Source organism: Lutra lutra, chromosome 4, assembly GCF_902655055.1.
Source record: "Lutra lutra chromosome 4, mLutLut1.2, whole genome shotgun sequence".
NCBI classification, from domain to species: domain Eukaryota; kingdom Metazoa; phylum Chordata; class Mammalia; order Carnivora; family Mustelidae; genus Lutra; species Lutra lutra.
Genome location: NC_062281.1, coordinates 31,586,790 through 31,658,878, shown reverse-complemented (window position 1 = coordinate 31,658,878; position 72,089 = coordinate 31,586,790). Strand labels below are relative to the sequence as shown.

Genomic DNA, 72,089 nt, shown 5'->3' with positions numbered 1-72,089 from the left:
TGAAAGCAAGGAACACATTTAAAAATAAAGATTATGAGCCTCACAGAAGGGACTGAGAAACAACCTCCCTTTACAGAGTGAGTTATACATGGGAAACTTCTCTTGATAATGAGAATTATTGCTACCTTCAAAAATCAACATTATTTCTCTTATAGTAGTAAAATAAACACTAACCCACAGTTTAACATCGCAAAGAAGCCATTTACTACTCCATCCCCAAATCCTGGTGTAACATTATTTAGTTGGTATTTTAGGGGTTTTAAAATAGGATCATATTGCAAAAAATTAAATGACGATGGAAAAATAAAAATAATATGTGTATTGAGTTTTTATTTTTAAAGTCCAGTGATAGGGACTTTTTGGGCTAAATTTAACATCGGCATCTGACATTTAATTCTAGTGTCTTCCTTTCAAAAGAATCGGTGAAAAATTTACCCTGCTCAAGGACAGTTAAAAGTTTGTAAAGAATTAAAATTGTAAGAAAGCCTTAATGCTAAGTTTCAGGCTATAAAAGACTATATGGTTAGCATAGTGGATTGTGGTACTGTGTGTTATTGAAATGTGCGATCGAAATTTGTGAAACAGACAACTAAAAAATAAGACATAGACTAATATAAATGCCCATGTTAACTTCACATCCTTAAGAGTGGACCATGTATCTTTGCCAAAGTGAAGATGCTTCTCTAAAAGATTTTGTGGCTCCCCTGTGACTTTTTTTTTTTGCTCCCTGCTGCTGCCACTATACCTAGGTCCACCACACCCCACCTGGAATTTCCAGCTTCCTCAGGGCTCTCCCTTCTGGTTTTCTTTCCCTTCCATTATGCCTTGGACACCTACTCCAGACTAATTTGAGTCTTGTTCTCATCAGGTCATTTCTCCCTCACAGATCTTCAATGGCTCCCTTTTTTCCTATTGGGTAGTTTCCAAGTTACCATTAGCTTTTAAAAGCTTTACATAACCAAGCAGAACATGACCTTTGGAATTGAATCTGACACTGTTCTGTTTCACATTTTTCCTCAGCTGGTGTAGGCTGTTCACTGTCTCTTGAAAGAGACATACTTGTTGCTTCTACAACATTTCTCTTAATTATCCCCTTATTAGAATTTTTGTCCTTCTCAATGTGTAGTACCTTTAATTCCAGGTACATTTCCAGCTCCCTTAATTTCCAGTCCTGTTCTATTCCCACCTCCTTTCTGATAATTTCACATGGCACTCACCTCTCCCCACAGGCATTCATTGCATTAAATCAATCTCTCGTCTTTAATGATGTTTTTTGGCATAGCTTTTTGCTTTCCTAGTGCACTATAGTGTAGTCATAAGGCTGTCATTTAGCTATTTTTGTCTGCAGACTCCTTTAGGGCAGACACTGAATATTTTAGCTTTTAGAATACTGTATGTAGAACAACTCATTGATTTTGGATCTGAATCATTACTAGCTGTGCCGGGGCCATTATATAAACTCCTTCAGCCTCAGTTTGCCCAGCTCTAAGAATAGAATTGTAGTGAGTATAGGGACACCCATGGGAACACTTAGTGCTCAATAAAGTTCTTTCACACTTGTCCTAGGCACAATACCCTTGCTCAATAATTATTTCCCAAGTGCACCAAAGAAACATTCACATTAGTTGAAACCCTTCTCTTAATTATTAACTTAAAGATGTATCAAAACCCAAATCCAAAAGATTTGAAAGCTGTATGGTTCTCCATGGAAAATCGTTTATGGATGGCAGTTCCTGAAGCGTTTTACCAGCATCAGCTATATTCTGGACTCAATTTCATGTAAACAAGATGAGCTTACCAAAAGCAAAATCCTGGAACATGCCAGTCATGGGGATGCTAACAAAGCTGCCTCGAAGCCAGCCCTGTTGAAGGATTCTGGAAGACAGATGGCAGCACAATTCCAACGCAACAGCTCCTGTATTCCTCTCGGAAGCTGGCTATGCAGCAAAGGCTGGGAAACGTAGTAATACAATAGGAAAAAACTAAGATGAGATATTTGGAAAGTAAGTGCAATGAAGATAGAAGAATCCATATTTAACGCTTTGGGCCTGTCCAGTCCATGAAGCAATAAGGAGGAGCCCAAACCACATTAGACTGTTAACAACAACAAAACCGGCACGAACATTACAATAATAAAGATTCATGTAGAAAGTCATAAAGAAAGTTGGAAGGCTTAAAATCACTCACATATGTGAAAATACCAAAATAAATGTATCATATTTAGGAATACATATGTGTAAGAGTATGTAACCAAAGAACATTGAAGTTATTCATCAGTAATAACTTTCATGCAAATAAATTTATGCTCTATCCTTAATTTGTCCAGGAAATGATTAAAAGAATGTGAGCTTGTACTGTGGATACACGTTTGAATAATATTAAGAAATCTGTTTTGGTCACAGAGATTTCATGTCAGAGAATATAATCCATTGCTTAAAAAAGAAAAAAAGAAGAAAAAGTAAGGAAAGGGATGTGTTTACCAGGGTGCTTAGTCCAAGTGTCATTTCTCTTCCTTTAAAAAAAATAATGGAACTGTTTCTAACATGTTTTCAAAATATTTATAGATCAGGAGTGACTCCTCTTTAGAATGCTTGAGAAATGCTCAAAAGGTGTTAATCATTACTGTGGATAGATGTCATCACATTACTATTGGTAAATAATGTACCTAATTTATTTAAAGTTGTAATTCTTTTGAAGGATTGAAAAAGCCAGAAAGGATTTTGATGAGGTGAAATGCTTAGGGTTCAACATTCTGGGTAAGTTTTTATCATTTTTTTTCAACTCACGACTCACTTTCTGTCTGTACCTGAGAAGGATCAGCAGTACACAATGAGCAGCCCATGCTTACATTCTAATGCCCAAGCAAAGATAAATCGTATGAACATTTGTTTCTTTTTTTCCCTAGTAAGTTTAAATAATAATTTTCAGACTTCATTTTAGAACCAGAAGGCCATGGCAAATCAGTTAAATGGCTTGGCCATTCTCCGAGCAAGAATCAGCTAGATCAGCACGACGTAGTGTTGAAAACACAGCTGATGGATAACCGAGCGATTCTTCTTTTCAGCTGGCTGTCTAGACCTCACTGGGGAGGCAGGAACAAAGATGTAGACAGGAGCCTCAACTTGGCTTTTTGCTATCTGCGAGTGTAGTGGTGTGGCCGGAGTGTGGCTGGGGCTCTACTGCACTGGCCCATAAACCAGGGGCAGGGATATTTAGATGTTCTACTTGCTCTTGAATCTGGCCTTCCCTACTCTTACTACTGGATTGGAAGAGATGGACATCCCACCATTTCTCTTCAGAAAGAACTCTTGTGGGTAGGTGAGTTTTGCTTTTTGCTTTTCACATTTTTTTTTCTTGCTCTGTAATAGCAACTTAGAGGACCTAATGATAATGTCATTTCTATCACCTTAAATTCCATCACGGTGAGTGGAAAGTGGATAGGGAAGAAAGGTTAAGCCTTGTGTTTAGTCCAGCCTTTGCCTAAAGGACATTTGTTGGACAGGAAGTTTTATTTAAGTTGACAGATGGTTAACTGGGAATCACGACACACTGTAGTCTATCGTCGTCAGCACGCTACTTTAGTTGCCTGTGGTTTCTCGTTTGTGTTTTAAAGAATTAGCACTTTATAATGTGCTCTGAGGTATTTGGTTATAAATACAAACTAATAAATTCCTAAAAAAGAACTGCCTTTAACTAAGGGAATTTATAAACCAAAAGAACAATGAAAGAGATGTCAGATCTTCCCCAGAGACCCAAGACGTACATGGGAAGGCAATGGGTTCTGAAAATATTTTCTTATCCTAAAAATAGACATATGTATATTTATATGTAGATACATATACATGTTATACGCACATATTCCAACACATTTCATTAGATAAAAGGGAGGTCAGTTTTTACTTATACCTTTAAGATATTTAAATACTTCTGCCTATCTCATTAAAGAAGTCCCTAGTTACTTAACCTTCTTGTTCCAGGATCTTTATACCTTTCAAAAAAGCCAGAAATCAAGACTGAACAAGCCAAAGACTCCAGTGAAGAGTAAGAGAAACTCTTAAGAGCTCAGTGAATGACAGAAGATGCAATAAGAGCTTAGCCCTAGTGTCCAGAGGAGAGAATCAGCATGTGGTCAAAGCCAAACCCTACTGGTGCTAAGTCAAAGTTGTTTAGAAAAAAATGTACTTTTAAAGGAAAGGAAGGAAGGGAAGGGAAGAAGGACGGAAGGAAGGAGGGAGGAAAGAAAGGGAAAGAAAGAAGCCAGATGCTCCAGTTGTGTGTGTTGGGCAACAAAAGCAGTGGGTGGTCAGATGGGGATTAGCAGAAGTCACGTGGATTGAGTAAAGTGCAGAAATGTATCAGTGAACAGATTTGTAGGCAGATGCCTTAACTTCTCTGAATCCCAGCTTCTTCATTAGTAAAATTGGGATCCTAACAGGATCTACCTAATAGAATTATTACATTATTTATAAAGCTATTCATGTAACAAATGAAAAGGGTGTCTAAATCGTATTTACTGAGTTCTTCCTGTTAGCTCTATGGCATGAAGTTTTCAAAAATCAGTGTCTCTCATGATATTGCTTGCCTACCCACCTTTCTATGGTTTATGTTGGCATTACTTGTTGGTGTATTTGATTTTAATTATACTCTTCCTCTGTAACGTGCTGTTTTTCCAGTGTTGAGTCCAAAGATGGTGTATGGAATTATGAATGAATTAGTAGCCAAGGAAGCTGAGATTTTTAAAGGATGATGTATTCTTAGTGGGGAAATAAAGTTTAATATTAACACAAGTATCAAATTAGTCAGACAAGATACTGGCTCATTTGAAAATACATCAAATATATAATATATTACTGGAATACACATACTACCATGAACCAAAAGGGCATCAGTTCTGCCTACAGGATTCCTATTCTGTTCCTCTGTGATCCCATATAGCTAATCTGTTGTGTGTGGGGAATTTTCAGGGAAGGATTTCTGTGGATGGAGGAGCCTCTACTTTCCATCTGGTACTATGGCTTTTATTTATTTTTTATTTTTTATTTACTTTTAAAAAGATTTATTTATTTGACAGACAGAAATGACAAGTAGGAAGAGAGGCAGGCAGAGAGAGAGGAGGAAGCAGGCTCCCTGCTGAGCAGAGAGCCCGATTTGGGGCTTGATCCCAGGACCCTGAGATCATGACCTGAGCCAAAGGCAGAGGCTTTAACCCACTGAGCCACATAGGCACCCTGTACTATGGCTTTTAAAGCAGGAGTCTGCCTCGTGATCTAGACCCCTGGTAAGTAGATAGGTAAGAAGAAGGGGAAAAAAATAACAAAACCAAAGAAAGAAACAAAAAATTCACTTCTTCACCTAACAGCCATTTGTTGATTTATTCTTCTAATTATTAGCTAGCTTTAAATTGAAGTCCTTTGTGAGTGTTTAAGGATTTGTTAAAACAATAAAAAATCAGTAATGTAAAATAACTAATATTTGGACAAATCCTCTCTTTATTTGGGTAGTATATTATTAAGTTCCCAAACATTAAAAAAAAGAAAGATACCTACAAAAGGTCAACAGTGCTCTAATTTTTAAAATTCTATAAGTTCTATAAATATTTATGAAAAGGAATAAAGGTGGAGATAAACATAATCAGTTTTTAAAAATCTTGAGAAGCAGGCATGAAAAATGACAAAAGGAATTAAGACATCCAGAGTAGATGCAGAAACATTCAGAAAAGCATTGCATTTTAGGAGATTGATTCACTAGATACATTTCTCCTTACACTGTCCCCAGGTGAAGGGGCTTTAGGCAAACTAGACTGACATAAATAAACAGAGGTCTACCTGATCCAACAAGAGTGGGGTCATGTCACACCACAGGCCAAAGATTTTCCAGGTTTGTCATCCTGGCTCTGAACTTGGCTCATGGGGTATCTGAATTGTGAGTGTGGCAAGATGAAGTTGAAATGAATGATCCTCCAAGAACATGCATTACCATGTCTGGGACGAACTTCACATAAACATAATTGGTACTTGGGTCTTCTTAAAGAAGAGGTTCCCTGTTCTACTTGAGGTCCTTAGTAGCAGTTCATTCACAGAACCTAAAAGGTGGAGAAAGGGAACTTTGTAACATCTGGAGTTTTGCTGAAAACCACAGAACCTTTGGCAATCTTAGTCGAGGCCGCCTGTGTTGATGAATGACTGGAACAAGTCATGCCCGGGAACTCCACTGCTTGGATGGGAAGCTACCTGGGGTTAGCTTAAAAATGGTGATGACTGAGCTCTATGCAGACTGCGGATTTCTGCAGAAGGTCTGGACAGTATATTAGAATAATCATCCAAATAATAGTAATTCTAACACTCCTAGGACAGGAATTCATGAAGTACACCATTCGTTAACTAATGGGACACAGCATTACACGTGGCTTATAGGCTTTGTGAGTTTGAACTGGCGTAGAGGCAACACCCCAAGAAGTCTGTAGGTACCCCAGAGAAGCCAGCTCTTTGCAGGCACAGGATTCTCTAATATAGGTAAACCAACCTGTGTATTAATACACTGCATCCGAGGAAAACTCTTGGGCCGGGAGTTCCCGTTTTTTATTTTTTACACTAAATCAATCGCAAAATAGCAGTTGTGATGTGAGGTCTAGTTTTCACCTTCCTAACTGGAAAAGTCTTTTTGGTGTGTCCTATTGTGGGCAACACATAGGGATTTCCTACCCCTAGTAAGGGGGAGAGTGAAACTGCAACCCAACTGGTCAGAAATAGAAAAGCTTCAAAAGCGTTCTGTCAGAAAGCAGAGTAAGTAGAGGTAGGCCTCCCTTGCCTCAGCATTGTGTTCAGTGACACTTTTGCGTACCGAACTTTTCATTGTTTTGCATGGTTCTGTTGTATAAAGCCAAGAAACAGTTCAGCATGCATAAGTTTCCATTAACATAATACCACGCTCATCAAGCACTACTGTTAGTTACTCCAGAACATACTGGGTCACAGGTAGCTGACAAGAGAATTTGTTCTTTAAACTGGAATGTGTTTGAGAGTGAAAGGGGACCTTATTATTATTATCCCATGGGACAACAGGCATACTCAGGATTGCCCAAGGCAAAAATAGGGTCACTGTGATGTTAGGTTTGTAACCAGGCAAGACCAAGGACAAATGGGAAAGAAGAGGTAACTGACAGCATCAGTGGTATCAACACTGTGGGACACAAGGTGTGCTCTTAAGATGATTATTTAGCTGGAGTGTTAGCCTGTCACATTGCTAGCTCTGTGACATCTATCATATCGTGGGTCCAACGGCAGGTCTTGACTTGCCCCGTGTCATACTGGCAGCTCAGCATGCTCAGGCTTGGCAAGAGTCTGAGGGTTAATGGAAGTTAAGCCTGAGCTTGACCATTCTCCCCAATACTGGTAGGATATGGTATTTACCAGTGACGGGTATAATGCAAAAATGGATTTGCATTTCTAGTAACACATAGTTTGACTAATTAGCATGTTTGGAATATGATAGACAATAAATATGCAGAAATGAAATATAATGTGTTGCTACACAACTTCCTTGACAAACGGTCATCCACAATGGTATCTATGACAAAAAAACATACAGTTTCATAGTCAATTTTATTACTCCCCAACTCTAGTTGTTATATATTCTTTCTTAGATTACATTGATCTGAAGTCTTTCTGTACTTCCTACACTTTTCTGTCTCTGAAATAATAAAGGACAAATTTCTTTCCTTTCTTGGTACTCTTACCTTACCCCCTGGACACTTACTTCTCTCTGTTAAAATAAAGTCCCCGTTGCTTCAACCATTCATTATATGGTTTGTTCCTAGCTACTGAGAAGAAAAGTATGTTAGAAATAGCTTGAGAAAATGTGTGAAATTCTCTTGTTTAGTGTCAGAATTAAAGATAAGTCACTGTTTGTTTTCTATATGATATAGAGCATTAACATCTTGATTCATGAGCTGTACTTATTGGGGATGATAAATTTTAGTGCCCTGTTCTGTTAGCTATTATCTTTGCGTTGTCTCATTTATCACTTTTTAATCTACTTTGTGAACAGTCAGATCTGTCACTAGAACCTCAAGAAACTGTTAAATAAAACTGTTTTCTAAGAAAATATAGTGGCTCTGTCATTGTAGAGCTATTTTGTTTTAAAAAGTTGGTTTACAATATCTCTGTACCATCTCCTGCCTTTAATTCGTCGTTGCTTCCACGTTGCTAAGCTAGGCTTCAGTGGACGTATTGATTCTTTTAATCAGTCATTATTTCCAAAGATTTTTTTTTTTTTTTTTGAGTTTGCCCTCTATGCATGATGTAATAAGCACGGGGTGTTATATAAGACTGATGAATCACTGACCTCTGTCTCTGAAACCAATAATACTTTCATTATGTTAATTAATTGAATTTAAATTTTAAAAAAGAGTATGCCCTATCTATGCATACTTGGCATCCATGTTGCCAAGTTTCTGGTGAGTAAATACAGTTGTTGTAAGTCTGGATACATTAAAAGAACTGTGCATGTGTGTAATCTGCAGACGTGGTGATGAGGGAACTAATGAGGAACTTAAGTTTGTTAGGCCACAGTAGAGGGGACATAGGACGTTTATAAAGTGTCTCAAGGGTTAAAAAGCATTTGTGTTGGGGCGCCTGGGTGGCTCAGTAGGTTAAAGCCTCTGCCTTCCACTCAGGTCATGATCCCAGGGTCCTGGGATCCAGCCCTGCATCAGGTTCTCTGCTCAGTAGGGAGCCTGCTTCCCTGTCTCTCTCTGCCTGCCTCTCTGCCTACTTGTGATCTCTGTCTGTCAAATAAAAAAAAAAAAAAGAAAAAGAAAAAAAACTTAAAAAAAAAAAAAAAGAAGCATTTGTGTTGATTTTATTTTATGTGGTCCTAACAGAAATGTGGAAGTTGTTAAAGGAAGAAAACTCTCAGAGCTATCTGTGCTCTGAAGATGCTTTCCAGAGGAGATGGCTACTTTTTGAAATGCAAAGTGATGTGCCCACGCAGAGAAAACCCTGTCCAGTGGCCTGGGCGGACGGAGGGAGTGTGTGTCGAACGCACAGCCCTGGAGGCCGCTTCGTCCCGTGGCCGATCTGCAGAATGAGCTTTGTGACTTTTGCTCTTGACGGTTTATTCTCTGCTTCCAGTTCTGAAGCAGTGAATTTTCTGTGAAAATGACGTGGGTGTTCACAGCAGGAATCTTAGCAGGTATTCTGCAACCAGGGGTAACAGAGAAATCGTTTGTAGATTTAGGTTATTTGAGGATTAGATGTTTGTCAATTGGGAATCTGAAAAGAATCAAAATTATAGAAAAAAAATATTTTCCAGAGGCAGCATTTCTTGGGTATTTCTCCCCAAACGCTTTAGCTGTAGACCTGTCAATTTTTAAATTACTCGGGTTTTTACATGTTTAGCTCTAAGACAATAAAGAACTTGAATTTGCCCCTGGGCCCGTTGTTGGGCTCTAATTACAGGAATTAGGTGAATACCAACCAGCTCAGTCACAGTGGCTCCAGAACGTTTTAAGGGGCTGTGTTTGCCCAGTGTATGGCCTCATGTGCAAAACAGGAGACTGCTTACACAAATAGAAGCGTGCACGTGCAAATTCCCTTTTGTGTTGAGAGCCGCTATTTTGCACAGATAATTATCAGGCTGCATTCCCACTAAATATGGTGTCTGCCTTAAATTGGGGGCTTAATTGTGAAAATTGATCCTTTGAAGACATGAAACTCTTTGAAGGTTTCTTTCCTGACTGCAAAATTTTATGGGTTTTGTCTATAAATTGAGTTGTGCAGAATGACCGGACTGATAAATTCTATAGACTGAGGTCCAGTGGTGTTACATTACCCATTTTCTCCTAGAATACCGTCTCTGGCACAAGGACCCATGGGCCATGGGTTGATGATGACATTTACTTTCCAGGAATTCAGGTCTCTGCTTTTGGAAATTTTCCCTCTCATTTGGATAATCTCTCATTGCCAATAATGAGAGCAGCAGAGGAATTAAAAACATGTTTCTATCTATGAGGGTAAACTATGTCACGAAGTAGTCCTGATTATTATCTGGAAATGAAGGCAGTATTTAACATTAATGGATGATTATATTGGTGTGAAATGCTTGAGCACTGGGGAGAAATGGCTCTAAAAAATCCAAGGTTTATACTTGCTGTATATATCATTTCTGAAGGAGAAAATGGCTGACAGAGCTAATATTAGTCCCCAGATCTTTCCACGGTGCAGGATTAAAATTTAATTTGACATGTAGATGCAGACAAGTGGAGTTTGCACCTTTTAAAATCTTTGTTCAGAATCTTTAATTGGCGGGCTTCTATGGCTATTTTTTATTTCCTTCTCTGCTCTGCTGATCCTAAAAGCGATAGTACAAAGCTGGCTGGGAAAATTAAATTTAAAAATAAAGAAATAAGCATGTGACTGTGTGACCAGCAGGCAAGGTAGCCTCGTTTGTGGTTTGCACTCTAAATCAGGGCTGTTGCTGTTAGCTACTCTGTAACTTTGCCTCAAACATTTCCACAAAGAACCTTCCTCATTGCCACATGCCAAGCCACGGGATGGGCTGTGGTATGGCCTAGAAGCCCACATCTGTGCCATGTTATGAAGGTGGATCACAACTGTGGTTTTGAAACACTGTCTTTAATATATTTTGCGTGTGAATTGACGCAACCCTTCTGGAGGGAAATTCAGCTGTATCCACTCAAAGACTTAAAAAATGCCTACACTCCATGACTCAGCAGTTTAATTTCCTAGAATTTATCGGAAGGAAGAAAAAAAAATCAGTGATGTACCTTAAGATGTATAAATATAGTTGTTCTTCAGAATGTTATGTATAATTAAAATTTTGAAAGTTATTTATGTTGTGCAATGAAAGATTGCTCATATAAATTTCATTGAATAAAGGGTATGGAGCCATTAAAAAAAGATGTGATACAGTTATACAGGTGTCAGGAAATGTTTATGATTGTCTAAAAATGGAAAAAGTAGTTTTGTTCACTTTAAACTACTTTTTGTAAAAACAGAGGTAAATACAAAATAACGAACATTAGCATATTATATAATTTGTGTATGTATAATGTTATTGACTACTGTCATCATACATTATTATCATTGTTAACCTTGGACTTGTGTGTGTGTGTTTTAGTAGTTTTTAAAAAACTAATAATGATCATATATTAATAGTATTATGTTCAGGTAGATAATTGTTCTATTTTTTTTTCCCTCTCATATAGACTTTCCAAAAGTAGCCATGTTTTATGGAGAACACAATAGAATTTCCAAAGGCAGTGATGTATTATGTCTTGGGAACATACAAGCAATGAGTGGGCTTTCAATTAAAAAAAACTCTGTTATTACTAACGTACCCTCTTACCCGACTTCTCCCTTCCTGTGTGCGATAAAAATGGCCGCAGTTGTCCACTCTTTTCCAAACCTTACTGAACTGCACTACAACAGTGTCTGCTCCCCCTCACTGCCGCAGAGCTTGAAATAAACAATGCCCCTGCACCCAGGGCACACAGAATACTCTAACCACCAAGGGGGTATGCTTTAGGAGGCTGCTTCTGTCATATTAGAAGCTGAGAAAGGATTGAAAAAATATTAAATAGTAGAAAAAAGATTGATGGGATAAGGGAATTGGGACCGACAAGTTCAACTTCCAGGTAACTGGTTTGGGCAACTGGAATTGTAGTGCCATTATCCAAAATGGGAGAAACTGGTTTGGGCAACTGGAATTGTAGTGCCATTATCCAAAATGGGAGAATGGAAAGGAGCAGGGATGGATAAAGAAGAAAATGTACCAGATTCTGAACACTTGTAGTATGAACAAAATCACATTGTCATTTGCAAATAAATGTGCAGGACTGTGATTATTGCCAAAGGGCACTGATACAGTTTAATTGAGAAATATTTCCTATGAACATTCTTCAAAAAAATTAAAGGAACCCTTCTTGCCCCTTCTTTGGAATGGAGGTGCCTTGAGATAGCGACACTGCCAGCATCACTGAGCGGCAGCACCACACCCTCTCACGGATGCATGCACCGGCCACCACGCACCGTGTAGGAAGACTGTGATGGGCTGGGTGTGGCTTCCACCCAGGGGAGCTCTCAGTGCAGAAGGTGAGAACAAGGATTATAATGCAATATGGTCAGTGCAGTAAGTGACAGATGTACTTTAAACTGCCAGCTCAGAAGAGGGAATACTTACTCTTTGGTCCTTGAAGTTCTATTTAAGCTTTAAAACCAGGGTGATGCTTGATTTGGATCTTGGAGATTGAGTAGGCACGGAAATTGTAAGTTCTTACAAATTATGAGTACCTACAAATTATAAGTGGTAACAAGTGGCAATGGAGACCCATCATTTAGGGTTTTGTTAGGCCAACACAAAGGACAAATTTAGTTCAAATGAACCACTGTAAAACGTTTTTTTGAATTCCACATATATGGCCTATCCCCGACATGCCATCTAAGAAACACCAAACGTGTCTCAGCTGGGAGGAATGACATACCTTTACTATCAAAGAAGTGAGACCCGTCCAAGTGGCAGACCTGCTTGTAAGGCCTAAGCAGAACAAGAACTGACAGAAGTGGGAGAAATGAACCTTCAATTATTCCACCAATTCATCGTAACTCTCAGTTTAGATGAATGTTTCTCAATCTTATTTTCATGCCCTTTATCCTGCCAAGAAGCCTTGTTGACATTTTTCCTAATTGCCTCTTCTTTTCCACATGAAATTTATTTTTTTTTAAGATTTTATTTATTTATTTCGCAGACAGAGATCACAAGTAGACAGAGAGGCAGGCAGAGACAGAGAGAGGGGGAAGCAGGCTCCCCGCTGAGCAGAGAGCCCGATGTGGGGCTCGATCCCAGGACCCTGGGATCACGAGAGGAGCCAAAGGCAGAGACTTAACCCACTGAGCCACCCAGGCACCCTCCACATGAAATTTAAATACCACAGATGTACTTCATCTTTTTACACACAGCCAAAACTACTGTAACATCTAAGCTTTATTTCATGCTACAGGAACCGATTATTGTCCCATTGGAGTTCAGAATGCCCCCACTGCTTATGTGGGCTTTAGGAGAGGATGTTAGCACAAAATGTTATGTCTCCTAGACTGCTTGGCAGCCAACATTATTTTATTTTATTTTATTTTTAAAAATCTGTTTGTTTATTTTAGAGGGAGAGGGAGGGGCAGAAGGAGAGGGAGAGACAGAATCTCAAACAGACTCCCCCGCTAAGTGCAGAACCTGACTCAGGGCTTGATCCCATGACCCTGAGATATCACGACATGAGCCCGAACCTCGAGTCAGACGCTCAACGAAGCCAGCCAAATGTCCCGGCCAACATTTTAAGAGGGGGCTATTTACATGCCTCAGGTACACAAATCACAGAACATGCAATTGACTGACATCAAACCTTTTAGTGTGACCTCAAGCAACCATTCAAAGCAGAAGTTTTGTTCAGGTATGAAACCATTCTCAATTTCTGAAGTGTAGTTCTCTGGTGAAGATTATCACTGCCTTTTATTTCTCAGATTTTCTGACAGCATATCATTTTGCTTTCACAGTGTCATGGGTAATAATTTAAAAAATAGAGAGCAAAAACTCTTCAAATGGACAGATCTCTTTCTTTTTGGGCCGTAAATTTCCTCTGGCTAACCTCAACTATACAAAATCACAGCAACGAGCAGTTAGAGCAGTTTCAAAGAACACACACACACTCACAAACTAAAAAAGAGGCATAATTTTATTTGGCAAACACAAGCTGTGGACAGAATTGTTATGTAAAGTGTAATGTTTCAGAAAATAGCATACCCACAACTATGCATCATAGAGGCTGCTTGCAAAAGAAAGTAGAGTTTGGTGAAAAGAGGGAGGAGGAAGCATCCCCAGGAAGATAAAAAGGACAACTTCCAGGTTGCAAAACTTAAAGGGGAAGGCATTTGGAAGGGAGATGGATTGAGGACTTGAAGTGACATGTTTAGGATCTGAGGAGCAAAGGGCTTTAGATAATTCCCTAGGATACCCAGCAGACACACTAGGGGACTCAACAAGATGCAGATGGAGCCATGAGCTCCAGAAGATGGATGTTCTGGAAATTGAAGCATGGACATCAGAAAAGCACGCAGGATACCAGAGAAAGACTTCCCCAGATTCTACCAGGTAGTTTGACCCCCTGCCCCAGAATTTTGTAGCATTAGGCAAAAGATTTGGCCAGTTCCATTCATCAACCACTGAAATGACATGTTATTCAAGTCATTTGTTAAAAACTATAAAAAGTATTTAAAATATTTTAAAATAAAAATACTGTAGGTATTTTCCCAGGAGCAATAGAAATTGGCATGAACAGTCGAGTAGCAATAGATCTAGGTCACATTGCCATCCGTGGCAATGTTTACATAAAAACAGTTCAGGTCAGAACAGCCCGAGATTGGTCCATGAGCAAAATGTGCCTCAGAGCTCTTCCTCCACTTTCATTTTCCTCTTCACCTGCGGGTCCTGCTATGTTTCCCTTCTGCCCTCAGACACCTGCCCTCTTCTCTTCTAGATGGCAAAAGAATTCTTATCTCAGACATCCCGAGGTTGCTGATTTATAAACTTTCTATGGGGCTTAAAGTTCACAAACTGCTGGCCCAAAAGTATGACAGATGTGCACAAATAAAATGTTCCATGGGAAAGTAATGTTGGAGAATCTGGGATCAACAAACTTAGACAGGCTTACCAACATGCTAACAAGCGCTTCTTCAAAAAAAGACAGAGTATAGGCAGCTTCCTAATGGATATTGGAAGGTAGTTCTAGACATGTGAAAATGCAACACTGTATTTTATCTTCACACTAACTACAAACCATATTTGTCAATTGTAAATTTCCCCTTGAGGTTGGTAACAGTAATAACTCTTGGTGAGCAAAGATAATTCTTTGGGATCTGAATTAATATTCAACTTACTAAATTTGACAAATTTTAAAAACTTAGCTTTCTTTTAACTTTTTAATTCAACCTATGGTTCTTGACCTTTTCTCACTATGTCAACTATTAACAATATGAAAATAAAATCACTTTTCCCTGCATCGAAATAGGGATCAATGAACTCAAACTGAACAAACGAAATCTCCTTAAGCCATCAATGATATTTAATCACATTCCTTTAAGTATTTTAGCTGAATTTATAAATTTAATAATTTGATTTGCTTAAGTGATTCAAATACATGACAGGGTACACTTATGTATACCTCGAGTTGCAAAACCTCTCTAAACCCTTACAGCTAACATTTATATTAAGTGCTAACTCTATGCCAGATACTGTTCTAAGCTTTCCACATATAGAAATTTATTTAATCCTCAATCAATCCCATAAAAGAGCTATTCTGATTTCTACTTTAAGGTCAAGGAATGTTGAGGTATTGAAGCGATGAGTAACTTGTTCAGAGTCACACAGATAAGTGGCAGAGCCCTAATTAATTTAAGACATTAACCTCTCGGTGTAATAAATCACATTCTCTCAGGCATTCCAATAAGTCTCAACTAACTTATATTCTCTAGTAACTTGCACTTAAAAATTACAAAACTGATTATGTCAGATTCTCTTCAACACACATGTACCTTAAATGATGAACACACATTATGAGGAATTTAACAATCTTTTTCTACTAAGGATTGAGTTTGATTTTTTTTTTTAATTTCTATGCCCTCCTAGAGTTTAAAAGTCTCAAAGAACAGTTACCTTGTCAGACACACTGAGGTTATCCATACACTCAGGACCACAGTATAGTTACTTCTCAGTTAGAAACCAGAACCTAGAACATGGAGACCGGGAGAAAAAGCTTCCAGATAATCCTCCTAGAAACATAGTTAGAGTGTTGGATCATTTGTTTTAGTAGTGCCCATGGGGCATTGTGTTCAACCACAATGTAATCTACTTCTGAAATTATAACTACTTCTTCTGGTGTGTGTGTGTGTGTGTGTGTGTGTGTGTGTGTGTGTGTGTGTGTGCGCGCGCGCGCGTGCGTGTGCGCGCTCATGCGCGCATGCACAAAGGACACTTAATTGGATTCTTGTGCCCTTTTTACTGTCTTGTTGCATTCTGTACCATTTTCATGTTTTCTTTCTGGCAACAACTCTCTAGTCCTCCTAGTGATAAATTATTATCAGCAATCTGCATATAAGGAAGCTGAGATCTGGGAACTAAATTGCTTTCCCAGAGTCCAGCAGTGGGCAGAGAGCAGATCTGAGCTACGAGCCCATGTCTCTAGCAGAGTCCACCACGTGTTTATTGCCTCAAAACTGGTTCCTTGTCTGCCTGTTGTGGTTACTCAGGCCGAACTTCCCAACAGCCACTCCACAGCTCTGTATCTCATGTTGAAGTGATTTTCTCTCAACGTCTTTCCTCTGTCTGTGCTTTTGAAAATATTAGCAGTTACTGTTGGGTCCTACATTATCTCATCAGTGAACCAAAAAGTACTCACTGGGTTCCTGTCAGAGGTTGAGCATGGCTCCAGCACTAGGGATATTACAAGAATAAAACAATTTCTTCTGTAAGAAGGGTTAGAGTTGTTCAAACAGGTCCCCCACTCCTGTATTTGTCAGGTTTGTTTTTTCTCCAAGGAACAAAAATCCAACTTCAATTAAATTGGAAGCAAATGGATTAATTTGTGTAACGGAAAACTCTCTGAGCAGAGAGCCAAGCCTTCAGTGTGGCTGGGTCAGAGCCCCACAGGACGTCATAAAGTCTGTCACTCTTGCTCCGACAGTCTGTTTCCACATGTTCTCTGTCTCTATGTCTCAATTTGCTATGTTATGGGTTTTTCCCTGATTTTTCCTGCTGCTGACTACTTCGTGTGGCAAATGAAAATAGCTACAAATCCCCTCATTTGCATTTTCCTTTCATCTGGTGATTTAAGAAGAAACAAGAACATCTCCTCCAAAGCTCTGGGAGAAGAAATCTTGGGAAGAACATTAATTGACCCAGTTTGCGCCACATGCACATGTCTGAATGAATCATGGCAACCAAGGGCATGGAGAGGCGTGGGCCACAAGCCCTGGGGTGGAAACTCTCCCATGTAAGTCACTTGGAAGGGTGAGGGGTGGTTATTTAAAGGAAGGATGGTGGGTAGACAAACTTCCTGGATTACATGTGTATTTTTTCCCCTCTACCTATCTGTTAACTTGGACAAAGTTCTTCTTTAGGAGGTCCCTCTCTCCTTCCCTTCTTTAGTAGATACTGTGTGGCTATTATGTGCTAGTTATTATAAAGAGACAAAAAGAACACATAAGTTTCTAGGAAGCTTACTGTACTAGCAAGGCAGATAGACAACAAATGACTATTAATTTCAACTGTGATAAATTTAAGAAGCAGAAGTACAAGATGTTCACACAGTGTATCGTGAGAAAGTAGTCTGGCCTACAAAGTTAGAGAAAGCTCTCCCGAGGAAAGTATAATTGAGATATTTATTGGCATCTAAATGAAAAAGAATAGTTAACTGGAAAAAATAAAAGAGGAATGAAGATCATGCCAGGGGGAGGGAGAGTGGTAAAGACCCTGAGGTGGGCGGGAATGGTAATTAGACAACTAAGAGGCTGGTCTGACTGGGCTGCATTGCGCATGCAGGAGAGAAACAAGAGATGAAGCTGGGGGGTGAGTGGAGACAGACAAGGAGCCACATCATTCAAGGTCTTGAAAAATCATGGCAAAGTCTGATTTAGAGGGACGATGCTCCATGACTTCACTTATTGAGGTTGGTAACCCAAAGGGATAAAATTAGTAGTAGGAATTCCGGCCTTTAGACATGTGCCCAGCGAAGACAACAACACGTCAGAATATTTGAGGGCACCTGGGTCTTATACACTTTCATCAGTTACTCCATGTAGGTGGCAGCTGGCCCTGCCCAGGAGTATGGTCAGACCAGAAAGAGAGTCACTGCTGAGTGATTCTGCCATCTGACTTCCTCAGCCCAGAGCACATTCAATTTAGTTCATAAGGACGAATGACTCTGGTGAGTATTTTAAAACTCTCCTGAAATAGAAAGGCTGTCCTGCTTTTGAATTGTGAAAAATATAAAAATGCCTAGAACTATGTTCATTCAGCCCTCCATCTTCAATGCTTTGCCAAGTTAACATCTACTCATCATTGAGTAGCATAAGCTCAACTATCACTTCCTTTGAGAGTCTTCCCTGATGCCCGGTCTGGATCAAAATCTATCTGCTACATACTCTTAACCATGGTTCTCTTGCATGATCCTTATAGTTACTAATGACATTTCGTGTGATGCCATGTGAGGTTGTAATAATCACTCATCCCGTCAGATTATAAGTACCACGTGTGACTGTATCCTCCAGTGTGTGGTCCCATGCTAAGCGTATGGTAGGTTTTCAATAACTATTCACAAATAAGTGAATAATCTCAATTTTTCTGATTTGTATATAATCTTCCAGATTTAGATTTGAATCTGGTGATAGTCTAAGAATGTGCTTGGTCTCCAGTTGACTTGCTCATCATGGGCTCTCAGTAGTACTTGCTGGAAGGAATTAAATGAAAAATAGATCAAGGCTGTTTTCAGAATGCCTGAGCCATGTAACTTTCTACATATAATTTGATTAAGAGATCAAAAGCACAGTAGAACGATCCAAGTACTCTTCTTTTGAATTCCTCTCTTTGTAGAGTCACACATTCATGACCTTTGTTCTTGTCTCTGAATCCCTCTATCAGAAAAATGCCTATTGCTGTAACCCCGCAGGGGGACGAGGCACAAGGAAGAGTCTTGGACAGAACCTCTGAGCCAAATAGCAACTTCATCTCATTTGGCAAATACCGTGATATTCATGACATTCTATGACTCAGCTCTTGTCTGTAAAGACCTTTTTAGACATTTTTATTTATTAAGTGTTCAGTGTTTAAACGCTTGTCAATGGAAGAGTATTAAGTGTGTGTGTGCTAGCACACACGTGCATGTGCGTACACACACACACACACACACACACACATCTCATTTGCTGAAAATGTCTCTCAATTTTAGTTCCTGTACCTAACCATAACCCTGATGATTTTATGTTGTCCTTTAACTTTCAGTTTCCTCCCGAATAAACAACATGTCCAGGCCTCCAGCAGTGGCTGGTTAGAACCACTCTGTGCCATGAGCAGTGAAATGTCAGTGATACAAAAATATTCATGGCATTTGGACTTGTAACTGTTGTACAATTCTAGAAGGGGAATCTTGAAGATGAGTTGACATAGCTCCATCAGCAAACATCCCACCGGATGTTTTCTTAAACATTCTGAACAAAGTTCAACTGCCCTTTGGGAGAGAACACACGTTTCTTCCTAATTTATAATTTTTGGAATGATACCAACCAAAAAAAAAAAATCTGAAGAGTTCATTAGAGGAAAAAACGTCCAAATGTAATAATACATGACTTGCCCATTATTCCACAGAATCACGTAGTTCTTTTTAAGTATCTCAGCAGTCAATTAGTACCATTCCTTTGAGGAAACACTAGACCCATTTTGTAGTCATTGTGGAAGAAACAGGAAAGCTTTACTCTTCTGAAGTTAAGAAACTTCCTGGATGAAGGTTAACTTCTTAGAGAATGTGTTAAAGTTTCAGATCATGAAAAAAAAAAACAAAACCCCAAACCTCAGATTATGCTTAAGAAGCAATGTAATGCATTGCAAATTTTAACTTTGCACAACAGCAGAATTCAAAGTGATCTACATAAACTTTTATTTTTTTCAAATACAAGTTGTCTTATGTGTTTTTTTTAAATGATGAAGGACCTAATGACTTAGAAAACCTGTAATATTCATATAACACAGTGTGGAAAATATTTATGCCTCATTTAATTACTTTTGCAAATTTATCTTATTTTTTTTCTTTAGGTCAGTGCAGACCAGAAATGAAGTAATTGACTTTATTAATAGTCGTATTAATAGTGAAGGAAAATTCCTTTTGCTTTATAATCTCATCAATTTATTGTTTTTGCAAACAATGTTAGTGTGAAATTTTTTTAGTGAAATTATTTCACTATTTTTTTAGTGAACTTATTTCACTATTAGCAAATTTGAGTACTTTTTCACATTTCTATTGGTCATCAATGTTTCTAGTGAAATATCTGTCCACGACTTTCCTTGTTTCCTGTCTTTTCCTTATATACTGGTGGAAGTATTTATAGCTTGTATAGAGTCTTGTTTAAGAAATTCTTTGCTAAATACAGCTTATAAAATTGTTCTTATAGATATTTTCCAAAAGTTTTAAAGTTTTGTCTTTCAGATTTCAATCCTGATTTAATATGTTTGGAATTGTTTGTAAATTGGGAGGTAAAGATCCATATCTATTTTTCCCATATAGATATTTAAGTACAATGTACCGACGAATAGTCTTTCCTTTTCCCATTTGTCTGCAATGTATCTCTGTCCTGTATTCGTTTCCATGGATTTTGTGTCATTTTCGAGCCCTCTATTTGATTTAATTAGAAAATGTGTTCAGTGTTCTACTATCACGTTGTCTCATTCACTATAGCTTTAAAAATTTTTTGACATTTAATAAGTCATTTCCCTCTAGCTAATTCCTCAGGAATGTTTTTGTTCTTCTTGGCCCTTTTCATATAAATGTAATATTCATCAAAGAAAACTCCTATTGAATTTTAATTCTATTCACACAAATTTATAGATCAAATAGAATTGAAATTAAATTCTATAAGCTCTTGTGTCCTATACATAACCATGTTATATCTTTCCATTTATGTAGGCCTTCCTAAAAAACATTTTTAAAAGTTTGACAAATGTCTCCAAAACAGTCTTTGAGATCATTTACTAGATTTATTCCTATGTGCTTTATATTTTCAGTTGCTATTGCAAGTATTTTTTTTTCTTTTTTAAAACAATTCTTGTCTAAAATTTTCTTTCTGGTGTAAAGAACTACAATGGACTCCTGTAATAATTATTTATCCATCTGCTAAAATCTCCAATTAATTCTAATAATAATTTATCCACTTAGAATTCTGGGTTTTGAGAATCTGAAAGAAAATACTATCATTTATTCCTTTCAAATCCTTATACATTTAATTTGTTTTATTTTCTTGTGTAGTCCATATGATCTTTCTTTGTTAATAAAAAGATATCTTTTCTTGGTTTTGTTTGGTTGTAATGTGAACCAAAATATCAAGGCTATGAAATGGTATTTGGAAGAAAAATTTCAATCATGGATCAAAGTTATTAAATTGTTGTAGGGTTACTCAGGTTTCTTTTTTAATATTTTATATTTTATGACAATTTTGGTATTTTTTAAATCTAGGAATTTATTTCAGCTAAATTTTCAATATTTTGACTAAAAGTTTTTATAATATCTTTTATGTCTTTGCTTCATCTCTAACTACGCCACCTCTAATTTATTATTATAAAATAATGACCAGTTTTAAGTACTTTATATTTTTAAATATTATTTCTTCTTTGACATATAAGTATTAATATTTTAAAAGTTTATTTTCTTTTTTATGATTTCTAAAGCTGGATTTGGATAACTATGTCTGTATTTAAAGATCTTTGAAATTTGTTTTGAAATGCTATATGGGGTTGTAAATTATATAGATACCTAAAATGTAGTAATTATATATCATTCTTGCTAAAATATATATACTTTATTTATGTTGGCAAAGAATATGTATTTGCAATAGTTGGATCCAGTATTCTGCATATGTCTATTAAATCAGTCCTATTAAGTATGTTCAAATCTGTTACAGCCTTAGCAAAGACTTGTATATGCTACTATACCAATATTGAGAATTATTTAAATGTCCAATATTTACAGTGATTTGTCAATTTCTTAGGTAGATATGTCAATACTTTCTCTTTCTAGATCTCTTTATATTTGTAAAGTTTCATAAGTGCATTAATTTAGATCTGTTATGTCACCCTTAAAATTAAATATTTACCATTATGTGATGACTTTCCTTATCAGTAATATTGCTTTTTGCTTTGAAATTGATTTTCTGTGTTATTAATATAGCTAAAGTAGCCTTGTTTTGATTTACAGTAACACAGCATATATTTTTTAATCTTTTGTTTTTTGTAAATAATACAAAATCAGATTTCATTATTCAGTCTAACAATCTTTGATTTTCAAGAAGAAATCGTTTCACTGACATATGTCATATGTGATATATTTGGATTAACTTCTATCATCATATATTCTATCTGCCATCTTCTACTCTTATTTTTTTCTTACCTTTTTTTAATTAATATTTTCTTCTTCCACCATTTTATATTTTCTCCGAAGTTTGGAGATATAAATGTCATATCTTTACAGGCTAACCAGATTTTGGCATAGTCAAGTATTGTCTCTGGCAAGGACACCTATGCATTAATTCATTGAACAAGCCCTCTGTCTCCTGTTTTGCTCTCAGCAGCAGTGAGAAGGGTCTCTCTCTTGTAGTACAGGCTTCCCAAGTGCAAGTTCCAGAATGGTGATGTGTGTATTTTATGTTCCAATGTGGTGGTTAGAAGGAGCAAAAGCCTCTTATATTCTATGGCTGTTGAAAATGAATTTGAACACATCAAAAACACCATCACAGATGGTGTTGGGTAAGCCACCAGTGGAAAACTGTAATATTTCTTGATAAATTTTGGTTCAAAATCTATTGGCTCAGAATGAAGTCAGGAAACCAGATCTAGATGAGCAGAAAAGGAGTGTCAGGTTCAGCTGATGACATTTTCCTAACCCTTCCTTGAGCAAGTCATGCATGTGTGTTAGTGAGGAGCTCATACTTTTGAAAGAAATCTGTATTTGTGCTGGTTGAGCAAATAATAGTTCACTCTACACCTGCTCAGCTTAATGGAGACTTTCAGTGCTTTCTTCACTGTATTGTGCTCTAGGGTTAGAAACCTGGGCTTCAGGATTTGATTGTTGATGTGTGCATCCATTTAAGATATTCCTACACTTGTCTCATCTGTTTCTGGCAGAACTCAGCAAGAAAACTAGGCTCTAAATTCTAAAAGGAAAGCAATGCAAGAGCCAGCTTTAAATGTTCTTTGGAGATTTTTAAAAAAGACATTTATATTTAATTTTCTGTATTGGTAAAATACACATTTCAAATGTAAATGGGGACATGGTTAAAATCATCACTATTTACTGGGATTTTAGTTTATTTTTATATAAACTTTAGAACATGCCCTGGGGTAGTATCTAGTCCTATCACAATATACTTGACTGTAATTATCTAATTTAATGGGTGCCTAAAAAATAAAAGCTAAACCAATATCCTCCAATACACAATGATTAAGTCATTTTTATACTTAACTCATATTTCTTTCTTTTTGGGGGTATACTTGTAGACAACATATAGCTGTTTTGGTTTTTTAAGTATAGTTGACACACAATGTTATACTAGTTTCAGTTGTACAGCTTAGTTATTTGACAATTCTATATATCATGCTATGTTCACCACAAGAATAGAGGTCATCTGTCCCGTTACATCATTTTTACAATATCATTGACTGTATTCCTTATGGTCTGCTTTTTATTGCCATAACTTACTCATTCCATAACTGGAGGCCGACATCTCCCACACCCTACCTCCCTCCTTTCTGGGAAGAGACCATCAGTTTGGTCTCTGTATTTATCTTTCTAATTCTGCTTTCTCTTTATTAATTTTTTAGATTCTATTTGTGAGTGGAATCATATGGTATTTGTCTTTCTCAATCTTGCTTATTTCACTTAGCATAATACCCTTCAGGTCCATCCATGTTGTCTCAAATGACCTGGTCTCATCTATTTTTATGGCTGTGTAATATTCCATTGTGTATATACCCCACAATTTCCTTATCAATTCAGCTGTTGATGGATACTTAGGTTGCTTCCATGTCTTGGCTATTATAAATAATGCTGCAGTAATCATAGGGGTGCATATGTCTTTTCAAGTTAGTGTTTTTGTTTCCCCTGGGTAAATACTCAATAGTAGAATTACTGGATCATATGGTATTTCCATTTTTAATTTTTTGAGGAAACTCCATGCTGTTTTCCACAGTGGCTGTACAATTTATGTTCACCAATAGTGCATGAAAGTTCATTTTTATCCACATCCTTGCCAACACTTGCTGTTTCTTGTCTTCTCGATTTTAACCACTGTGACACATGTGAGGCGATACTTCATTGTGGCTTTGATTTGCATTTCTCTAATGGTTAGTGATAATTGAGCATCTTCTCATGTGTCTGTTGACCATCTGTAGGCCTTTGGAAAAATGTCTTTTTAGGTCCTCTGTGCCCTTTTTAATCAGATTTTTTGTTTTTTGTTTTTGTTTTTGTGTTGACTTGTATAAGTTCTTTATGTATGTTGGGTATTAACTTCTTATTGGATATATTATTTGCAAATATCTTCTCCTATCAGTAGCTTGCCTTTCTGTCTTGTTGATGGTTTCCTTTGCTGTGCAAAGGCTTAATGTTATTTCTTTATCATCTAATATACAAATTTACAGGCTGATGATCTTTAAGATGGATATTTTAAAACTCACCCTCTGAAAACAGCATTGGAAAATTAACATATGCATGCTATTTAATACTCTCTAAAATTATTGGGGTTACTATCCTCAAATATCATTTTTGTCATGTCTCATTTGAACTTCTGAAGTTTAAGTCCATCCAATGTCCATAAAAGTATAAGCATAGGCTTTTAGACTTGAGTCTTTAACTGGCAAATGATCTAAATCATGTAAAACAGTGTTTCTTGATATGTGAGCTATGGAATAATAGTATCTAGGAATATTCATGCATGTTAATTACTCACAAAAATTTCAGTTTTTACATAACTTGGGGAAATTCTGGATTAAACATATCTAAACAGGATTCTTCATTGAAATGCTATATTATGCTAAAATGTTCCATGGCTCTAGATAGCATTCAGGCAATATTTTATTCAGTCCCTACTGTGTGCCAGGAATATCACCATGTTTTGCTTAAAGAGATGTCAACAAATCTGGCATGGTTTCTGTCCTCATAGAATTTTTAGAGTAATGGGAAGAGAGAGATTAAACAAATAAAGACATAAGTATGTAGATTGCAATAAATTATGTTGTGCCACAAAGAGAAAGAATAAGATGTCATAAGAGTGAATGAGTACGAATTTAATTGGAAGACAGATTAAGAAAGACCTCTAATAAGAAGTGAGATTCAAGCTGAAGCTAAAAGAAGTAAAAATTAGTCAGATAAAGAGGGGCATTTCAGGCAGAGTGAACAGCAAGCAAATCCAAAGCCTTGAGACAAAAGAAAGTTTGCTGCCTGAGAGGAAGAAATGGCCAATGTGGTTAGGGTAGAGTAAGCAAGAGGTCCAAGACGAAGCAAAAGAAATAACAAAAGGTAAATTCATACAGAATTTACAGGCCATAGAAAAGATGATTTTAAGTAAAAAGGATTTTGATGAGGGTACTACTTTAAAATAGTATTTTCCTGAAGAAAAATATAGTACTACATTCACCTTTCCCCAACAGTATTTGACCATAGAAACATTTTGATGAGATATTTCCTGGGAGCAGTATCTTTGGAAAACACACGGATAATACTTTTACAAATTTCACTCTTAATCAAGGATTGTGTGCTCAGATTGTAAGTGTCACTAAACAATAGAAGAGACTTTACCAGTTCAGATATATTTATCACTATCAGAAACATTTAGTATCAGAAACATCAGTATCGGAAACATCTAGCCACCAACCTGGATGGATTTGGGGCTCAAATGTTAATAGGACTCAGTTTCTTTTCATCTATCAGTCCTTCCTGTCCCTCTTTTTGGTTTCATTCGGAGGCCCCATAAAAATGATCTCAGAAGCTGTAGGATTTTCCACTGTGGTGGCAAAATGGGTGACATCTCCTTAAATGCATCCAGATCATGAGCCAGTGGAAAAGGAGCCCTTTTCACGACATTCCCTGGATATCCACTGCTTCTTGCTACATCTCCCTGATGTACCCAGCTGGGAACCAGTCACCAAAGGAACCATAGTAATAGGATATGTTGAACAGTTTAGGTCTAGGTAATCTGCAGCCTTGACTGTTCAGATTGCAGACGTAACTCTAGGATGTATACTACTGGAGGGAGTGATGCTGGGGAGGTAAAGAGCAAAACTCCAGTAAAGGCTTTTTTTTAAATTTTTTTAAGTTACTGTTAATTTATGTGGATAAATTCATGTTTGAAGTAATCATGTTGTTTCTTGTTAAAAGTATAAAAAGGCAATACAATCAAGTTTCTAAAAGACCGTGAAAACAATGTGCTATTTGTTGGTTCTGGGTGGTTATAGAAAGTAGAAAAATTATGGAATAATGAAATAGGATACTTCTGCTATTACTACCACTAACAATTCACCTCTGTGACTTTCTTTCTTTTTCTTTTTTTTGGGGGGTGTCCTCCTTATTTACATGAAAATTATTCTACCTAGAAAAGTGAATCACTATATAATGTTATATATTTCATTTAAATTATTGTCTGAGGCCATTCCATTGTGTGCTTTTTTTTTTAAGATTTTATTTATTTATTTGATAGACAGCTATCACACGTAGGCAGAGAGGCAGGCAGAGGGGGAGGGGAAGAAGATTCCCCGCTGAGCAGAGAGCCCTATGTGAGGCTCGATCCCAGGACCCTGAGATCATGACCTGAGCCAAAGGCAGAGGCTTTAACCCACTGAGCCACCCAGGCACCCTCCACAATGTGCTTCTAAATACTATACCTTTCACTATAAGCACCTTCTTGCATGTGTGTGCATACATACACACACATACGCATACTGTATATATGTGTGTATGTATAATATACAAACCTTTACAAAAATATAAATCTTGAGATTATAAAGGATGATTTTATGGTTAGATTCTCTAATCAAAATGTTCTCTAGAGAACTTTTAAGATAGTAATAACTATTGGAATTTATAAGAGGCAGTCCAACTTCTGAGCATGTAAAATAAATTTTAGGAGTATAAAAGGGAAAAAATGCTCTTCTCTGAGAAGATAATATGGCCTAAGTGATCAAAATAGACTGAGATAAACTGTGGAGCCTGCATAAAAACTACAGGTCAGGGAAAAGCTATGACCCTTACAACATCAACTAGCAACATATTTTTAGTCTTACAGATGGTGGTTAACACTTCTGGTCATTTATACTTTGTTCCTCATTTTATGACTGTTGTCTAAAAATAACTGGGGCTCTAACAGGGCAGAGAGTGTCAGAGAGGACTTTGTGGATAAAATGAGACTTTAGGGGATATTTTTAAAAGGGGGGTGTTGGAAGAGCAAGGTAGAGAATCCTAATAGAAAGTCAAAAAGAGAGGAAGTGTTTGGCAAATGGAATCCAATTGTTCTCACTTCGATAATAGGTCCTGTTTCCCTCAAATCCCAAGAATTATCCCAGAGCAAATTCTTAAGGATTTCCAGATTGTTAGACAACCAAGGACAGATTGTATTTTCTGATTTTATTCTGGATATTTGTGTCCCTCTTAATTCCCCTCTCATCCTGGAGAAAGAATAGAACTAGATTTGCCTTTAGAAGTGAAGAGAAAAGCAAGTATGCTTTTTAAAAATTAGTTCTTTTGAATTAGGCACCTAAATAAGCAGTTTCAAAGCCGGTGGGTTTTAAGCATAAATATTATATAAATGTACTTTCATACTTAGAAGCTATTGAGTATTAAAATTTTATATAATATATTCATCATTTATCCTGTGACATTTCTTTTTTTGGTTCATGTACTTTTGTAAAAGTCCAAATTTACAAGAGTTTATCCCTAAAATCTAAAATATGCAAAAATTTTAGATTTAGGATTCTAAAGTATCTTTAGACTTTATAAGTAAAGGGATTGATAAACAACTGATTGTCACATGGTTCCATGAAGTAAATAAAGCATCTTTGCAAATTCTATAAGAATTATTTTATTAATGTAACTGCTGCAATTACTTCCTTCCCTATACAAAATCCCATGCATAATGTTCTGGCAATATAATGCAGTGCTTTTAAGAATTAATATATATTAATTCAAGCCACACATATAAATAATGGTCTATTTTCTGAATGAGTCCTGAAAAAATTAAGTATTATGCCATGTTTATTATTTTTTTCAAATGATAGATTCTTGGGGAGCTGGCTGGGTTAATCGGCAAAGCATGCCATTCTTGATCTCAGGGAGTTCAAGCCCCATGTTGGGAGTAGAGATCATTTAAAATTTAAAAGTTCCAGTCTCCGTGCTCCGTGTGGGGCGGGGTGGGGGGGGGTCTGTTTGTGTTTCTTTTTCTTCCTCTTCCTCTGCCCCTCCCCCCTGTCTAAAATAAATAATTCTTTAAAAAAATTTAAAAATTCAAATGATGGAGTCTAGCATTCATATATATGAAAGAATACTAACATTTATATATGTTTAACTAAGATTAAATTAGTGTAAAAATGTTTTTGTTTTGTTTTTAAATTTTTAAAGATTTTTATTTATTTGATAGAGAGGACAAGCATCAGCAGGGGAAGGGCAGAGGGATAAGCAGACTCCCCGTTGAGGGGGGGAAACTTGATGTGGGACTCTACCCAGAACCCTGACTGAGATCACCACCTGAGCCAAAGTCAGAGGCTTAACTGACTGAGCCACCCAGGTGTCCATAAAAATGTTTTAAAACAGATACCAGCATATTAAAGCTTTGTCAATGCAGTATATTATAAATCATCAGATATTATTAAACTCCCATTAATGCTAAATTTTGAAAGAATTTTCCAGTTAGATTAATAACCATGAAGCTAGTTGTTTAGAAACATGGCTTATATTTTTTTAGCTTTATTGAGGTATACTTGACAAATGGGCATGTATATGTTTAAGATACACAAATTGCTGTTTTGATACATGTGTGCATTATGAAATTAACACTACACTCAAACTAATTAGCATATCAATTACCTCACATACTTACTATTTTCTTCCTTTCTTCAGTGGTGTGAACATGTAAGATCTATTTTCTTGGCAAATTTTAAGTATATGATAGAGTTATTGTTAATTATGGTCATCATGTGGTATCTTTGCTTCTAGATTCCACATAAAAGTGAGCTCACTCCTTTGAAATGACGGAAAGCACACACTTCAATTTGTTATTGTTTTTCCTCATACTGAAATAAAGCACTGAAGCTCAAAATAGAGGTGAGAATGAAGTTTGGCTTCTCCTGGTGCTATGCGCCCCCATCTCACAAGCCTGCCTGGATGTTTGAGGTGCCAGGGCCCTCCCTGCCAACTCGAAGAGGACTACTGTTTCCCGGGCTCCCAACACAATGCTGGCTCCTTGTTTTTATACTCCTGGTCTGGGGGGTGAGGGGGGGACAGGGAAGGGGAGTGGACTGTCCCAAGAGATCCATTCTGTCGGGAAAGGAGAGCTGAGTTGCCAGGTGGGAGGGGAGAACTGGCAAGGAGATCTTCATGGCAAACCAGGAATGGGGCGTTCTTGACTATTCTCTTCCCTGGTGTGTCATGATCCAGGGAATGAAAAGAAATTTGACCCTGGATTAGTCCCCTCCTTGGATTTTCCTTCCACCATGTTCTCACGCACTAGGACCAGCTGCCCATTCTGAGTTCAGAGCAGCCTCTTCAACCATTACTGACCTAACCTGACTTGTCAGGAAACCCATCCCGCCCCAACCTCCAGATCGGGCCTGGCTGCTCTATTCTGTACCAAGTACTGGAGAATAGTGTCAAGTTCTTAGTAGCCCTGGTAGCTCCTAGATTCCCATCTTCTCCCTTCGGAGGTCAAACCAACTCTTCATCTATAGCCACAACATGCATTTGCAGCAACACAGTGAGATGTGACTGATGGGCTTTGAACCTGGTTGGCCTGGGAAAGCAGTAGGGGGCGGATAGAGCTGTCTTTCCTTCTGTCTCCATCTGTCCCTACCCTTTACATGCCCCACCCTACTCCCACCAAAAAGTAAAAAAATCAGGATGTTTTTCACTGTCCATTGCTTTGTGTTTTAATAAACAATTTGCAGTGAAAAAAAATGATCTCACTCTGTCTTTCTCTGACTTTTCACTTACCACAATGCCCTCAGAATCCATCTATGTTGTTACAAGTGCCACATTATCTTTTTTTTTTTAAGATTTTGTTTATTTATTTGACACAGAGAGAGGGAAATCACAAGTAGGGAGAACAGCAGGCAGGGAGAGAGGGGGAAGCAGGCTTCCTGCTGAGCAGAGAGCCTGATGTGGGTCTCGATCCTGGTACCCTGCGAGCATGACCCGAGCCAAAGGCAGAAACTTAACCCATTGAGCCACCCAGGCACCCCACAAGTGCCACATTATCTTATTAAAACAAACAAACTAGGAGAGGATTATATCAGATTATATTAGCTTTCTAGCTGATTTATATAATGGCTACCTTCGCATTAAAGTAGAACTCAAGAATTCCAATTTTTTTCTCTTAATTTATGTAACAATGTGGGTAGCCCAAAACACAGGTCATGGGCTAGAACATTACGTTTAGCTCATATATAGGTAAGACAGAAAAGATATATCCTTGTCCAGTTTACCTTCCCTACATTTTAAGATTTTACATGGCATGTTCTATTCAGTTCTCTTCACAATTTCTGTGAGCTCCTGGGCCTGGGTTCTAATCTGTATCAGTCACAACGTAACTGATTCCTCCTCCTTTCAGTAAACATACCTTCTGTACACATGGAAATGGACTTAGCTTCCTATGATCCAGATCCCAGAGTCCTCAAGCTGGAGCTATGTTAGTGCCAAATCAAAGGAAACTCAGCAAAAGTAGAAATAGTGAACTTTACTTTCATGATTGCCACCTCCCATCTAGTCTCCAAATGCACTAAATAGTGCTATCTTATCACCAAAAACCACAAAAACCCAAACCTAATTATTATAATTTCTAAGTGCTGATTTTTTTTTCCCTCTTCAACATCTACATTGTTCATTCCTTCCTCTCCATTTTTGCCGTGTTCTCCCGTAATATCTTTCAAAAGTGTCCTCTTAATGGGATACTTAGCTTCTTAATATATGTACTAATAATAAGGAACTTATGAAGGAAAATGAATAACAAAGATAAATTATTAAAATCTATAATTATAATCTCTTTCAGGTAGCAGTGTTGTCCCTAAGCTGAAAGCAAGTGAAAATCACAGTCATGTGCAGCAGCTACTTTTTCTGAAGTCAGATACCATCAGCAAGGTCTAACTAAGGTTGGAAAAGGCAGTTACTCTTATTGAAGAGTGCCCAGACCCAGACACAACTGTATCTTGTAGAGAAAGAACTGGATCATGAATGGTGAAGGTGAACAAGAATATCTAGCTTTGTTTAGGAAGAAGGTAAGTCTTTAAATCTAGAGACCTGGTCCTGATTTATTAATTTGCCATGTGATGTTAGCTAAGGTCTTCACTTATCTGGGCTTCAGTTTTATTCATTTTTAATGTGTGTGTGTGTGTGTGTGTGTGTGTGATATTTCTGTTTTCTAAATTCACTCCTAAGTGCTAATTCTATAATCCATTAGGGTGAAGAGAGATAAAGGCACACGGATCAGATGAACACTTTTGAGAACCTACAAGCTGTGTCAGTGGCAGTTGCTGTGGTGCTAAAATAAGTGAAGCAGAAGGGTTCTATGCCTGGGAATCAAATGGCATCAATAACAATGGCAACCAGGATCGCCAAGAAATGATTCAGGGAGAAGGGAGCTTTCTCTCCCAAATATACATATCTCAATGTGAGAAGAGAGGTGGACAGAGTTGGAGAAACTAGAATTGCTCCTTCCTACCACTAACCTCTCCCATCAACAGATTGTAGCAAGGAGTAAACGTCCTCAGTTACTGGACCAGCTGTGGACTCACTGGTCAAAGTGGACGAGCACAGTTTTTCCTCAGAGATTTGGATATGGCAAGTAAAAAGAAAGCAATTTTCCCCTCTTTAATGGCTAACCCTGTAACGTTTGGGAGATGTTAATGGGCATAATTTCCACCATAGGGCCAAGATAAGGGGAATCCACTAGAGAGGAAGAGAAAAGGATCAAGTGGAGGTTCAGAAAGGTGAAGATGAGAGACAAGGAGAGTCCTGCTGGCTGTGAAGTTCCCCTTCCAGTTCCTGAGACCTCACAGCATTCTTGTCCTGGGATTCTATGAGACACTCCAGTGTTTTTTTGACTTACTATTAATGAATTGTTTTTTTCCTTAAATTAATCTGAATGAGTTCTGACTCTTACCAGCTGATGGGAGCTGGAGTCAAATATATGTTTGACTGTAAGTTAAAGCTTTTAATACTTTCTGTGACTATTGGGGTATTTTTGTTGATGAATTGTTAGATAATAGGTATTAAACATAGATTATTTTCTTTAATGTCCCTTTTGGAGTAGGCAATAATATCCCTTTTGTAGAGATGAATAAACGGAAGTTTACAAGATTTTTCTAATTCACCCTGAGTCGGACAGCTATTAAGTGGCAAGAATGTTTTCAAACAGCCTTCCATGAGCTGGATTTCAACTTCAATCAGTTTAACCGCAGGTTCTTGCCTTTAACCACTATTTCATAAGATTAGGTAAGATACGAGCTGCTACTGGGAAATCTGAGATAGAGAAAATGTACCAAATACTAACTTTCCTAAACTTTCTAATTTCCCAGAAAAGGAAATCAATATGGTTCTGAGTCAGGAATGGAGATATGAGAAGAAAGTGGTCAGTGTTTAGGGAAGCTTGGTATCAAAGTTTATCTTGTATGTCAGATTCTGTAATTCTAAAAATTGGAGTCTTCATGGAATTGTTAAGGAAAGGAAATTATGTAAGAGTTAGTCATTTAGAAGTGAAGCCTGTGCATCACTGGCTAGTATTTACCAGTGCCAGAGGTCAAAAACTACCACTTCAAGCATTAGTGGATTCCCCCTCAATGAATTTCTCCCAGGCTGTAGGACCTTATAACTTTTTTCAAGTCCAGCAATGTTGCCTTCATAAGTACTTTTAATCACAAACATTCAGTTGGCCACAAACACATTCCTGTCCAATTCCCTCATCTGTGTCTTCTAAAGAGTGAACTGAACTGTTAACTTCTTTTAAACAAACGGAATAGTTGAAATGTCTGACTGCTTCCTATCAGTATAAAAATATGAATTTGTACAACATCTGCAACTCATTTCAGCTGGATTAAGCTTTACCCAAAGAAGGACAAAAAAAAAATGTTGTCTGTAACAAGGGAAGACTAATGTTCTCAATGGAAAGAAATGAATATACTCACAGATTTTAATGTTGGTTAACATAAATATGGCTTTAAAGATTAAATGAGAAACATCCTTTCTTTTATGATTAATCATATTTCCAGATGATCAGTAGTGTCCAGTCATAAAGACTGTAACATTGTTAAGGAGTAGGATTTGAAGTATAATACAAAAATCAATAGCAATAACTATAAAATAGTTGATCAAACTTTATAAAATGTCATGCTGCTTCATAAGGAATGGTAAAAATGTGCCTTTGAGGGTTTTTTTCATTGAAAGCCTTTGCAATCTTTCTCCATGAATGAACTAATCAGTATCTTTTCAACTAACCAAAGTTATATAACAATATTAAATAGATATAAAAAATTTTATAAGTACCTATAACCCACCACTGCAAATCAACAACTCTCTCAAGCGTGCGTGGTGCTGAAGCAGATAAGGGAGTGAGGCTAGACCTCTCAGGGCTAATACATGGGCTGAGTCATGGATTCCATGGTCAATACTTCTTTTTTTAAATTCATACCTGGGCATTCTCAGCCCACTAGAGACAATCAGTTTCTTAATAACCAATCAGTTTATCAAATCATTCAATAAGCCATTCAGGAAGCATGGCACAGAGGATGAGAGAAATGAATCAAGAACCTTACTTAGCTCTCCCACTTGGGCATATGGTTTAGCCATCATGGGTCTTAACTTCTTGGTTGGTCAAATGGAAGAAATACTAATTCCAACCTTATAGGATTGTTATGAAAATAGGAAAAAATAATTAGAAAATCCTTAGGGCGGTGCCTGGTATTTTAGTAGCACTATGTAATTGCTGGATATAAAAATGAAATCCATCAGTTTGTGCCAGAAATATTTATTGTGTGCCTACCAAAGGTCAGGCACTGTGGGGTGCTCAAGATTGACAAGGTACCTGCCTCCATGGAATTTACATTCTAGATGGAGAAGGGAGACAATAAAAATGTAAGCAACTAAATAGATAAGATCATTTCAGATACTGATAATTTTCACACAACACACACACACACACACACACACACTAAACTGGGTGATAAAAGGAGTAGATTGGAGATGGAGAGATGGGGAACAGGTTTGATCGGAGAAACTTTCTCTAATATTTGAGGACTAAAGGAAGGGATAAGAAGGAGGAAGCCATGTGGAGCAAAGAGAAGAGAGCCAGAAGGATGAGGGAGAATAACCTAGTGTGTGCAGAGTTTTGACAGAGAAGAAGGGTGAGAACACAGTAAGAAGTTGGAGGGCCAGTGAAGGAGCTAATGATATGTGACCTAGAAGGTCATGCGAAGGAGTTTTGATTTTATTTTTAATTTTAAAGAGAATTTATTTCCATTATGATTCTTTTGGTTACAAGTGAAGAAATTTCACTTATTTCACAACATTCAGAAAAAAATGTTGCCTATAATCAAAACATATCCAAGAGATAAATCCGATCCATGCAGAACTGGATCATCCAGACCTTCAATAATGACTTCAGGAGGGTTTGTGTTTCTCCATACCAACACAGTTTTCAATAACTAATGATAATACCTCAAAATAACTCATTGTTCTGGATTGTCAGGAACTCATTTTGGAACCAATTACTTTGACTCTGATCTGCTGTGCCTGGGTGAATTGCCCACCTCTAGGGTCAGAGGGTGGGGTCAGTCTCACAGGAGCAATAGAGAGAGAATGGAGATGAGGGCTTTTCCATAGGACAATTATGTGCTTCTAGCAGAGCCAAAGTGTGATGGATTCTGGGCAGGTAAACACAGAAGACCACTATCAGATATTTGACTGACATCCATTGAAATGTATTTCACCTCCATACTTCTTTATGTTTTGGCATCTATCTCCACTAGCATCTGTGGAGAAGGCAACTTTCCATCTGTCGTTGCAGGCAGGGGTCCATGCAGACTCCATCTTTTGGCTCCTAAGAGAAGTTGATCTTCTCTGGGATATTTCTGCATCCTTCTTGAGGACCAGAAAGACTTTCTGTTTCTCTTCAATACACAAAAACTTGGGGAAGGCACAACCAGACCTTCTGCCTAGACACTGTAGTGCTGTCTGTAGTGCTGACCACCCCTGGTGTGAGGATCACAGGTTTCCTGCCTCCTTAGGCTCCCCTCAGAGCCTGGGAACATATAATCTATCTTGTGATCCTACTAAATCCCTTTTGGAATTGAGACAATATGAAGAAGATGGCATGAGATGCTCCTTCAGAGAAGTATCCAACCTGTGTTCCACTGCTCTTTTGCAGGCTCTTCTTTTTCTGCCTCAGCTCTGACTTTTAAAAAGCAACTTTAAGGTTGCTTTAAACCCTAAATTGGCTTATATGCATTCTTCTGAACTCTGTTGGTTATATACGCCAATTTGAATTTCATTAAGAAAAAACAAGGCTTCTGGAATACAAAAATCCTTTATCATATCCTGTACCTTTTGCTCAGCATTTTTAAAAATTTTGTTTTGTTTTTTGAGAATTGACTTTTGCTGTTGAGTGTGACGTCCCTTTCCCAAGGCAGTGACCCTAATCCATATAGGCAGATGTCTAAATGTCTCTCTATTGATAAAACACTGTGTGCTCCAATTCCATTGTCAATCTTCCCGGGAGAATGATGGATGTAAATGAACAGGGTTGGTGTTTCTGAACCCTGTTTTCCAGGTGACCACTTACCTTGTTTATATCTCTTCCTAAGACAGAATTTCCAGGAGCTCTTCCAATAAACAATATAAAATTCAGTTTTTGACTGTAATCAACAAAAATGTACTGTGGCTATTTTAAGCAAAAGGGTTTACTTGGATCACATCTGGGGCTCAACAGATGGAATGGCATACAGCAGGAATTTAGGCAGCTTGGTCACCCCTAGGAATTTAGCCAGCTTGGTCACCCTTATTCCTTAGTGGGAAAGAATAACCTCTGGCCCTAACTCATATCCTTGCAACCTTTACTCAGGTACAGGAGAGAGCTTCTCATTGGCCTGGCTTAGATCACATTCTACCCACTGCATGCACAGGGGCATGGAAAAAGGTTCACTGCTCCCCATTACTCGATAATAGAAAGCAGAAGCTATTTTCCCACCAAGACTATACACAATGGGGAAAGGAAAACTCCTAGAATGGAAATCAAGGTGGGGTTAGGAATAAGCAAAACTCCTGGGCAGGAAATATGACTTGGCCCATTGCCACAATTCCATGATTCTATATTTTATAAAGAATATTGTCTAGGGCTGGAGATATCATTAAGTTACTATTAGAGAATACTATTATAGCCTGTTTGTAAAGATTAAAAAAGCAATCCCCATCCAAAGCCTTCCATTAATAAAGAACTTTTTAGACTATGTATTTCATTCCTCTTCCTATGCAAAGCACGCTTTGAAAATGTATAGTTTTGTGTAGATCTAAACTGCAGTTCCGGGGGCGCCTGGGTGGCTCAGTGGGTTAAGCCGCTGCCTTCGGCTCAGGTCATGATCCCAGGTCCTGGGTTCGAGCCCCGCGTCGGGCTTTCTGCTCAGTGGGGAGCCTGCTTCCTCCTCTCTCTCTGCCTGCCTCTCTGCCTACTTGTGATTTCTCTCTGTCAAATAAATAAATAAAATCTTTAAAAAAATAAAAATAAAAAAAATAAACTGCAGTTCCGTGTCAACTTGTGCACAAATGCATTTCCATTAAATCTGGACAGCCTACACCCAATGGTGAGGAACATGTAGAAGTCTGTTTCCCTAACTTTAAAGATTTCTTTAACAGAAGATCCCTTTAAATCTTAATTGGATATAGACCAACAAATTCATTCAGTCAGCTCAGTAACTACTAGATGGATATGTCATTAGATTGGCTGCATGTTTCTTGACGGGATTCAAGTTGTTTGGTTTCTTGTGTTTCAAGTTATATGGCTTTTAAAAATTTTAAAAAAGAATAGTTATGATTATAATCTTCAGTAATTATTGAATACTATCTTCTAGGAACTTCACTCAGCACTTTAAATGTGGTTTCATTTAATCGTGATGACCACCTTATGAGGTTATATATTGTTATGTTTTGAGATATGTATTGTCATTGTTATTATCATGCCATTTAATAGGTCTCATAAACAGCTTATAAGCAGTGGGCCAAGACTTCCAATCCAAGTATGCTTTCTCAAGAGCCCATTAGGCATTGTAATCCTGAAAGTGATGAAGTGGACTGTGTATTTGGGCAAAGGAGGCTTTATCAAATTTAGTTTTGTAACCAGAATGCAAACTCATGAGACGGATGATTGCACTCCAATATGTATTGAGTTGTTTTGTTGGAAGAAGGATTTTTGCAGTAAGTTCACCAAGACACTCTTACTATATCATTCAGCTTTAAACTTTCTTCACAGCGCTTCTCCAATTTGAAGAGAGTTGAAGAGAGCAAGGACTTAGAGTCTATTTTTACAGCTATTTTCAGGGCATGTTAAAAGACTGACCCAGGGGCACCTGGGTGGCTCAGTGGGTTAAATCCTCTGCCTTCAGCTCGGGTCATGATCCCGGGGTCCTGGGATCGAGCCCCACATCGGGCTCTCTGCTCAGTGGGGAGCCTGCTTCCTCCTCTTTCTCTCTGCCTGCCTCTCTGCCTACTTGTGATCTCTGTCAAATAAATAAAATCTTAAAAAAAAAAAAAAAGACTGACCCATGACAAATGCTCAGTGAATATTCATTGGATGTTGAAGTTGCACATTGAATCTCAGCCATAACGATGATCACTGCGTCAGATATCCAGATGCAATAAAAATAGGACCATGGTCCTCTGGGCAATGTAATCTGTTTTCCAAGTTATTTCCTTTCTGTGTTTATTTGTATGTTTATGGGCACTGTATATATGTATGTGTTCGTGTGTGTGTGCTTGTGTACTAATGGAGGTTTAATGAACTTCTGTGTCTGTGGGGAATACTCAGAGTATTTCCTCCAGCCTTAGTAGCATGAATCTGCAATGTGCCACAGACAAATACCTAAAGCCCCAATTGCCTTTGAAAATGATTTAAAAGGACAACATATAAAGGTAATTAAAAAATATGAGCCCTCGATCTGGTGGCCTCAGTTAAAAATCTCTATAAGCTCTAATTTTCTAATTATTTACTATATTCTTTTTTATGTTTCTTATAGAAATATTAGAATTTCCTTTGATTACAGTAAGCTTTGTGTCATTTTCTGTCTATTGTGCTGGTTAGGTTCTTCAGCTGAAGGTTGCATAGAAGTGGCAATAGCTAGAATCTTTGCCCTGTTCTTGATTTTAAAGGGAATGTTTTAAAATAAATTACAACTGTTACTGTATATTCTTGCTAGATGTTCATTACTAATTGTGCCTATTATTTATTTAATTCTTCTCAGCTCCAAGTTACACTTTATTGCCTGCCCTGTGAAAATGAGATGGGCCTTTTAAATATTTTGCCTTTGGCAGCTGGCATGAGTTAAACTTTGACAGTACAGGGCAATAGAAAGATACTGCAGGAGGTTCTCCTTCTTTCCTATCTCCTTCAGCAGCTGCTATGAAATCTTTCATTTTCTCTCCCTGTGCCTTAGGTCCCCATCATCTTAAATTTGGGTTATAACAAAGACTTTGGCCTTACCCAAATTGTTTCTGCCCTCAGCACATAGCTATTCAAGTTAACGTTCTAAAACATCGGCTTCAGATAGTTTGTCTCTTTTCTTACAGGATGATATTCCTGAAATTTTACCAAAGTCAAATACATGCAAACCACCAATAGAATTATGGACTATAAGGAAAATCTCTTCCTGGAAAACGAAATATTGTTCCCAAATTGCTAACTGCAGTTCATATTTTGATGGGATTGTTAAAAATTTATAACTAACATGTCATGCATGTCCTTTTACTTTGTTCTTTTCCTTCCTAATTACTAATGTAGTCAATGAGTTTAGGTTCAATGAATCCTTATGTTTAGCCTAATGATTCCCATCTTTATCTCAAGCTTATTAAGTTCATTATATCTTTGTTTGTTATCACTAAGGTCAGCACTTTTTGGGAACTATTTCTATTTGTATAGTAATGAGTAAAAGGCAAGAAAACTACAATTTTGTTTCTATTTCTGTGCTAAGATGCTGACATAAATTACATAGCAAGCACTACCATCAGAAGGTGATGCATTAGATGGGGAACAGCACATAAGTTTAGAACATCAAAAGCAAATTTAGGCTTTTCAAACATGTCTGAATGTGAGCATTGTTTAGTTATATTAAAATGCTCAAGGGCTCTATTTACAAAAGCTTTTGTGGTGTTTCTTCATTCCCTTAAAAACAAACCTAAACTCCATGAGCATGCTGTTCCATATCATCTAAAATTTCAGCTTCGTTTTCAAGCTGGAGCTCTCACTATTGTCCCTCTTTCATAGCCCTGTGCACCCTCACCATTCTCAAGTGTGGCTGGTTTTCATGCCTGTTTTTATAGTCAGAATTTGCCATCAGTCTGGATTTACCATTTCATTTTCTCTTCTTTCAAAGTCACACTAATTTTTCCATGTCTCTTGGAAACACTAACTCCAACATGAATCCTCTCCCTTCTCCCATAAGCATGCCCAGAACAAAATACTTTTTTCCTCTATGTTCCCAAAATACTTTGATTATTTTCTTGAAACTGTATCTTCTGATTGGTGATAACCACACCAGCATGGGGTGCAGGATAAATCCCATCTCCTTTTCATATTTCAACTAAATAAAATTAAATAGTTTGAGTCAACATTTAACATCTTCCAGCAATTTCCTCTTGTTCCCAGGATCTACACTCTAGAACAATTCTAAGAATAATAAAGTTCCAATAACTGTTGATACTTATATAGTGATTACAACATGTGATTTGCATATATTAATTCATTGGGTGACGGCAACAACTCTATAAGTAGGTATTAATATAGCAGGAAACTGAGATACAGAAAGGTCACACAGCTGGGCTGTATGCATTACTTTGAGTCTTATGGAGAGCAAAGCCACACCCAAAAGGTGAAGAAACTGGTTTTGTAAGGGACTCTGAAAACCAGGGTGGTGTAGACAGCTTTTGGACTCACGTGACACGGTGTGGCACAGAAGAAGAGAGACTCTCTCCTCCCTTCTGAGTGGATCTCATCTTGGCTTCAGTGTGGTGAGGATTCATGGAAAGGCAGTGGCTCAGTTACTTTTGGAATGTTCCACTTGGGCCACAGTGGAAGCCAACACTTAGCACGTTTATTGACCTTCTGGTGGAGTGCAGCACTGACACCAGAAAGGGTTCAGGCTCAGAGGATTCTGATGAGGGAAAGAACTGGAGGGTTAAATATTTTGGGGGAGCTCTTTCTAGGGATATCAAAAAGTGAGTGAGACTTGGATAACCTGTAAGTCCTCCATTATGAAGGACTGGGCAAGAGACACTGAAATCTGTATTGTTATGACTAATGAGATTCCAAAGGGCCTATGGTTTTGTGAAGCTGAGAACCACTTTGGATACAAAGATGATCTTATCTAGTATCCCCAGTTAGCTTTCAAGACAGGCATTATTATTTCTCTCAGATGTTTCAGAAACTGGAACTCAGAGAAATAAATAACTTACTCAAGACCAAGATTCTTGTAAGTAGCAGAGCTGGGATTCAAACCCAACTATTTCTGACTCTAAAGTTCACATTCTCTCCACTGTACATATTGGCTTCCTGTTATGATGAAAAAAGACAAAAAAATACTGTTGTGTCTTCTGTCTGGCATATACAGGCAAAGCATTCTTTTCTCAGTTCTTGGCATTTCTCATGACCTAGAAATTAGAATTCATTGATATTTTTATAAAATGAAATCCCCAGTGAAGAGTTTAATCCTCACCCAAGTTAGATAAACCTCAGTGTGCTGCTACAATCTGATGATTCTCAATGTGGTTTTCTTTAGAACACGTGAGTTCAGATGCAGCCATCACTTTCAATGTGTGAATAAATGTGTCTGTATAGCACAGTTGCTCACTCTCAGTTCACATGGTGTACAGATAAGAGGAGACCCTCCATTTCCCACAGTCCACAGGCCAGTCTCATAGAAATATTTTTTTAATGTTTGCAACAAAATGCGTTTCCCAAGAGATTATATTCCTCATAAATCTGTACATTATCCTACTTAAGAAATTCTTTGAACATCTTCCTTTAGCTAAAAAATAAAAATAAAATTGTGTCTCAGTCATAAAAAAGACAGCGGGTATTACATATTAATAGAAATATAAACCAATCAGGGGATTCTGCATTAGATTTAGTTCATGTAAGTTCTGATGCAAGTATAAATTTTATTTTTATCATAGGAAATCTGATCATGCATTAGGTTTAATTTTGAATAATTTCTGTTACTATAATTCAGAGGAAACTTCATTCCAAAGAAGGGGGAAATGCCACTGCTCATGGCCAAAGTTAACAGTTTCACTGAGAACCTGGGTTCAATTGTTTGCCAATTCCATGTGAGTCAGGGAAGCATATTTGATTCATCTGGGCACCCCAGTTGAGGGTATGAATGGTTCCCAGTGTGTGCTAATTTAATCTGTACCTGCTTCTGTTTTCCTCTCAGCCATTCTGAATGACTGGGTCACGCTGTGAAGTGATGCCATCTACCCTTTCTTGTACCTAATCATTCTGACTGGCTAATAATCACAGAAGATATGTTTCAGAACATAAAGCTCTCTTGGTAGAGTTAAGAATTTAAATCCTCATGCTACACAATTAGGGTTTTTGTTGGAATGCATATATGTAACATTTAATTTATATAAACGTATATTTTAAAAAACTATATGTCTAAGCAGGAGGTAAGAAAAAAACCAACTGTCTGGAAGTCAGTCCTTATAGCTATGCAAAAGTTTCCAAACTAACTACCTGAAAGAAAATCAAACACATATTTTGCAAAGAATGTTTCCCTCTAGTATTTTAATCCTAGTGAATTTCACGTGTCTCAGAAAATGAATTTGTTCTTTTCTAACATCTTTTATTTGTTGATGTTCATGATTTTCTATGTTTTAATTTTAATCAAAATATGAAATAGAACATTAGTTCCAAAAAGATACAGTTCTAGTTTTGTACTTGGTTAGAATCAAAATAGGTTGTTTTGAATATTTGAGGTTTTCCTTCCCTATTAACAATCATGAATAAACCACTGTTCTTGCACAATGTAGATGATTAAACGGTAAAATTGGGAAGTAAATTCAACAATGGACTAATAATGAAAACTCATGAGAGTGTACTGACGCTAGGCCATGGTATTTCATTGAAATGGTTGTTGCTTCTTGGGAAAGGATGTGTCACTGCTTTGGGGGCCCACCATGTGGGAGGCCGACTAACTGCTGAAAATTTAACAGTGGGAATATCTTAAGCTGAAAAATGTGTTGAAACAAACCTTCAAGTCAGCATCCGAATCCGAAAACCTTACTAAATGAACACCACCCTATTCTTGGAGCCAGGAATGTATTATCCCGCTCTCCTCCCACCACTCATGCCACCTCACCTCCAGATGGTCAAACTCTTTCTGTGGTTCTAAATCCAGCTCACATACCACCTTCTCCATAAGTGGTGCCCCCCACGCCCTCCTCCCCACCTCAAAATCAGTTCTCTTCTTTAAGTGCTCCTGTTACTATCTGTGTCTTTACTCTTTATTAGAACCGTCTGAGTCCCTGTCTCATTTCCCCTACTTGATTCTAAAAGCTCTCCCGGTTCATTATCTGATTCATCTCTCACTTCTTCATATACCTGAGGGAGTGCTCTACACAGGCCAAGAATAACAATGCGGGGAGCTCACACTGACTGAGAGTTTCCTTAGTGAGAAAAGTTTCATTTAATCCTTCAAAACATATACAAGACAGGTATTCTTATTGTTTCTGGTTTTCAAGTAGGAGATCTGAGCCCTCAAGAGAATGAATAACTGGTAAATATTCCAACACAGGACTCAAATGCAGGCAGTGTGACTTCAGAGCTGGGTGCTCCGAAAAATAGGAAGGGGCACTATGTCAGGAGAAATGAATTTACCAAGTGATTGACAGAATCAATCCAAGACCAAGGATAAGGCTGTGTCAGTCTTCTACCATAAGAACATTCAGATAATCTAATTCCCACCTTTCATGCTCTAGCCCTTGCAAAATAATACAAAAACAGCAGTAGACCATTTTCTTCCATCCAGTTTTTGGGTCAGGTTTTTTTGTTTTGTTTTGTTTTGTTTTTTTGGGGGGGGAGTTACTTATTTGTTTATTTATTTATTTGAGAGACAGAGACACACACACAGAGAGAGAGAGAGAGAGAGAAAACACGAGCGGGGGGGGGGGGGCAGCAGAGGGAGAGGGAGAAGCAGCCTCCTTGCTGAGCAAGGAGCCCGATGCAGGGCTCAGTCCCAGGACCCCAGGATCACAACCTGAGCCAAAGGCAGACACTTATCTGACTGAACCACCCAGGTGCCCCTTGGGTCAGTTTTATTCTAACTTGGCAGAGCCAGGATTTAAATTCGGGACCACCGAAGCCCAAAGCCTGGTAATTAGCAACCACTACACTACTAAGATTCTCTCATCTGTTATCCTCAGCTTCTGTTTTGATCATTAAAACGATATGTCCCTCTGTTGCCTTGCTGACCAACTCCTAGAACCTCTTCCTCTCAAAGCTGTTTTTCTATATTCTTAGCCTTCTAATTTCTTCCCCAGCCTCTTGTTTTCAAGGTCAAACAAGTCTACTTTTTCATTTTTATTTTCCTGATGGTCAAATTTTTAGGCTTTACAACATTCTTGCTGCCCCTCTCTGAGCCCTCTTCAAGTTCTGCACATATGATATTAATATTAAGTGACTGCTCTGAGTTACTCAGTTGTTGATCTAATAACCGTTATGTGCGTTTTTCTGAAAACAATAATTGCGAGATTGCACAGGCTGATTCGGTAACTGCCGTCATGTGCATGAATATAAAATAAACACAAGGGAGCAGATGAGAGTAAGGGAAAGCAACTGCCAACTGGAACTTCAGAAAAGAATGATGTTCTGTAACCTCAGGAGCCATTGAGCACAATTGAACCATATCTATTTTTGGCAATCTATTAAGGATACATGAAATATTGTGGCTTCCCTCCCCTGCCCCCAATACGTTTTGGGTATATGGAACTGATCTAGTGCATAATGGCAAGCAGTCTAGGAACCTTGGTTGCATGGTACTTTGAGTTAGAGCATAGCTCAGAACTATTTCTGGCATTTTCTTCCTATCAAGATTCATAATGTTATAACAATGCTGGATATACATCTTCTCTACGTTCCAATATTTTTGTGCTTGTTCTATAGAAATGACCCAACATGATTTTTCTTATACACAGGGCATACAAATTTTATGAAGTTATTATGTATAGCTTCAGTATTGATCTCAGGTGTTTTTTTGTTGTTTTTTTTTTCGTATTAGTCTCTGCCAAAATACATGGGAGTAAAGAAGAATTTCAACATTTTCTTGCACACACCATAAAATACAATGTCATTTCCTCTCATACTTTTAAGGGTTTTTCCAACAGAAAAAGTATATAAAAGCAAGCACTGAATAACTATCAAGTAATACAATTCATTGTTACTCTCATATCTATTATTATTATCATGGTTATTATTATTATTGTTATGATTAGAGAAAGAGTCATCTTGATGCTAGTCATCACTAGCATTGTCTTATCACTTTTTGGAATTTGACAATTTAATTTGCTTATTTTGGCGATGAGTTTCCATAAGAAGTCTTACCTAGTTATGTTATACACCCAATGCATCTTGAACAGTTTCTTATTCTTTATCCCTTAAATCCATTTAAATATGTCCCAGCATTTCCCTCTTTTTTTTTTTAAGATTTTATTTATTTATTTGAGAGACCGAGAGAGAGGAGAAGGAGTGGGAAGAGGGGCAGAGGGAGAAGCCAACTCACTGCAGAGCAGAGAGCCCAACGTGGGCCTTGATCCCAGAACCCAGGAAACATGACCTGAGCTGAAGACAGATGTTTAACTGACTGGGCCACCCAGGTGTCCCCCAGCATTTCCTTCTTTTGGCTTTGATTATAATCTGCTCTCTTAAATTTGTGGGTCTGTTAGCCCCAGTGCCACCTGACTTTGGAGCACTTTCCAAACTTTAATCTATATACAAATCACCTGGGGATCTCATTCACAGTCCCATTCTTAACAGGTCTCTAGTGGGCTAAGGATTCTGCATTTCCCATTAGCTCTCAGGCGATGCTGATGTTGCTAGATCTGTGGACAACACTTCGAATAGAGAACAACATTATGTTTAACAAGTTCTCAATTAGACTAATATATCCTTGATTCTTTCCTCTTCCTAAATACAAAACTAATCAGTCATCTAGTCAACAAATATTTATTGAAACCCACTGTGGCCACATAAATCAAATACTCTTCATTCTCATACAGGGTCACCTACTTCTTTTCATTTCCACTGGCATTACTACTCAAGTTCAGTGCTGCAATGATCTCTTCTGGACTTTTGCAATAGCTGCTAAATGCATCTCTCTACATACACCCTTGTTTCCATTGTCAATTTATTTCTTTTAAATAGCAACAAAAAAAAAGAAAAAAGAAAAAGATTTAGGAAATACACTTCTAACTAATGATAGCATTCCAGTGTACCCAGAACTTCCAAATCTTCCAACTGACTTTTAAGATAAAATCCCTAAGTTCTGACATAAAAAAAAAAATCAGCAAGAATCTGCTTACCATCATCTACCAACACTCTCCTCTGGCTTTTCATGTTCAGGACATTTTGGCACTTTTTTGGTTACTAAGTTTGCTAAGCTTCATTCCAACCCAAGTCCTTTGCAATGCTATTCCTTTGCCTGGGATGCTCTTCCTCTCCTTTTTTATCTAATCATCATTCACCCTTTTGATCTTAGATTAATGCCACTTCATCAGAGAACCCTCAACTGACCTTCCAGAATGTCAAGATATCCTGTTACATGTTCTTTTATGCCACCTATTTCTTTTGGGGGGCACGTTTCATGGGCAAACTACATAATTAAACAAGCAAATGAGTCTACTTCCTCTGGTAACCAGTTGCACAAAGGTATGCATCATGTCTTTTTTAAAATTCTTATACATCTAGTTTTCAGCATGGTGCCTGGCAAGTAGTTGATGTCAACAAATATTTAATAAATGAAATGATAAAAAAAAATAGAACTTGGAACATTCTGGTCCATTTGGATCCCTCTGTTAAAAACAGAAGTAGTTTGCCAATTTTCAAAGAACCAGTCTATAACAAAATACACATCATTAAAATGTTATCCAGTTTCTTAGATGTATTCATTTGGAGTTTCAGTGTCTTCCAGTGTTTCCATATCATTTATATGGTGCCCAATTTCCTCTAAAGTTCATGAAATGGCTAATAGAAAACTTAAATTACTTGCATATGAAAAAAAGCCCAGCCGTTTATGTATTTGAGAAGTGTTGAATCTACTGCCACATAAAACCTCCTACTGCTTCATAAATTGTTTCTGATGACACGGAGTCTTTGTATATGGTGAATTATTATATGTAGAGAATCCTTTATCAAAATGGAAGCGGAATCTCTGGGAGCTACATCCCAGAAAACTTTGTAATTACGTTATTTGGGTTTTTAAAAAGCCATGTTGCACCTGGGTAGCTCAGTAGGTTAAGGCTCTGCCTTCCATTCAGTTCTTGGTCTCAGGCTCCTGGGATCAAACCCTGCATTGGGCTCTCTGCTCAGTGGGGAGCCTGCTTCCCCCTCTCCTTCTGCCTGCCTCTCTGCCTGCTTGTGATCTCTCTCTCTGTCAAATTAAAAAAAAAAAAAATCTAAAAAAATAAAAAACCAAAAAAAAAAAAAAAACTATGGTCTCATCTTTTGTCTGGTTAATAAATTAAATTTGTGAAAATATGTGTTGAATCTATTTCTTAAAGTTCTGCCACCACCTTGGGGCATAAGAGAACAGAAATGGAGGGGTTTTTCATAATGCTCCTTGAGTCCTGTCTGCCCTAGATATGTAGGATCACAAATACACTGTCTAGGAGATCTCTATGATCTCTTCAGAAAGTGGTATTTTAGAAATAGTTTGAGGTCTGGAGAGTCATCCTGAATTTTCTGAAATCGGGGGGGGGGGGGTGGGAAGCAAAAATAATTTTGGAAAATCCACCTATCCATCTTTTGCATAGAGAACAGAACAATACTTCAAACTGGTGACCTGAAGTAACAGAGTTTGTGGCTTGGTATCTTCTGAAGGTCCCCATTACTGTCTGACCCAAGATGATCTCAAGCAATGACCTCAGCCCTCCCCAGGCTGACACATTGTGTATCTCCAAAGTGGTGAGTCAGCTTTATTTTAAGCCCTGAATGGAGTGGGGCTTATTCTCTTCAGGTCCGAAGTGGGCCCCAGGCCAGCAGCAGCTGTCTGCTCAGCGGGTTTCAGCCTGCTGCTCGACATAGACTGACTGAGAGCCCTTGGCAGGGACAAATGAGTTCCCTGTGCTTATGGGGAAATGCTTAAGTTGTCTGTTCTCTCTTTGTTGCTGTTGTTTTATGGTCCAAGTTCCATTTACTGGACATCAGGAAAAGCTGCTCCCTCCTCAGTAGCCGTGGAAACAGTCGTTCTCACTGCTACATTGCACCAACACAACTTAACTCCTGAACTAACCAAGAGGGGATGGCAGGTGTTTTGTAATTGACGGGATCTGACTACACAGCACCACAAGATCTGTATTCTGGCTCTGACTCTTACCCACCCTCTCATATGTACATCTCTTATCTCATTCCCAAAGGTTTAATAGTATGGATATGGTAAGAATTCTTTTTATTGTCTTTCTCTTGATTTTAACAAATTGTGTTCCAATTTTTGTCCTCCATTTTCATTAATCATTTGAGTAAACATGCCTAAGATGTTTAAGCTTTAATCTTCTTGCTGAGTTTCCCAATTTGGCTAAGGTAACCAGTCCATATGAGTGAGTCAAGAGGCTCGGTTAGTTCTTATGGAATATCTGAAGACTTTTATTTTTGTGGTGTTTTGGACACTCTCCTCTGATTTTCCTTTGCTTCCTAAGGTCAAATTCTGTGGTTAATATCTCTAAAGGATCCTAGGATATGCTAATACCAACTCATGTTGTCTTCTTAGGTTCTTGGGGAGAATTAAGCATTTAAAAATGACCCATGGGAAATAAACCTCACCTAATTCTCTCTTCCCTCTCTTCACTGTTCACATGTACTTCACTCCTCTTTTTCATTTCACTGTAAAATCTTCTCATTCTTCTCTTCATTCACTTATTTAATAACATTATGCTCAGGCTTGCCATGTTTCAGAGCCTGTACGAGACACTACTAGTGTAATAGAGGCAATAATGGACAAGAGAGAACTTCTCCCTGTTTAGATTCCAGTGAGGAAAACCAACAGTACACAGGTGAACAGAGACATAAGCAAGAGAACAATGGGTTGCTGTTATAGATACTAATGGAGACAGCTTCCTTTCCACCTGATGTAAAAGCACTCTATCTAGAATTCAGGAAAGCCTTCTCTAAAGAGTTGTATTTGAGCTGAGGTCTCAAGAATGAGACCAACTTGAACATGCAAAGAACTTGGGAGAAATATTTCAGGCAGAGGGAAAGGAAGGGGACAGAAAGGAGCCTGTGGTATTTTAGAGACTGACTGAAATCCAGCATAGCTGGAGGGTAACACAGCATGTCCCCATTTGAACTTGGTGAGGGAGGCTGGGGCCAGATCACATAAGAGTTCTGTAAGTCATAGCAAACTCTTGAAGAACCTCTTTGCAAGGACCTTGTGAGAGCGCTGGTGATTGCCTGCTAAAACCAGCTAAGAATTTCAAGTAAATCATGTTCTTGGTAGATTAAAAGTAAAGACATGTTGAGCCTGAACCTGGGATGAGAGTCAGGGGAGACACTCAAGAAAGTCCGTTCTCAGGACCACTGTCCACAAAGAAGTACCCAGAAGAACCAGTGTTCGTATTTCCAAGAGCACATTGCATGATGTAATATATATAGCATTGTATGTTCCAGCACCTGGAATGTCTCCTCTCTGTATTTTCCAGGCCATACTTTCACCCACTCAGCTGACCACTTAACTCTATATTCTAGATCTATCTATCAGGCATTTGGGTTGCACAGACCAATGCAAATTTCTACGCAAATCTGGCTGAGCCCATCCTACTTTTAGTCAATTTAGGTTGACTAAAACAACCTCAGCAAACTCCTTTTAGCTTTTTATCCCATGGTTCTTTTCTATGTGAATGCCTATTGAGTTTGTGTCTTGTACAATATTCCACATCTGCTAGTATTTGACTTCTTAAAAATTCTTAATATGCTTTCATCACCTTCCCAGGTTACAGGTTAAAATGTGATTATTTGATTCCTAAATCTCCCCTTCTATTTGTTTTCTGTTGGAGGATTACTATCAAGCTATAAACTCCTAATACTTTGATAATTGTTTTAGAAACATAAAACACAAATGCACTTTCTGCATTATTTTCCAACACAGAATTTTTTTCAACCCTACTTCAAATGAACAGTATGACTGACTTCCTTAGGCTCTTTGAATAATAGGTTGAGCCAAAGGTGAACTAATATCTTATTGTTTGAATTATTGTATTTCAGAGCATGTGACTAACTCTGGTGGAGAAGTAAGAAAAGTCACATATAAAGGACCCAGATGGTAGAACACCACATGTTTGTGTCTTAGTATGAGAAACAGCCCAAGCAAGTAAACCATTCCCAGACATTTATTACATAGCCCGGGTTTGGAATAATTATCGTGCTTCTGGCAAGAGACAAAGGTGGAAAATGGAAATTTAAGTAGAGTTAACATTAAAGGAATTATTCCATTCTTTTCTGAACATAATCACCTGTAACTAGAAAAGCCATAGTTCCATATGTCATGTTCTTTATTGATTTCTGTTAGATATTTGCACTTACTTGAACCAAGCATATATATAGGATGTTGCTAACCTAGATATTCTTGAAAACTTAATAAAATCAAGTGGTTATTGATAGTAAGACAGTGTGTTTAGAGTATATAGTTACATTTCAAAATGGAAGCTAATATTTAATAGGATAGAAGTTAATATTTCAAAAACCATAAATAGCATACTTTTGTTAAAATATCCAAAAACATGTCCTCCTTCTAATATCTATATAATTTTCAAATAAGTTGATATAAATTTTGCCCACTCAGTACAAATAGTGGGAATAATTTTGTTTAATCACTTTGTATATATACTTCCGAATGTATATACAAACCCCTTTTTCATGGTATTTCTTAATACAAAGTCACTATTTTTGAACTGGTATTTCAATATCTCACTGATGTTCGTTCTTTCTTTCTTTCTTTCTTTCTTGCAGGGAGAGAGGGAGGGACAGAGAGAGGGGCAGAAGGAGAGGGAGAGAATCTCCAGGAGACCCCATGCTGAGCACAGAGCCCCATGCAGCAAAGCTCCATCTCACAACCCTGAGATCATGATCTGAGCCAAAACCAAGAGTTGGGTACTTAACCAACTGAGCCACCCAGGTGCCCCTGATGTTATTTCTTTATTAAAAAAAAAACTTTGCTTCTCTACCAAGACTACCTAGTTTATTTGAATAGATTTTTCATGGCCCAGATGAAGATTATACAGCATGACAGCCTTTAGATTAATAAAACTATTAGCTTTTTTTTGAAAATTCAGAAAGTAGTAAATGGACCAAGACTGACTCCAGCAAATACCTTATTTCAGTTGAATACCACCAACCAACTACATCTTGCTTCTGTTAGCATAGATGCAATGACCCAGAAGAGACAGCTACTCAGAACTCCAAAGAGAAAATCACCAATGAACAACTCTATGCATAAATCTTTGTTCTCTTGGCTTTGATAATACAATGCATAGTAATGGGGAAGGATCAAATATTATTCTATATTTCCTGTATGAATTTTATCTTAAGGTATACAGATAGCTAGTGATGCAAAGTTTTTATTTAAGAATAATACAAACTAATCAACTTAAGAGAAGGATTTATAAAATTATCTAAAATTATTCTTTTTTTTTCTTACTAACCAAATCTTTTATTTACTACTTTAGTGGGGAGGGTGCACTGTTCCTGGAAGTACTGCAATACCAGGTCGATGCGTGGAGTGGATGGAGCAAACTCCTATTTCAACTCCCTACTCCAAAAATCCATTTAATATATTGTCCTCAGATAGAGGACAATATCAGATATTAAACTGATAAGAACAAATACTACACCTGATCTTAGCCAAAAGGCCAAGAAGCAATCACCTAAAAATATTCTTGAAAAAAAAATATAACTCAGACCAAAGTGTCAAGATTTATATCCAGTCAATAATTCATTTAAGGACTTTATTTACTTATTTGAGAGAGAGACAGAGAGAGTGTGCATGAGAGAGCAAGGGGGTGGGGTGCAGAGGGAGAGGAAGCAGCATATTCTCCACTGAGCAGGGAGAATGACAAGGGGTCAGATCCCAGGACCCTAAGATCATGACCTGAGTCAAAGGCAGACACTTAACTGACTGAGCCACCCAGGTGCCCCTCTAGTAAATAATTTTAAAAGTATTCTGTATGACTGAATTTCAAACACTAGTATAAGGGCTCCTTTTTTTTGACAATGGAAATTCAGACCCATACAAGTAAAGGGACTTGGTCCATGTCATGGAGAGATCCAGTGGCTTTTTTCATACTAGAATTATAAGCTACATCTCTTAAATCCTGGTCTTTTGTCCTTTAAGATAACAAACTCCTTGTTATTTTGGTGCTCTTTCTATGACACTAGAAGAATGTCCCTGTGGATTCTACTGGGTAACAAGGCCAGTGAGTCATAAAATGGCTATTGTCTTTATTTTAATTTTCCTAGGAGAAAGAGCCTGAAAAGGAAACAAAGTGACTGAAAACTGAAGCCTTCCTCTCAAGACTTTTTTTAGGGTGAGGTTTATAGAAGTCCATGTTTGCAGTATGTCCAGTGGTCAAAATCATGACTATCCAGTCAATTTAAGCAAAAACTTTGGTTCTTTGTAATTAGGGGGGTCTGCGGGAAGAGGGAGTCTCTAACACATTCTTCCCAGGCGTTGCCATAACTCTCCATGGCTTACTGCTCAGAAAGGAGGAAAAGTATGAGGAAAACAAACAGAGACAGACCTTCTTTGTGCATTGGCCCTTGGTCTGCCAAATCAGCTGGCTGGATGCAGAGGCAATTTCCTTAGTGTTTGCAGCCTTACGCTGACTTCTGCGTGGGGAAGTTGGGCAATATTTATTGTTGAATGGGGCCCTGGGAGATTATTCTTGGAAGGAACAACCTCTGTGAACCTTCGTGTGTTGACTAAAAATCTCTTCTAGCTAGGGTTTCACAAACTAGATGTGATTCTCTCCTTCCAACACAAAAATGACTGGGAAACATAGGAAAATTCTTCAAGTTTAGAAGAAGCCGTATAGATGTGGCTTCTTCTGACTCAAGGTGATTTACTCCTAGAGCACTGCATTAGGGAAGCGTGGAAATAAGGAGATAAACTTTAAGATGCCATGAGCTGCTCTCTAGAATTTTGTGAACCACTGAAATGTAAAAATAACTCTTCACGAATTATTTGTTTAAAGGGCATTTTTTTGACCTTCCTTTACATGTAACATCATTAGTCAGTTACTAGGAGAGACACAAAAATGAATGAAACATACTCCTTGACATTAAGGCCCTTACACCATTCTCCATCTTAAAAAAAAAAAAAAAAAGTCAAACAATCATAAGAATAAATGAACCATCTGGTATCAATATTAGTCAAATTTACATAGTCCATTAAGTGTCATAAAATAGTCATACAAATGCTCTTTCCCTAAGTTTGTGTCTGAAAATAGGGAGAAAGAGGTGCCAAGCACATAACCTTAAGTAGGGATGGGCCAGGGCCTCAGGCTCTGTGTTATGTCATTTTGACTTCAAGGACAGTGTCTGTCTTCCAGCTCTGTACACTGTCCTCTTGTCATTTGCAGCTGAAGTAAGATTCATGAGCTGGTCTTTTCCAGTGTGACCAGGGCTGACAACGCTCTCTGGCAAATGAGGCTCACGCTGGCTTCTGCTTCTGTATACACCTTGCAGGGTCTAACTCAGCTGACCTTCAGCCCTGCAGTCTGTTCAGTAACCCTTGGTAAGAAGTCATCTGGTCAAACCACTACGACAAGCTCCCAAGCCAGATTCTCAGTTGCCAAGCCCAATTCTCAGTTGTTCTGAAACCCAGGGTGACACCAGAAAGTTAACCTTTGGGGACTTCCTCCACGTGACCATTTAGCATTGCCAAGTTGCTGTGGCCACTGCCCATCTTGGTGACTGGGAGGTGTTTCTTCAGAGGTGACATCTTTCTAGGAGTCTTAATGTGGACAGAGAAGAGCTCTTCTTTGCTTTCAGTGTTTCCTTCACCTCTCTGGAATGTTCTCTTCTTTTTGCCACAGAGAAGAGATCAGAAAATACCTATCTGACAAACTTCTATTTTTCTCTCCCCTTCTCCTTCCCACAAATTCCCTAGGCCTGAAAAGGGATGGACATTTCTTCCATTTGCCCCAAATCGTATCTTCTCTTTACATTCATTTAATCCAGATAGAGCATGCCCTCCACATGGACATTTTGGGTAAATGAGGGTGGAGTTCTCATACTCAGAAAGACAAAAGGAAAAGCATATTGATAACGTTTACAGCATCACATTGTGTGTGATTGTCATACTTATCATTTGGACTCATTTCATCCATTCCCCACTATAGTCCCAAAGGGCTGATGAGTTAATCCTCATGTGAAGAGCTCTCCAGAAAGCAGTAAAACCTAGTTTATTTTCCAATATAATCTCCATGAAACAGTGATGTCAGAAGCTTTTAATAACTACTTGCATTGATGGGAAGTGGTGCCAGAAGTTTCGATAATGATAGAAACCACCTTTAGGTACATCCAATAGAGCTCTTTTTTCGAAAGTGGTAGTAGAAAAGTGAGAGCCAGTGATCTTAAGAACATGATTGTTATGAACATGATATTAATTGTCCTGAGACAGATTACAGGCTGCTGAAGTCTTCCTTTGGTGTCCATTAACCTGCGGCCAATCCCAGGAGGACTGAAGGTGAATATGAAGGAGAACTGCTGCTTTAGGGTTCGTTAGCCAGAAGAAGAAAATGGGGAAGAAACTGGAAGAGGCCAAATCCCAGCCCAGGGAGCACATGTGAGATACTCTGCACAGGACCTCCAGCCTGTTCTGGAGGAATGTGAGAGAGCCCAAGTCCTTAAACATCAGTGACAGGTTGGTGAACTTGGGAGAAGACAACATCAAACGTTACAGAGGCTTCTTACCTTTTTCTTCTTCTCTTCCCCCGCATTGAGGCCTAGGAAAAGTGACGGACCCATGTTAGATTACAATGGAAATGACTATATCTATATAATTACTATTTAAAGTACTTTAATTTCTCATTTTATATTGCTGATTTAGCCTCATTCCTTAAGAATTTAAGTGTTGTTCACTTTATTATTATTATTATTATTATTACGTTGTAAGCACCAAATCATTCCTGGGTCAGTGAGTTCTAAAGCTCATCTGGCTTCCGAATAAGAGACAGATACTGACACTACTTCTTAGAGCTCTTATCACACTGATGCTAAAAATAGAAGTCTCTGCCTAGAAACTCCTGTCCTATTCTTTACTCATTTAACTTCTACTTATTCTACTTCCCCACTTCTCAAACCCAACACCCATACTAAAATCAGATTCCATTATACTTTCTCACTGCATATTCTTCTTTTCTCACTTGCAAATTGTCTTGATTTGTACTTATAAACTTATTTGTGTTATTTGTTATTTTAAATATTTGAAACAATAGTTCATTCTTCAGAGAACCAAGGAGGAGAGGGATAAAGAGACCCTCACCATAAATGGCAGGTGGTGGCTAGGAACCTGGGAAGAACACAAAGGGAGGGTCCACCTCCAGCCATTGCATATGTGCCTCTTGACTCTACATAGAGGGCCCCAGGTCTATGTCAGCACTTCCTTCCCATGACACTGAGAGCCCATATTCATGATCATTACTCTCCCATCCAACTACCAATTTGTTCTTCATCAATTTCTTTGGGTTCCTGTCTGAGACTCATCTCCAGAGAATTAAATTGGGGAGGGGAGGGCATTTCCAGTCAGTTGGGAAGGGACAGATAATGGAAGAATGGTGGAAAAGATATTATAAACCACTGAAGAATCACAGTACTATAGAAAATGTGCTTCTGGAATTCCAAGTTGGATCACCAGATGTACACTTTTCTCTAAACACATGGTTGTGTGAATCAAAACTGGTAGTAGAAAAACAAGAGCCAGTGATCTTAAGAACATGCCTGTGATATGCAGCAGATTGGGAACTGAACCCTGGCCAACCTGATTCCAAGGTGCATGAGCCAGCTTCCGGTTATAGCAGCTGCCTGGTGTTCACAGCTCAGCCTCAAGGTTGACTGTAATGCAAACTGTATTTCTGATACCATGCTCAGGAGCTATAGTGAACTCCTTGCTATTTTTTTTTTTTTTTTAAATGACCAAGCCCGTGTTTCAGTGGTTTTTAGCATTCTGCCCTTCTTATTCTTCCAAGTACACCCGTGCGGTGGTCTGTTGAAACAGAGTGGCGGCTGAATGGGGAAGAACAAATTGTGTAATTTGAAAATGGCTTGCCCTTACTCCAAGCAGGTTCTGATACAGACTGCCGAGGGGGAAGCAAGCCCTCCCTACTTTTGAGAATTCTTTGACTTCAGAAGCAGGGTCACCTGTGCTTTACTCCTCACTTGCTGAGCCTCCTCATTATGCCAGTGTCTCTAGTACCAACGAACTTTTGGGTATCAGACATTTATTTCTGACCCTACTCCCCTAGGATATGTTAGAGCTCTACATCCCACACTCTGACTGCTTTTCTTCCGAAACTTTTGTGGGTTGCTTGCTTCTCATTCCATCACCTTCCCCGTACTCTGCCTAGACTCTCCTCTAACACCAGCATATCCTGGCACCATGCTTTCCTCACTAACTAAAATGTCTGCCAGGTGTTTACCATGAGTTGTTGGCACATTGTGTAGATCCCCCTTCTCTTTATTTCTACTCAAATAAGCCCCAGAGGACATCTTGTGGGCTGTCTGGTCGCTGGGTCTCCATCATTCTAATCCTACCACCATCTGTCTGGGCCTCCCCACCACAGATATTCACACAATTATCCCTTGTTCTTTATTGTTAACTTGAGCCTTCTTTTAATAGCTTCATCATGGATGAATGAGCTTTTAAAAAGAGAAATGTGTCTTCCTTACATACATTTTTATATTAATTCTTGTTTTATAGTCCCTGAATGTGTTGATTTGCTCCGGAAAACACAATAGAGCACAGATGTTTGGGCCAAGTGTGCTTGGTAAATGGTATTCTCTACAGAATACTTTTGGGCATAGGAGTATTCACAACAAAAGATGGACATGTTTCCATTTTGGAAGGTTTTCATTTTTTCTCAGTCTTGTCAAAAACTGGATTCATAACCTGAATTGGTGGAATATTCATTTAAAAATATCACTAGTAAAATGTATGAGTCTGTATATTAAAGCTTATAAAACCACTTTCATAAAAACACTGAACCTTTTAAAGGCTGGTATCGCCAAACATTCTCCATGAGGTTAGGACCTGCTGGCTCATATTCTGGCCCAGAGGGATATTTATTGTTTTTGTCTCTGAGCCACTGAGAATGGTTGTGGTAAGGCACAACCACTGGCATAGCGTGGTGTGTTGTGGTGTTACTGGGTGGGACCTTTGTCAAATTCCTATTTGGTGGAATTCACAGAAAATAAAAACATTGTCCTTCTGTGAGTTTGCTTTTGAAAAAATTTCCTAGTAACTGTGGCCATAGCAATTACCTGAAACTAAATTGGTAACTGAGTTCCTTCTCCATCCTTAAAGCAGATATAGGCTAATAGTATACTCTGAGGATTTTACAATTAGTTATTATAGTTTTTTATTTCTCAATCTTTCAATGATTTGGCTTATGAAGGGAAGTCTCACACAGCAGCTGATAATAAAAGGTAGAACATTTTCAGTCAGTACTAATAATCACTTATGCTTTCATGTAAGAGGTTTTAAATAAATAAAGCTTTGGACTATCATTTTGCTGATAATACTGGATATCGGTAGGTATATAAATAACAGATAGATAGATAGATTCAAATTTCAGTAGGGTTGATAGGGTTAAAGACAGTCATTTGATTGTGCTATTTCAGAGAAGTTCAGGATAGGGTCACATCTGAAAAGTGAACCCTCTCACATTCTAGAGAAAACGCCAGTTTGGAATTTCCATATTTAAGACACCCCCACCCCCGCCAATAAAATATAGGTTATATGATTCTAAAGTTTTCAGCTAGAACGTTTTTCTTTCATGGCAGAAGAAAACTGCAAGTTATTGTAGCCCATGATGTGTATTTAAGGAGAATGTGGGATAACACATAATTTCAACTTATTTCTAGACTAAATTAATATGATTATATATTATTTCATACCACAAGATAAAAATTATTTTCTTGTAAAAGTTGATTTCTCTCCCAAATGAACTGAACTGTGAGTTATTTTGATCAATATTTTCAACGAAAACCATTACTAGCCAGATATTTTAAGGAAATAATAAAATTACATTTGTCACTAGTCCTATTTCAAATTAATAAGTAGGTAACTTGCAGGATATGTGCTTTGGTTTCATTGCCTGTTGGTCTGGATTTGGGGGGAAGGGAGAATCAACAGTAATTACTCATCTACACATCTGATCTGGAAGCATACAGCCATTAAAACATTCTAGGCTAAGCTGTATAGACAGATCACCACTAAGAAGTAACTAAATATAGCTGCCCTCTTGAAGGAAAGAATTTTAAACCATAAGATTTTAACTATAAGATTTGAATAGGTGAGGATGTTGTTAAAGAAAGACTCAAGAACTAATATCTTAAATTAATAGTGAAGTATGTGCTCTAGAGGGCAGATGCAGGTGCCCTCCTACTAAAGCATATTCAAGAAATTCATCACATAAACTTACTCAAGATGAACTGAGGTGCTCTCCTTCAAATAGGTAAATGAGAGAATTAGAATTAAGAAGTGTGCTTTTGTTTACATTCCTTTGTTAGTTTCTGCCAGCTAACCCAACAAGTGAATTGAAAGATGTGCCTCGGATGATGGAAAATTGAATCTGTAATATGTGATATCATAGTTCTTAAAGTGCTTTGCTTAAAAAAAAAAAAGTGTGGAGTGCCCATCCCACTGGAATTGGAATCTTAAGTACAACTACTTAAGACCCTGCTTACCAGAAAAAAAGTGAATTGATGAGATACTTATGAATGGACGATGCCAGGCCCCTAAGGAGAGATATGCCTGCAGAGGGGGCAATGCTCCTCTAGCCAGTGTGAGGGGGGTCACTCCCCAGGAAGTGCCCTGTGAACCAGAAGAGGCTGACATTAATTTTCTGTATTGTGATCACTTGACTAAGTTTTTGTCCCTCTTTTTTGCCATATCAAAAACCAAATAGATGCTCTGCTAGTAAAACTGACTACATATAAATTATCAGATAATTAAAAATGTATTCAGCTAAAATAAAACAGTGAAGAACACATTAAATAAAATTACTTGTAGCAAATACTGATGGCTACTGTAGTATATAATGTAAAGGGTTTGTAAAAATATTAAGAAAGTCTCAAGAGTCTCAACAGACATGTACAAAATGTATAATAACTGATGTCTATTGAGAGAATGGAAATGTTGTCAACATTGGGAGTAACAGACATAAATGATTGTACAATGCTATTTTCTTCTGGTGAAAAATGAAGGAGTTATTCTGGCTCCATCAATTGCAGCAGAGAAAAGTGGTGAATAAAAAATGATATTCTAGAAACCAATTTGTCAATTCTTGTCAAGAAAACTTATGTAGTAATCGCCTTTGGCCTACTAATTTTATTTCTAGGAACATACCTAAAAAAAGAAATAGTAATAAAGGCAAAAAAAAAAAATTATGCACAACCATAGTCCCTGAAGCTCACAGATCTGTGGTCACCCAGGCTCTATCCCTACTAGCTCCATGGCTTTAGGAGTTACTGCTTTCTGAGTAAGCCTCAGTTTCCTTATCTGTAAAACATGGTAAGGAGATCTACCTCATTCAGTTACGAGTACTGAGATGGTGTATATCAACAGCTTAGTGCCCATGTGCTCAATAAATGACAGTGGTACAATATCACGAATATATCTCCAGCTGCAGGGAAATGACTATTAAGTTCATTTGACAGATCAAATTGATGGAATAGCACATGCCTATTAATATTGATGTTTATAAAGAATAGGAAATAATGTATAGTATTATTATCTTAGAATGTTGAGTTAATAAAATTTATCCAACTGCACAGAGAGGGTGATGTGTAATATTTAAATGAAGAGAAAAAGGAAGGAGGGAAGGAAAGAAGAGCAAATGTAGGAAACTGAGTCTAGAAAAATGTCCTGGAGGGAAATATATCAAAATGTTAGTGGGGCGCCTGGGTGGCTCAGTGGGTTAAGCCTCCTGCCTTCGGCTCCTGTCATGATCTCAGGGTCCTGGGATCGAGTCCCACATCGGGCTCTCTGCTCGGCAGGGAGCCTGCTTCCTCCTCTCTCTCTCTGCTTGTTTCTCTGTCTACTTGTGATCTCTCTCTGTCAAATAAATAAAATCTTAAAAAAAAATGTTAGCAAGAGTTATTTGTGTTGGGATAAAGGTTATTTTCCCCCTATGTAGATGAAAATTTATTGAATAGAAGAAGATTCATTTCTAAAATGACAGTGTGAGTTCCTCAGATCTGCTCCCCACTGAACAACCATGACTGATGAAAATGATAGAAAGAGAACCATTTAAAATCTCTGCAAATATTCCTGGGGGCATCAAGCTAAGGAAAAAAATATTCAGGAAAATCTATTAGATCTCAGTAATACAGCAAGAGTCTGTGGGGCTTGAGCATGACCTGCTCCTTCCCTCCTCTGCCACAGCTCAATGTGATAGAAGCTTTAGTGTGGGTCAGTGTAGCCAAGAACACACTTTTCTTGCTTCCTCTCTCCTTATCCCTCATGTCTCTCTTGATAGTGTTGGTATCTCAAGCGGGGCTAGGACCATAGCACATCTCCTTCCCATCAGCTTGGTGCTGCAGAGGCTGTTTTCTGGTGAGTACGGCTAAGAGGATGGGGGCAGGGGGCTTCCTCTACACACTCCTGTCTCAAGAGGTTCCAGGTATCGCAGGCCAAGTATGGGAGCCCCAATTTACCTCACTTAAGCTCAGCTGTGGGGCAGAGGTTCCACTCTGGGAGAGTTGATGGGCTAAAAAGTTGAGAAGACGAAATGCTACTGGTTCCTGTTGAGTGACCTGGTCATAAAGCAGACTGTAACTCCAGCTCTGGGGTAGAAGCTCAGAGATTCTGACCAAAGAGGCGAGAGCTAGATCATAATAATAAAGATCTCCCAAAGCTCTCCTAAAGAAATGATTTTCTGTAGAATAAATAGCAAGGAAGTTCAGCCTAATGGCACATTTGTAAACTATGGAGATTTTGGTGGTAAGATCCAAGAGTGGGTTGGTAAGTCCATGACATCAACAAACTAAATCCTCAGCCACCTAGTTCAGAGAGAAGCCGAAGAAAAAGACAACTAAAAAGAGCTCTCCTGGGTTCCAGAACAAGCCTCAAAGCCTGGCCTCAAAATGTACTGCTTCAAAGACATCTGAATGTATTCAGACCAGACTGCAGAGCAGTTTATGACCCAGAGAATTGTTCAAAACAATAGGGCAATCAGAGAGCAGTGTATGGAAGCCAACAGCTGGCTGTGATACCAGAAGATGCTAGTAGCTTAACTTAAGTCAGGGAAAAAGGCAGTCAAAGACCTTGCTAAGACTCAGTAGTCTGAGTAGATCATAGTCCTAGTAGGGACTATGATCAAGGTTGTACCCTCCGAGAAGCCAGGAGCAGAGATTTCATACTGAGAGGGATACAGATTTCTTTCAACTGGGCCACTAAACAAATAAATGAGCAGAAAACTATAGCAGTAAGCCTGGCAGCAGGCGGGTGAATGAAAGGTGCTGTAACCAGAGCTGTGAAATATAATTTAAAAAATGTCCAATTTTTGGGGCGCCTGGGTGGCTCAGTGGGTTAAGCCACTGCCTTCGGCTCAGGTCATGATCCCAGGTCCTGGGTTCGAGCCCCGCATCAGGCTTTCTGGTCAGCAGGGAGCCTGCTTCCTCCTTTCTCTCTGCCTGCCTCTCTGCCTACTTGTGATTTCTCTCTGTCAAATAAATAAATAAAATCTTAAAAAAAAAAATGTCCAATTTTTGACAAAAAATTTTGAGAACTGCAAAGAACCTGGAAAACAAAGCAAAAGAAACTGCCTGTAAGAAGGCTCAGATGTCAGACTTAACAGACAAAAATTTCAAAGCAGCTATTATAAACATTTTCAAGAACTAAAGGAAATCATGATCAAAGAAAAAATATGTCAATGTCTCATCAAATAAAAAATATCAATAAAGAGGGACGCCTGGGTGGCTCAGTTGGTTAAGCCGCTGCCTTCGGCTCAGGTCATGATCCCAGCGTCCTGGGATCGAGTCCCACATCAGGCTCCTTGCTTGGAGGGGAGCCTGCTTCTCCCTCTGCCTCTGCTGCCACTCTGCCTGCCTGTGCTCTCTCTCTCTCTGGCAAATAAATAAATAAAATCTTAAAAAAATATATCAATAAAGAGACAGACATTCTAAAAAGAATGGAATGGGAATTCCAATGGAATTTCCAGTGGAAATTCAGAGTATGATAGCTGAAATGAAAAATTCACATAAGGGACTCAATATGAGATTCGAACTGGCAGAAAAAAGAATCAACAAACTTGAGGACATATTGATAGAGATTATGCAATCTGAAGAACAGAGAAAAAAATGAAGAAAAATGAACACACCCTCAGGAGAACCACTAAGCTCATTCACGGGCAGGAGTGCCACAGTGAAAAGAAACAGAAAAGTTAGAGAAAATAATCAAAGGAAACTATCTAAAATCTGATGAAAAACATGAACCTCTATGCCTAAAAAGCTTAAAGAATTCCCAATAAGATAAACAGAGAGAGATCCACACTTAGACATATTATAGAGAAAATAATGAAAGCCAAGGATGAAGAGAGAATCTAAAAAGTTAAGAGGAAAACAACCTATCACATGTAACAAAAAAATATCAAGAGATGAATTCTTATTACAGACAGTGCAGGTGAGAAGCAGTAGGATGATAAAAATTTCTGGAAAAATAAAAATTACAAGAATCTTTTACCTGGCAAAACTATTTTTAAAAAGTGAGGGCAATATAAAGACATTCCAAGGCAAACAAAACCTAGAAAAATTACTGCTGGCAGACCTGCCTTACAAGAAATACTAATGGAAGTTCCTCAGCTAAACGCAGTGACTCCAGACAGTAAGTAATTCAACCCACATGAAAAAACAGAACTCTAGTAAAGGTAATTATGTAGATAATTATAAAAGTCAGTAAAAATTACATATTTCCTCCACTTTCTTCTTTTAATTGAGCTAAAAAGCAATCACATAAAAATGTATGTAATTGTTATTGGCTTACAGTGTATTTACAATTACAGCAGGAAGGTGGATAGGACCAAAGGTGTGTTAGAATAAAGAAATGACACCAGATAAATGAATCCACAGAAGCAAATGAAGAGATCAAGAAATGGGAAATAAGAGATTTTAACAAATTATATAAATATATTAGCTCTACTTTCTCTTCTTAGCTTCTTGAGCAGTCATAAAATAACATAAAGGAACAAGTATAAAAATGTGTTGTTGACTTGCACCATATATTAATGGTTGGTAATAATAGCACAAAATGGAGGAGAAGGAAAAGAACTGCCCAGGGTAAAATATTCTGTATCTCATTTGAATGAAGTTAGTATAAATATGAAGTGGATTCTAATAGTTTAGGTATATATGGTAAGTCCTAAAGTAACCACTGAGAAATAACTAAAGAAATAGTGAAGATAGTATTATGAAATGAGTAAATCATTTTGACTTGGGGTAGGCAAAGCTGTCTTGGGCACCAGAAGCATAGGCAATAAAAGAAAAAATGGACAAAATGGCCTTCATCAAGATTAAAACCTTTTGTTTCTTAGAGGGTACATCAAGTATGTCAAAAGACAACCAACACAGTGCTAAAAAAAAGTATTGCATGGACTCATATTTAGAATATCTGAATAGCTCTTACAACTAAATAAGACAAATAATCCAATCAAAAATGGTCAAAGGAATTGGATAGATATTCCTCCTAAGAAAATATGCAAATAGTCAATAAGCACATCAAAAGATGTTCAACATCATTAGCCATTGGGGAAATGCAGGGTACAGGCAAAACCATGAGATACCACTTCATACCTACTAGGATGGATTTAAATAAAAAGTCAAGTAATAATTAATGATGATGAGGATGTGAAGAAATTAGAACATTCATCCATTGCCATTAGGGATGGAAAATGATGGAAAATAGCCCAGTTCCTCAAAAGATCAAACACAGAGTTACCATGTCACTCAGCAATTCCACTCTTAGAGAGAATTCCTCCTCAGAGAAATGCAAACATGTGTCCTCACAAAAACTTCTATGTGACTATCCTGAGCAGCATTATTCATAATCGTCACAAAGTCGAAACAACCCCAAGTCCATCATCTAATAAATGATAAAACAAAATGTGTATGTATATATATGCATGCATGCCTGTATGTTAATATATGATTCCATTTATGTGAAATGTCCACAAGAGGCAAATCTACTGAGACAGGAAGTAGGTTAATGGTTAGCAAAATGAGGAGTCACTGTTAATGTTTATGGGGTTTACTTTGGGGTATGAAGGTGTTCTAAATTTTATTGTGGTGATGGTTGGCAATTCTGGAGATACTAAAAACTATTGGACTGTACCCTTTAAGTGGGTGGACAGTATGGTATGTGAATCACATATCAATAAAGCTATTATATTTAAACAAACACGTAAAGTGTATTAAATAAATATAACCCTTATGACAAAATGTACACAAATGCACAAACACACAATATCTTCTCTGTAGATAGACACTATTTCATAAGGTTCTTCTAATGTTTAATACCATAATTCTATGAGAATATTAAACAGAAAAAAAGATTTTTATAATGATAAATTGAATATAATCAGGTGGCAAATTATGAAGAGAACTTAAGAATGAGAAGGAAGTGGTGAGATCTAGGTTTTTGCCATGTTTGGGGAAATACTATTTTGGGGAAGATAAAACTTGATAGAATCCTTAAGGGATGGGATATTTTATTAAGTAACAAATCTCCCATGGATAAACATGTTTTGCCCTTTATCTTAAGGAGCTGCTATTTTGTCAGGCACTGGTCAAGGTGGTTTATATATATTAATTAATATATATTAATTCTCACACAACAAATTCTACCAGTGAGAATGTGAGAGCTTTGTAAAAAGGTAACTTTGTCTCCTTTCATATAGCTAGGATATGGTGGAATAAAGACAGGAATGCTCATTACACCATTCTCTGTTGATTATTGTGATTTAAAACTATGTGTGATGCTTCAAATTTTATTAAAATGCTTTTTGCACATCACTTGATTCAAAGTGAAGAGGGGAGAATTGAAATTCGAGAAGTCATGAATTCATGAATAAATCCTAAAGGTCCCAAGGAAAAGTTCCAAGGTTCTTCAAATATTAAGCCTTAAAATGGAGCACCTTAGGTCCCATTAACAACTTTTCCAAGTGAAAGTAATGCATTTTTTCGTTTTTCCTGGATAATATCATTAAACATGTTTATTGCTCATTCAATTCTTTATAAAACATGATTTCTTGAGGCCAGTCAATGGAAAAATCTTGGTCATATTTATGAAGAATCTTAAGGGATTGCTTCTTTCTCAGACTGGAATGTATAACATATCATGAGTTGTTTCTCAGCTCAATACATTATAGCAGTGTCCCTTCTGTAAATGAGATGTCTTAATAGAAACAGTACTCCAACACTGCACAACCCTTATGCTCTAGGTTAGATTTTAAAGGAAGAAAACATCAGGCTAATGAAGATTTTTTTTTAATTATTTAATTGTTTATTTTCATACAGAAAAGTGTTTTTACCCAATGGAGAAGCAAACTGACAACAGAATTTTGGTAAGATTTGTGTAATTCCAATTGTAAGTTAGGTCCCAAAGTAATAAATATATCGGTCGTAACCTCCTGCTTGCGTGAGTCCCTTAGAATTCCTTCCAGTGCAACTCCTGATGAGGTCATCCCTTTGCAAACATCATTTCACCAGCATGTGGTACTGGGATACCTTGGGTTTTATTCAGATAGTTTCAGATTTGGACAGGACCATGCTGATTAGAGGTGAGAGAAAGGGTGTGCTCCAGTTAGAATTCCCAAGGCTTAAACAGACTAGAACTTTATCTTTAGGGATTAATTAATTTAATATGCTACAAATTTGTAGAGTTGGATCCATTCACCCTTTCAGAACCCCAAACATTTCCCAGATAGGCCAAATGTCCAACATGTCTTTGAGAACAGACATGGATGTTACATGACAGCTGTTTATGTCTTCTGACATAAGGGGGAGATCTTTTGGCTTTGCAATTTGGCAATGGTATATACTCTTTGGCCAGCAGAGCAGATCTACCGTGGATTAAGATGAAAGGTAGAAAGAGTGAAAGGTAGATCATAGGAAGCAATCACAGGGTGATGATACATCAGAGAAGGAAATGCTTATTTAAATAAATGAGACACATTAATGGCTCAAACGTCATTTGTGGGAATCTCCAACCAAAAAGGATTTTAAACTCTAAGATAGATTAAGATAAAAGCACATGTGGCTTTAAAAAAAAAAAATGCATGGTCACATAATTACAGTCTGAAACCTCTTATTTAAAAAAAATATTAGCTAAGAAGGAGGACATTAATTAAGACTCCTCCCACACCAAAATAAATGCTGTAGAAAAGCTTAAGAAGTCCCTGAGTTTCAGTTTCTTACCTATAAAAATCACAGTAAAAATACCTGCCAGTTTGAACAGTGACCTCTAAGACCTTTTTTTTTCCAAATTAGTTTTCTATGATTCTAAATAAGATATACTAATCATAAGTTGAAGGTGTCACATTTAACAGAAGTTTACGAATTCTAATAAGTAATGAAGAGACTTCAGTTACAAAGGAATGAATCTCTAAGGGTGAACTGACATGCAGTCTGACAGACCCACATGTGTGTGGTGGGAGGAAGACTTCCCACAACCCTTAAATCATACTGCCATTTTCCAAAGCAAATTCTAATAAAGAATTCACAAGCTTAGATGAACAAAAGAATCTGGAGAGCTTTAAACAATCCTGATATCCAGGCACATCTCAGATCAATTAAATCAGGATCTCTGGTGATGGGATATACCCTTGAATATTCTTTAGCACTCCTGAGGGGGTTCCATTGTAAGTCACAAGTACTGCTGCCTCGTGCCTTCATGTTGCAGAAAACTGAGACCCTTGTAAGCTGAATGACTGAGGTTAGCTCAAGGAGTCCATGAAGAAGCCAAGACAAGAGATTCGGTTTCCCAACTCTTCATCCTGTTATCACCACTACACCCCATCTTTCTGTCTCTCTTCACTTCACGTGGTCGCCTTCCACTGGCCTGCCTGTGGTCTTATTTTCAGATCCCCTATTCAGCACCTGTACACACTGTGTATCAAAGTTGTGAGCAGCCTCTCCCAGGGTAATTTTTGCATATCCCTTTCCTTCTTACAAGCGCTAATTTTCTAGGCTTGTTTACAAGTGACCCAAGTTCTTTCATCTTATTGATAAGAAAATTGAAGACCAGAGAAGTGACTAGCCTATGGTCATTTAATCCGGCAAAGAGCAGAGTCCAGAACTGAAATTGTTTAACATTTCATTCAAATTCTTTACAGTCTTTCAAGACTCCACCTTTGATGATGGGAGGGTCTTGAAGGAAACACCAGTACGCTTTGTCAAGAAGCCAGCACCTTTGTCCCAAGAGTAGAGAAGCTGAACGAGGACCAGGCAGGGGCTGCATTTAAAGAAACCATCTTTTTAGGTCAGAGGAGAGCCCAAGATGCTGCTGCAGTGCAACATGTTAGTGCATACTGGCTCAGCTGGTGAGGCAGAGCAACTCAGCCCACAGTTTCTTCTGTGCGGGTTTCAGCTCAACCTTACAGGCTCTGGTTTGTCCTTGCTTTCCCTTGTATCTATTCTCCCTTCTTAACTGCTTGTCTTCTGGGTTTCAGGTTCCAGCATAAGACACAGAAACAAGAAACAATAGCATCAAGTAGATTATGCAACTGTCTCTGGCAATTGCATAAATTTCAAGTCCCTATAAGCAGCACCTTTAAAAATAAACAGACACACAGACACAGACACAGACACAGACACAGACACAGACACACACACACACACACACACACACACAGGGCCCTGTGGTTATCAAGTTTGCATTTTCCAGTTTACTCAAATCTAACTAATACTACTCAAACTTTCCAGTAACATTTTTCTAATACCCTTTTGACCATTTTTCTGATGGTCAGAAAAGGCCATGCCTTTGATTTCCATGATTTTTCCATTAAGGAAAAAGGATGTTTATTGCTAATGTTCTCATTTGTGCTGCTGTTTATTCTTTAAGACTTCAATCCTTGAGTCTAGAATGCAACAATTCTTATATCTCTTCTTATCTATGTAATGATTAAGAAAGTTAGGAATGTAGCAGAAGCTCACTTAGTAACTGTTGAAATTAATAGATCCTTAGTGAAGGTCCACTGTTTATATGTTACTATGCTTTTTTAGTTGGAAAAAAGCTGGCAACATTCTTTCTTCCATAGGCTTTAAACAAAGCAATAGCATTAACTGAGAGCAAATTTACTTTTCTATTTTGGCCATCTTCTTAACACCCAGAGACCTGGCTGATAATTTTGTTTACTAGTTGTAGAAAGACATTGCAAACTCTTAAGCACAGTATTTTTGAAAAGGAAAATTTTATACCTAATGACTGAATATTAGAGAATAGTTCTCTTTGAATAATTACTTTAGTTTTCTATTTTTAGAGCAATATCAATTATCAGTTTTCAAAAATGCACATTATGATAATACATTATATGATATATATCAGTTAGCTTTGCTTTTGAAGTCTAAGGTGATAGACTTGATTTTTAAAGTCAAAACCTACAAATGACTGTCTCTTTACATTTAAAATCAGTCTTTGCAAATGCCTATATAATTGTTCTGTGTATATTTTTAAATAGGGAAATTATATGTTATGATTCATCTATCATAACAGAGAAGTATATAAAATTTTAAAACTTGACCCTTGAAAAACAAAATAACTTCCCCTTTAAAGGCATACTTTTTTAATTTTAGTATATATGTATGATTAAATAAATGAAATCTCATTCCATATATAAAGTTTTACAGTATGCACAATTTTTACTTCAAGGTATAAAAATGTTACATTAAAGCATGATTTTTAATACCCACATAATATTTTATATCATGAATATAACAAGTTTATCTCCTATTGTGGGAAATTTGATTACAAGTAATGGTTCAGCAAAGCCTCCTTGTTCATTAGTCTCTTTTCCCATAATTTTAATAATCATATCAGGATAAAATTTTTTAAAGTGAAGGTACTTAAAATAAATGTGCATTTAAAAACTTTTGGTACATATTTTCTGCTTTTTCTTAGAAAGGGCATACCAATTATATTTTTGTCAATAATCTATCTTCCTTTTTTATTTTGCCAAGTGGATAAGCCCAAATGATACACTATTGTTATTTTAATTTGCATTTCCTCAAACCTGCATTTTCAAGGACAATAAATATTTTTATACCTTCAGCTAACTTGTGCTTTAACGAAAGATGCAATAGTTTTCATTAAACTTTATCAGCATTCTTCTACATACAACAAGTAAATAGTGAGAGCAAACATTTTCAGAAGAATAAAAAAGAGCATCATTTTGAAATGAAAAGAAGCCCAAGGAAGTAGGAAAATATCAGAACACTTATGCTTCCCCCACCCAAAATTATGGTGGGCAAGGAGGAATGAGATTTGCCTAAAGTGGGGATTAAGTTGCTCTGGGTATCAAATGGAGAGTAAGACTGCACTAACAGCTTTGGCTGGAAATCTGCAAGTGTTAGATGTTATAATTGACAAGGCACTAAGCCAAACATTATACATCCAAGACTGATAGAGTATGTTACAGTAGAAACTGGAGAAGTCAGTCGATATTTTCACAACTTTGTTGAGCTCAAAATGAGATCCCTGAAGACAAAGATGATGATTAACATAACACCATTATGATAAAAAGGGGGAAGGGCTGGCAAATTACTCAGAAATTATATATCGGTCTATTCTGATCTCATTTGAGAGAGAAATTGTACAAGCCTTTTGAGTGATCCAATAAAGCTATACTTAGCAAGTCTATGGTTTGATGGAGACCAGCCCCATGCTCTCATTCCTCGGCTCCTCAGAATCCTTTGAGGCTATCATTACTTTGAAGGTGCTAAGCTATTTTCAGAAAAGAGGAAGCACAGAGTGTGTGTTCTTACTGCTGAGTGGAACTCAACTTGTTTGTGTGGGTTTGGAGCAGATACTGTCTACTGAGAGGAGACTGCATTTGTAATCATGTACAAGCTGCGAAGGACGTGGGTTCTTCAGAAGTGGTTTGTATGAGAAAATTCTTTTCGACTCTCTAAAATTCTGGTGAGAAAAATCTCCCAGCCAAAGGAATTGCCCTTCTATAAAAAAGAACTTGAGAACATGGCAGTTTTAAGAAGAGTGGGCTAATTCAGCAGATGGGCAAGGTGGTTTGTGGGCAGTCTAATCTACAGTTTCTCCAATATCTCTGGGGACCACTGAGAAGCAGAATAGCCTTGAGACTTGATTATTGCCGAAACTTCAAAGCAGGGGAAGGAAAACACGAGAGGGGAGGATTTAAATAGCAGAAGAGAGACAACATATAACAATAACTCTCACAGGAAGGCTTCCAAGAACAGTGAGTGCCTACCCACTCTTCACTCTCAAGTCTGAGACTTTCTTACATCTGAGGTCCCCTGGGCACACAAAACTGGGCAGAAAATTTCTGAACAATTAGTTGCTTGACATTTCTTTTCTGACATGCAAGGAAATAGCCAGACAACAACCTATCATTTACTGCTTTAAACCTGGCTAGAATAAAAGGAGCGCAATACATGTCATTAGCTCTCAAGTATGCAAGTCAACAGAGGGAAGACCTTTTATGTAAAAGAAAAGAATGTTGATAATCTGAAGATAGTGGGTGCACCCCCACTGTTCCATGGACCTAGGCTTGGCCAATCTAGCAGATTTCTCAGAAACAAACAAAACAAAACAAAAACACTTTTTAAAGACTGAAGTCACTATCACTATCCGGAAATTGATCTGGATTGCATCTATTGTAGATTTTCTGTCCTAGTTTAGATATAATTTCCCATAATCCAAAAGTAGGAGTTGTGAAACTGAATAGCTATAAAACATTTACGAGTACTTTGAATAATCCATCCTGCCTGGGAAAGTGTTTCCTGCCTTTGGCTGAATCTCTGAAACATTGATCAGGGCATCTTTGGACACAGGGTAGACAAGACCCCAAGTTGCACCTACATGTCCGGATGGGTGCCCCAAACTTATATTTATTTTCAGAAACTAGCGATAATAAGTTTCCATTTTATGGAGCCACAATCCCACTTGTGGGAGATCACTGAGATCAAATGTACTGGCCCAGAACAAGCTTTGGCAAGCCTCTGGGAAGAACATGTCTTTTCTTTGCTAGTTGAGTATGTTTCCAAGATAATTCCTTAGTTCAAATGAGGTCATTCAACCATAACTCTTCAAGGTAGTTTCTTTTAATAACCTAAATTTACCTTTTACCTGGATATGCCCAGCTCCTAGTTCCTCAGATAGTTTAAATATTGTATAATGGATAAAATAAAGAAATTATGGTCACTGTGCACAATCTCACATCAACATCCTTTGTGAGAGGGTCATGATAGTTAAGAGGTGACACAGTAGGTAAAAAATGGGAGAAGAGGATTTCTCAGGATTGCTATACTCCCCAGTAAATCAATAATGAAAGACTTTACGGTCAATTCAGAAGCAGAAAAGCATAGTTCCACAAGTAAGAATGTTTCTGCAATTAGGCAAAGCTGACAACTGTGCATGTTTAATTACCACAAATATTCTACCCCATCTCAGCATGGAGAATTGGTTTTCCTATCTTCATACTTTCACATGACATCTCTTCCTATGCTATGTCTTAAACTAAACATTTTCTCATTAGATTGCCATGTGTGTTTCTTACAACACAACTGAATTATAACCAATTTGAGGGCAAGCACAAGTTCTCAGAGAGCCTGCAACAGTGTTCTCTGCAAATGGCAAACTTTCATTGAAAAATTTTTCCTATCTCACTGTTACAATTTTATGGATATCGAATGGCTCACCCTGTTCTGCCACACATTTGAATATTTTCCATCTTAAACACATTTTCCATCCCAAACACCAGTTACACCACTTGATTTCCTAACAACAAGGACTTCATTTCTTTAGGTTTGGTCGCCTCTTGATCTTTAACCATGTCCCTTTAAAAATGCAAATTACACCTGGACAGGGTGAACTCAAGGTCTCCTCCTATGGCAATGTGTATCTGCTCTCTCAAGGTATCTCTCTTTTTCAACTCCTTGCTTTCTAGAACCTTCTCTATCTATTATCTGGAAAAGGGATGCAGAAGATAATATAGATATTTTATTTTCCCTTGAAAGCAACTTAAAATTCATTGCCAGTTTGTATGAGTCTATTAAGTCAAAGAATTAATTCTAACTCTTCTTGAAATTTTTGACTTGTAACTTTGATAGAGGCACATACCTGTTACTTAAAAACCAAATTCTACTTGGCCT

At 37.7% G+C, this 72,089-nt stretch overlaps 2 long non-coding RNA genes and 1 other non-coding gene across 3 annotated transcripts; 1 reads left to right on the top strand and 2 right to left on the bottom strand.

Moving 5' to 3' along the window:
* Positions 1-16,515: 16,515 nt before the first annotated feature.
* Positions 16,516-33,191, top strand: LOC125099101 (uncharacterized). Its single transcript, XR_007127028.1, has 5 exons — positions 16,516-17,056; positions 17,865-17,989; positions 29,021-29,128; positions 31,068-31,293; positions 31,476-33,191. It is a non-coding gene; the product is annotated as an uncharacterized LOC125099101 (long non-coding RNA).
* An 18,011-nt stretch (positions 33,192-51,202) lies between these two features.
* LOC125099354 (U2 spliceosomal RNA) lies at positions 51,203-51,394 on the bottom strand. The gene has a single exon (XR_007127131.1). It is a non-coding gene; the product is annotated as a U2 spliceosomal RNA (small nuclear RNA).
* Positions 51,395-52,735: 1,341 nt separating this feature from the next.
* LOC125098150 (uncharacterized) lies at positions 52,736-54,480 on the bottom strand. Its single transcript, XR_007126737.1, has 2 exons — positions 54,447-54,480; positions 52,736-54,351 (listed from the first exon to the last, which is right to left on the bottom strand). It is a non-coding gene; the product is annotated as an uncharacterized LOC125098150 (long non-coding RNA).
* Between the last annotated feature and the right edge of the window lie 17,609 nt (positions 54,481-72,089).